We start from the raw sequence: 72089 nt of genomic DNA, 5'->3' as shown, positions 1-72089 counted from the left end.
GCTAATCATTCGTTTAGGTGGTGCACCTGAAATGTCAAGGGGAGCCACTCAGCAATCAAAACGAAAAAGATATTATCAAGTCTTTAAAAAGTAACGGTGGATGCCGCCCTTGTACAGGAAACACATCTACTTGATAAGGAGCATTAGAAGCTGCAACAGGGTGGATTTGGCCAGGTGTTCTTTTCATCTTTCAGCTAAAAATATACGGGAGTTGCCAATCTTATTGAGAAGAATCTTCCCTTCCAAATGCTAAACCAGCTAAAGGATGAGTCTGGATGATATATTTTTAATTAAAGACCTAGTATATGGGGAGGAATATGGGATTTTGAATCTCGATTGCCCACCAGTGCACCATTTAAACTTGTAATGGAAGTGATCTCCAAGTCGATGGCTCTTGCGGTGCGCCACACAATTATAGGGGGAGATTTTACTTGTATCATCGACTCAGGGGTGGACAGAATATCTGTGGGCATATCTATGATATCTAGGCAGTTGGCGGATCTGCGTAGGGAGTTAGGGCTGGTAGGTATGTGGACGTGTCTTCGCCCTCAGGGTAGAGACTTTACTTTTTATTCTAACCCACACAAGTGCCATACCAGAATCGATATGTGTCTGTCCCCTCGACCCTTTTGAACTCAATATTGTTTTGTAAAGTAGATAATATAACTATTTCCGATAATGCCGCAATATATATAGCGGTCAAGACTAGTGATGACGAGACAGCTTCCCGACATTGGCGTACGGACACTTTCCTATTGAAGAATAGTAAGTTCATAAAATATTTCTGGCCGGAATTTAAAACCTTCTGGGATATCAACTCCAACACGGCCAGTAAACCTTCGGTGATGTGGGAGACTGGTATGGCCGATGCGTGAGGCTTGGTTATCTCACATTCTGCGACCCCGAAAAGACAAAAGGGAGAACAAAAGCGTCTGCTTGAAGCTCGCCTGAAGGCGCGTGAGACGACGTATGTGGATAGACCCTCCATTTCTAAACTACAGCTGATCACAGCCCTTAGGGCAACTTTGAATACCACACTTACTCAAACAGCAAAGAGGGAGATCATAAAGGTGAAGCAGAGATTATTTGAATATGGTGACAAGCCTGGCAGGTATCTAGCATGCCTTGCCAGAAAGAAAAAGGCTACCCAAGCCATTATGTCTATTAGAAAGAGTGCTGGTACCCTGACTTGTAATCGTGAAATAAACAATGCAGCCTTGAGAAAATTCTGTTTCAAATTGTATAGGTCAAAGAGCTGTGAGGATAGAACGAGGAAGATAGAGTCTTTTTAAAAAAAAATATCTGGCTCTTCCGGGCCTAACCTCAGAGCGGGTGTTGTTCTTGAATTCCCGCCGGCAACCCAGGAAATACATGAGGCGGTAAGGCAGCTCCAGAGTGGCAAAGCGCCTGGACCAGATGGATTCCAGGCTGAGTTCTATAAAGAATTTATTGGAGAATTGGCCGTGCCACTTATAAATATATATAATTATTCACATATTCAGGACTGCCTCTCGCCTTCTCTGAGAGAAGCAAATATTTATCTCATTCTTAAGAAGGGAAAGGGCCCAGATGACTGCTCTTTGTACAGACCTTTATCCTTATTAAATGTGGATTTTAAAGTTCTCACAAAAATGTTGGCATTAAGACTGGCGAGGATTTTACCATTCGTTATAAAAGAGGACCAGACAGAGTTTATAAAGCGTCGCAGATCAACTAATAACATTAGAAGAGTCTTAAATATGTGATAAGCCTGCCAGCAGGGAGCGATACTGGGATTAGTTATCTTCCTAGAGACAGAGAAGGCATTTTATTGGGTAGAATGGCCATATCTCTTTTAAACGCTGGAACGGTTTCGTGTTGTAGAGGTCTTTACTAAATGGGTTACAATATTTTATAATGATTCAAAAGCGGTTTAACTTCGGATAGTGTTAGCGTTGGGAGAGGTTGTCGACAGGGATGCCCTCTCTCACCATTATTATTTATGCTAGTGATTGAGCTGTTGGCGGAAGCTATATGAGCCGATCCTAATACAATGGTTCTGAAGAATAAATCGGGTAAGCACAAAGTTATTCTCTACGCAGATGGTGTCCTCCTTTTCTTAAATGATCCATTGACCTCCTTGCCCTGCTTAATTTAAGTGGTCAACTTATTTGGTATGTTCTCAGGTTATAAAATCAATTTCAAGAAATCGGAGGCCATACTGCTGGGAGTTCTTGCCAGTATATCCAAATTTACGAATGGATCCCGTTTCCCCTTTCGGTGGTCACTGGGAGCTGGCTAGGTAGAATAGCTTTGGTCAACATGGACATCATACCTGGCCTTTTATACGGTATGAGAATGCCCCCCTTGATGCTGCCGAGACAGGCGCTGCGTCAGCTTTATGGTTGGCTCGGCTCCTTTATTTGGATTCATAGACGGCCCCTTATTAAATTAGAAAAGCTACAGCTTCCACAAGTAAGCGGTGGGCTGGATTGTCCTGATTTTATGAGGTACCAATTGAGCTCTCTATTAACCTACGTTGCTGATTGGGTCTTTTGTGAACCACAGTCAATCTGGTTACATATTGAAGCCTCCCTAGCAAAATATCCCATCATCAATCTACTATTTATGGACAAGATGAGAGATATTACGGATCATTGTAAACATTCTATTGTATTAAATTCAATCAAAGCCTGGAGGATAATGCGACAGGATGAGGGTAAACTACAAAAAAAACCCCTTATACTCCTATGGAGGGAACGTTGGGATTCCACCTAGGGCTGAGTGATGCTGTATTCAGAACCTGGGAGTGCAAAGGTATTTCCTGTTTGGGAGATCTGTTCGATAGGGATGTCATGATGTCCCTCGAATAGCTGCGTCAGACGTTTGAGCTGCATAGCAAAGATCTTTTTCGATATTTTCAAATAAGTGACTTTTAACAAAAGAAGACCATGTTGATAATTGATACTTATAAATCGGATAGGGAAAGGAGAGTGCGTCGGCCGATAGGTCCGCCCGTGGTCAGTACTCTCTACCACTAACGATTTAATATTTGTCGAAGGACATGGAACGGTTAAATAAAACCTAGAGTCAAGAATTGGGGATGGAAATTTCTTAGACGTTTGGGAGTGCATCTGGGAAAACGCCAGGAAGATCTCTGTCTGTAACAGAACTCAGGCTACCCAATTGAATATACTTCATAGGGCTCAGATGGCACCTGATTGACTTGCAAAGTTCAAGGCAGGAGCATCTCCAATGTAGCCCATATCAAAATAGTAGTTGGTAATCTCACTCATTGTCTGTGGACCGGCCACAAGATCTGCAGATAGTGGGAAAGCGTAGTGAATGCCTTGGCAAAGATTTTGGTTACAGAAATTGGGTTGGACTCAGTGTCTCTCCTTTTGGGCTCCCCAAATTTCCCTTTTTGGAAGTACACAGGAGGAAATTATTCACTATCCTTTCCTTTTGTTCGACGAAAGATATTTTATTGAATTGGCTATCCGAAGGTCCCCCAGGGGCTTCAAATTGGCACAGGATAGTCATGAAATATATCCCCCTTGACTTCCTTCTGAATATGATGCACCGAAAAACGTAATTACTTTATACAACATTAACTACCTGTTATATAAAATATTTTGAACTACATTTACACAGATATGTCAGCCACATTGTTCAGGGCCTTTTCTTAGCCGTGGGATGGTTCTGGCTGGTTCGGGGGCTCCAGAGAGGAGGAATCCCATATAGCTACGGGTTCTGCTACGACTTAATGTAAATTTATTTTGAATATGTATCTATTTACTTATTTTCTTATTTATTTTCTTTTCTATTTTTGTCTACTGTTAGTAATGCAGGATATCCTATTCCATGCTTTGATAGTTTGTAGAATGGATTAATAGTTTTTTTGTTACAAATTCTATATTGGGGTTATTACTATATTGTAAAGCAGAATACACTAGTTTGTACTATTTTTGTAACTTTAGAAAATATTACAAAAGTCTTCTGTTTTCAATAATAATATCTACAAAAAACCGGGTGTCACATTCGCAATTTTCTCATCTTCTGGGACCTTCCCTGATTCTAGAATTAAAAGATCACTCTTAATGCCTCCATACAGTTTATTTATCCATTTACTTTTTCGAGCAATTTCTTCTAATCCGATCTGCCTCCTCACTCTCTTGAATGTTTGGGATATTATTCATGTCATCCGCCGTGAAATCTGACGTGAAATAATTATTCAGTTTCTTATCTATTATTTGTTCCACACTGCTATCTCTCCAGCCTCATTTTCCAGCGCCTCAATATCCACTTCTGCTTCTCTTTTTTGGCCTTTATATATCTAAAGAAACTCTTACAGTCGTCCTTTCTATCACTGGCAAGCTTAACCTCATATTTAATCTTCCCCCTCCTTATTTCTTACTTTGTTGCCCTCTGTTCATTCTTGAAAGCTTCCCAATCATCTGGCTTCCCACTGCCATTTGCCACGTTATCTACTTTCTCTTTTATTTTACCCGAGCCATGAATTCTCCAGTCATCGATGATTGCCTCATACTTCCTGTACGATGCATCTTTTACCTTGGATGAATCTCTGCTGTGACTCCTAAATTGCTCCGAGAAACTCCCGCCAAACTATTCCACTGTCATTCCTGCTCGGCTCCTCTCCCAGACAAGTCTACTCAGATCTTCCCTCATGCCTTTGTAGTTGCCATTATTCAGCTGTAATATTAACTCCGATTTTACCGTCTCACTCTGAAATTGAAGAGTAGGTTCAATAATATTATGATCACTGCCTTCAAAGGGTTCCTTCACCTTAAGCTTCCTTATCAAGCCTGCCTCTTTGCACAACACTAAATCCAGTATTGCCCGTTCCCTTGTTGCCTGCACCATAAACTGCTCCAAAACTCTATCTCGTAGACATTCCACAAATTCCTTTCCTTGAAACCCAGTGCATCTGCATATTGAAATCCCCCCAATCACCGTAACTTTGCCTTTCCTACACTTTTTTTTTCCATCTCCTGTTCTGTCTTGCGCCCCAGCTGCTGACTACGATTCGTAGGCCTGTATATAAGTCGAACTATGGATTGTCACCTTTGTGGTTCCTCAATTCTGCCCACTTACATTCCACACTATCTGACTCTATTTTAAGTAATGGGAACTGAGCGATGGGACTGCAAAATACTTCAGTATTGCCATAAATTTATAGCTAAGGCATTGAGTAAAAATATTTCATTGCCATTTACTTTGAAATGTCGCCACAGTGTATTTGTTTGGCCAAATATTCTGTCTGTATTATGGAAGAATATAAACCTTTGAAAATGTGACAGAAGGAAGATATGACGAGGACCTGAGTCTATAAAGAGATTAAGGTGGGTCAAATGAACAGCCAAATATTGGTGTATGGAGCACAGTTGGAAAATATGCCTGTGCTCAAAGTTGTTTGAGGGTTTAATGGAAACACAGGGCATTATTTCAATGGAGAGACTGGCTTGAGGCACAGAGGAACCGAGGAACCGGCACCTGGATTACAAAATAAAACCTTTAGATGTACATCATTTTTTTAGAGAGGTAAGTTAAATGCTGAAAGTTTCTGAAACAGAATACATTTAGAAGTAGGGAATATTTTCCACAGATCTACAAGGTAATAGTTTAACCATATCGAACGTGCTATGACCACAATGATATGAAATGCTGTCCAGAGAAGATTCATTCAGCTGGCTTTTGTGAGGATCGTTTATTTCAGGAGGAAATCTTGACCTGAACGGCCCTGGATCTGCTGGGGTTTAGGCGAGCAGCACATGATCTTGTTTAACCCCAGAATATTCCAAGTAGTCTTTACAAGTTGAATTCTGAAACAATATTTCAGCTTGTGTGAGAGATTGCCATGAGTGAATGGACTATGAAACTGAAGAACATCTCAGTGAAGAAGATGGTGATTTGGTGTAATCCTCTCAATGTGTTGTGTCTTTATGGAACTCTCTTATCTTACCGCATGATGGAGTCGTTTTAATTCCTTACCCCTGATGCTAGTTTCTACATTTCTGTTGTCATTAGATACTGAAAAGAATATGACACGTTTATCATGAACATGAAGACTTTTCCTTTCAGATTATTTGGCACGGCTTTGTATATGTAATTTTTAAACGCAGTCAAAAGCACTCAGGAAGGATTCATGATGTTGTAGAGTAGTTAGGAGCATAGAACAACGGGAAAGCCTCGCTTGAAACTGCTTTAGAAATCAGATTGGGTCGAATGGATAACTTTAACAATGCAGATTCCTTATAGTTATTCTTGTGAGGTGCGTTTCATTGGCAAGGTCAGCATTCTGTTGCCTGTGTTTAATTTCTGATCAGAATATGGTGATAAACCCCAGGGATTCTTGTCGTGCAGGAACACTAACAGGAATGTTACAAAGAGAGAAATGGGGTTCTTAACAATTTGATAGTGAAGGGAGAATGATATAGCTTCAAATCCTGTGTGCCCTTGGAGATTGTATTTCTCACTAATTGATGCTCACAAGCTATGGAAATAGTTTGACCACATCCTCTGTTTCCAACAATTAAAGTGAAAGAGTCATACAGCATACAAACCGGCCCTTCAGCCCAATGCAACTACGCCAGCCAGAAAACACCAAACTATATTATTCCCAGTTACCTGAATATCTATAACCTACGATTCCCTGGCATTTTGCGTTTAAATGCTGCATTACCGAGTATCTATGAACTGAGCTTTTTTGTTCTTCCAATATATGCACGAAATTGTTTCACGGAAATAGATCACACAACATCAAAGACAGCGATGAACTCATCAGATCAATAAAATGTCCTCGTTGTTTGATAATTATTAGAAAATCGGATTGTCTTTTTAGTTCATTTGGAATTTTAATGAAGCTACACCAGCATTAATTGCCCTTGAGAAGTTCCCGTCCAGTTGACGTTGGTCCATCCAAGTGGCTGTTGTGAGGGAGTACCAGCAGTGCATCTCATGTGCCGGATTAACTGGGAGTAAATATTAATTGTGATGGATGGAGTGTTAAACAAGCCACCATGCTGTGATAAACAGCTCGCAGGGTAACAGATTCTTTGTCAATACGAATATATGGGAAGGAATTTATTCGTCTTAAGAGAACAATCTTACACGAGAAGTCTATATAATAATGAAACGAAGTCTGTTTCTATGTTATTGGTGATCTTAAAATAATGGCGTCCAACAGCTGGAATAATATTGATGCTGTTGTTAGACGATTCTTGCACTGAGCATGTGAATTATCCTGGATGAGTTCAGAGATGGCTGGGCTGTCCGAGGTTAAGTGCCGTTACTCCAATGGATGATGCTTGTTTGTAATCTCGCCACAAACTGATCACAGTTCGATTTAACAAATCAACATGTCCCATTAGTTGCTGCTTCAGAATATACCAAAGCTTTCATGGCTGCCACCACATGTAATCATGTAATAAAGACAAGGCCCATCGAGTCTGCACCACCCAGTGCTGATACAAGTGCTTTATAGTGTTTATGAGGTTACCTTCCTGAACCACGCTCCCAGGCAATACATTTTTGACACAGATCAGGCTCTGTGTTCAAAACAGATTTAACAAATCCTCTCTTAGTATCTTCTCTTTCACTTCAAATGTACTTCCTCTTGTTTTTGACCCTTTGACTAAGGGGAATAGCTGTTGTCTGTTCACTCGTCTCATGCTGTAATACACTTCTGTCAGGTTCACCCCTCACTCTTCTCTGCTCCAAAAGCAAATGCAACGGATCATCATGGTTTGACATCACTCTTGTTTTGTTACAGCTTCCAAAGTGCAGCAGCATTTCACATATTTCAATGTTACCGTTTATCAGTCATTGATCTGACCATCTGTCAATTCGTTTGTACCCTCTTGTAACCAACACATTCCTGCTCACTGTGACCCACCCGGCTAATAATTGTGTCATCTACAACATGGTTTATCATCCTCCAATATCCCCTCCATTTCCCACATTCTTATCATCAACATTTATGAATTTCAGAAACAAACCTTGATTTTCTTCCTATTCTACAGATGTTGTTGCAGAATTGGGAATTCCAGTCTATTGTTTTTCCTATCTTGGTGGATTTACAGCATGAATCAGCTGTGGTCTATTGTGAGAGAGCCACAAATATTATTTTGGACATGGAGCTGAATTCTGCTTTTATACTCCGCCCCTCTGCATGTATTATTCATATGGCTTGGACATCATTAACTTTGGTCTAACTTTTGGCACCTTGCCCTGCAACATTTCCATTTTACGTGGGCCTGTAGTTTATTCTTTACAACATTCGCTGCAATAGTCAGAGTTGAAAGAACCTTTTCATCTGCAGGATGGACACAGGCTCATTCATTAATTTTGTTTCAAAGAGCGAGAGTAATGATGATAAAGATTGATTTAAATTCTGGATTATAAACACACTATAGAAGATCAATTCACGTTCACATTTCTATGTTGAATTGGAAGCAAATTAAAAGAACAAACACCCACCGTTCTGAATATTGTTTGAAAAGTGATGTCATGTTGAAATAATGCATTAAGGAAGATCATGTATCAATTTTCTTTTGAATATTGCGAGGACATTGTTCAAACAAACAGTGTTCTTGTATTTTGCTGCTTATTCTTTCAACTGATCTTCCCGTGTAATTTGAGGTGAGATCAGAGTGACTTACCTTTCAATCGAAGCAGGACTTGACTGAGGATGGAATCAAGGACCTGAGAAAAACTGTGATTAATAGTAATTAGAGAACATTTCACACTGGGAATGGGAACAATAGAAAAATCAGTCTCTGAAAGCTATCTTCCAAGTTGCATGTCATCCTGACGAGGGACTAATTTGCTGATCGTTCACAAGTATTTGTTAAATGCAGCTACAAGCAGCTCTGTCTGGATCTGCATCACTTTTGATTGAAGAGGTAAAACAGGGCAACTATATGCCGCTTATTCCAGAGCCATGGGAAATGACAAATAAACTCTGCCTTTGCCAGTGCCTTCCAAAACCCTGGATGAATATGTCTTGTTGACAAATACAAAGATATTTTATGTTTTCATAGTTATAAGGAAACTCTCAGAAAGGTAAGACCTTGCTGAATGAGTATGATGCCAGTGACATCGGGAGCATGATAAGACATTGTTAACAATTGGGATCAGTACTTCAATCAGTTACTTTCAGAGGATTGATCATGTGATGTCATGTCCACCAAGTTCAACAATTTCATACTGAATTATGACAGTGGCAATAAATTATTCGTATTTGGGGAGCTGTCAGGCACAGAGTTTTTAATTTTTCATTCAAAAACAATAACCAAATACTTGAGCGTCAACAGTAATGGCAGCTTCACTGTTCCCTTTCAGATCAGACAAATATACACGGTCCAAAAGAGTAACTAACTTGAAAGTGCAGGAAAACATTTGCAGGTTCTGAGCAGAGAGAAACACAATAAACCTTTTAAGTCCAATATGAGTTTTTCAGAAGAAGATCCTATCAGACTCAATATGCTGCCTCTGTTTCTACCTCTAGATCCTGACTCATCTGTGGTGTTTTGTCACTGCTTACTGTTTGTATTTCAAATTTACATTTTCCCCAGTATTCCCGAGCACAGTGACTCCGTTTTGGGGGAGGGGGCCGGAAGGGGGCATGGTGTCTCAATGGTTAGCATGGCTGTTTCACAGTGCAAGAGTCCCGGTTTGGGGGAGAGGGGAAGGGCAGCATGGTGTCTCAGTGGTTAGCACAGCTGTTTCACCGTAGCAGCTACCCGTTTTGGGGGAGGGGAGGGGGTCATGGTGTCTCTGTGGTTAGCACGACTGTCTCACAGTACCAGGGACCTGGTTTGGGGGGGAGGGGGTCATGGTGTCTCTGTGTTTAGCACGGCTGTCTCACAGTACCAGGGCCCCGGTTTGGGGGGAGGGGAGGGGGGCATGGTGTCTCAGTGGTTAGCACGGCTGTCTTACATTACCAGGGACCCGGTTTGTGGGGTGAGGGGGAGGGGGTCATGGTGTCTCTGTGGTTAGCATGGCTGTTTCACAATACCAGGGACCCGGTTTGGGGGGGGAGGGGAGTGCAGCATGGTGTCCCATTGGTCTGCAGGCTGTTTCTCAGTACCAGGAACGCACTTTGCTTCCACCGTCAGGACTGTCTGTATTGAATTTTCACATTATCCCCGGGTGTGCTTGTGTTTCCTCCAGGTTCCTCCCACAGTCCAAACAGGTTCAGTGTATTGACCATTCTAAATGACCCATCATGTGCAGCTAGGTGTGTTAGCTATGGGAAATGCTGGAATCGGGTAGGAAACGGGTTAACCAATGGAAGTGCAGAATTAGGGCATGAGGTGGTCCTGAATGCAATGCTCTGCAGAGGGTCAGTGTGGACTCGATGGGCCAATGTTCCATAATATATAAAAAAAGGTTAAATCAAACAAAGTAAGTTACTGGCGATCTGAACCAAACAGAAACAGAATGATGTGGAAACGGAGCAGTTTTGGCAGCCTCTGTCAAGAGAAAAGCAGAGTTTGCATTTTAAATCCACTCACCATGTATCAGATCTGAAAGCAGCTTGGAAATAGTATAATGTGTGTTGGTGAAATGATTGGAATATGTGGAGAAATAGAGGGATAAAAAAGATTATTGATAATCAGCTGCGATGGAATAAAATGTGAGATTATTTTCATGTATTTTTCACCTTTTCCCATATTCCTGAGTATCATGCACATGTAGGTATATATATCCAAGTCACTGTTTCAAGTGAGGACCGACCCCTCCATCTTTCTTTCATGAATGGGACATTGGTGTTGGTGGCTAGCCCAGAATTTATTTTCCTTACCGAGTTGCTCTCGAGAAGCTGTTGGGGAACTGCCTTTCTGAATCCATGCACTTCAAAGTGCTATCGGCTGCCAGTGCTCAGGTCTGTTTGGTTTCACTTCTTTAAGAACTTGTAGTGTTGTATCTGAATGGCTGGCTTGACCATTGCAAAGGGCATTTGAGAGTCTGCCATTGCTGACGGTCTGGAGTAACATGTAAGTCAGACCAGTGAAGAATGCAAGTTTCCTTCTGTGGAGGACACTAGTGAGCCAGGGTTTTTTTTTAGTGTTGACAGTCATCAATATTTCATTAGATTGCTAATTCCAAACATTTTATTGAATTAAAATTCCACCATCTGCTGTGGTGGATTTGAAGTCCAGGTTTGGGTCATTGTGTGATGTACTTAGCAGGCTGAATGACATCAAGCTCTTCCTGCGTAAATCCTTAGAGGGCAGAATGGTCTCCTCCTATCTCATTTTACTGATGCTGACTGGCTGAATGGGATCTTCCTTTATCTCTGTAATATTACTGAGTGCATGAGAGAACAACACATGAGGCAAGAGCATCTGCTGACCATTCAGCCCGTCGTGCCTGCTGCACCATTCAGAATGTGTATTGTTGATGTGATTGTAACTAATCACCCCTTTCCCCTCTTTTCCCAATAAACATAGATTCTCTTGTTCATCAAAGTTTTATGATACTCAATCTTGAGTGTTTTCATTAACCCAGTCTTCACTGCTACTTCAGCCTGAGAACACCACAGAACACACAACCTTAAAGAGAAAGGAACATCCCTGTCTCAGTCTGAAATGGGAAGGCCCTTAGTCTCAAAATGTGTTACCCTCAAACCAATCGCCACTTTTTTAAGATAAAAAGGGATGATAATTAGGAACAGATATTGAACATTCAGTCCCTGAAACCTGTCCATATTCCCATTAACTCTTCTAAAACATATACTTAACAATTTGAATCTCCACTGAACTTGCAGGAAGACAGTCCGAGGCACCAAAGATCATATCAGCATGAGACACTGATGCAGAATTAAGCCATTCAGTCCATCTAATCTGCCATGACAATTGATCACGGCAGAAATATTTCTCAACTCCATTCTCCTGACTTCTCAGACTGATCATTGATCGCTTATTAATAAAAAAAAAATATATATCTCTGCATTAAAGCCATTGTCTGCCTGTATGTTTGGGGGGGGGGGTGTTCGTGTGTTTGTGTGTAAATGTCCATATCCATGTGAGTATCTCTGTGTGCATGTGTTAATGTGTGTCAGTGTCAGAATCTAAGTTTGTGTGCACCACTGTCTGCATCTTTTTATAATGTTGTTTTTGAAGAAAACACATTGAAATTGGAATCAATCTCCTTCCTGCTCTCCCTCTGTCTGTCCCAGTTGTTCATAGAGTTCGTAGAATCCCTACAGTATGGAAACAGGCCCTTCAGCCCAACACATCCTTACTGATCCATCGAAGAGTAACACATCCAGACCCATTCCCCTACTATCCTACATTTGGTCATGACTAATGCCCCTAATCTACACATCCCCGCGCACTATGGGCAATTTGGCTTGGCCAATTCACCTAACCTGTACATCTTTGTACTGTGGGTGGAAATCGAAGCACCCGGGGGAAACCCACGTAGACACAGGGAGAATGTGCAAACTCCGCACAGTCAGTTCCCGAGGGTGAAATTGAACCCTGGTGCCTCGCGCTGTGAGGCAGCAGTGAGAACCACTGAGTTTTATGAACAGATTAATACAATACTACCCTCTGCTAGTCTCCCCACGCCTCTGCATCAGTGGCAGAGATTTTTTACTCTCTCAGAAGATAACAAATCCTTTACTGTTGATCTCTGAAATTGCATGGCTATTTGGTTTTTCACATAATATCTTTGGATACACAGCCGGTTTCGTCAATGCTGATTGATATTACAACTACTGCTAGGCCTTTCTCAGGACGTTCTAATACTTTCTCACATAATTTTTAAGTATTAGAAGACACAGAAGGAGAATTACATTCTTCTTATTTCCTAACAAAATGTTTCACTCGAAGGTGAGCATTTTCATTCCGACAGGCCGAAGTATATTTGTAAACCTCCATCTACCAGCATTGTGTGTGTGCGTGGAGGGGAGGAGGGGGGAGTGTGAGGTTGGGTGGGGGGTTTCGGTTGTGTGTGTTGATGATGTTGTCAGTTTGCATGGTGTTGTGAGCTGCTTCCCTCCCACCCTCCCAGACTGAATCCTCGAGGGTTATCACACCCAGCCATTGTCGCTGCAGTAGGGTGGGGAGGCCATCTGCGGGAGAGATTGTGTCATTTTAAGCACCACAGAGACTGTCAGACCTGCACCTGCATGCAGGTACTCACAGAGTTGGGTGTGTGTTGCTGGAAAAGCACAGCTGGTCGGGCAGCATCCAAAGTGCAAGACAATCGAGATTTCAGGCCACATCCCTTCATCAGGAAGTTTAAATCCTGGAAATGTGGGATGACCATAGCCTTAGAAAGCCTCAAGATTCCCACTTTTACATTGTAGTCCTCTCGAGATGAATGATAACATCGTATTCGCCTTCTTAACTAATAACTCAACCTGCAAGTTTATCTTCGGCGAATCCCAAGTCCCTTTGAACATCAGATTTCTAAATTTTCTTCCCATTTAGTAAATAGTCCATGCCTGTATTCTTCATACCAAAGTACATGACATCACGCTCTCGCAAATTGTATTCCATCTGCTACTCCTTTTCCCATTCTCCTATACTGTCTAAATCTTTCCGCAGGGTCCCTGCCTCCTAAACACTACATTTCCCTCCACCTATCTTTGCATTATTGCAAACGTAGCTAGAATGCCCTCAGTTCTGTCGTCCAAATCATTAACCTATAAAGTGAAATATTGTGGTCCCAGCACTGAAAATTGTGAAAAACTACTAGTCATCGGCTGCCATCCTGAGGAATATTTTATTCCCACCCTGCCTCCTGCCAGACAGGCAACCCTTTATCCATGTTAATACCTGACCTTTAACACCATGCACCCTTGTCTTACTCAGCAGCCTCCTGTGCGGCACCTCATCAGAGGCCTTCTGGAAGTTCATACAGGAACTCCCATTGGCTCCCTTGATCTGACCTGCTTGTTACCTCTTCAAAGAAATCTCATTAGCTTATGGGCAAGGTATTTATTGAAATGGGGAGCAATCAGAAGGTCTGAGTCATTCCTACAGACAGAGAGTGGAGTGTTCCTCAAAGCAGTCTCAGGTCTCTACAGTGGAAAGGAGACTGCATTGAGAGCAGCGATGACAGGAGACTGGATTAAAAGAGTACAAGTGAAATGTTTTTTCACCTGGAAGGTATGATTGGGGTCTTGGACAGTGAGGAGGGAAGAGGGGAATGGGCAAGTGTTGCAGCTTCTGTATTTGCATGGGAAGGTGACATGGGGGAGTGGGGAAGTGTTCGGGTTGATGGAGGGTGTCACAGAGGGGATAGTCCCTGTGAAATACTGACAGTGGACGGGAGGGGAAGATGTATTTGATGGTGCTGTCCTGCTGGAGGTGGTAGAAGTGACGGAGGATGATTCTGTGAATGTGGAATCTCGTGCAGTGGGAAGTGAGGACAAGGGGAGGTCTATCACTGTTCTGGGAAGGAGGGGATGGAGTGAGGGCAGAAGTGAGGGGCATAGGGCAGTCACAGCTGAAGGCCCTGTCCACCGGAGTTAGAAGATTTCTTTTTTGAGAGAAAAGCTGGTCATCAAACAGAAATGGCAGAGCCAGAAAAACTGGGAGAATGGAAGTCACTTTCAACTGATCATGTGTTCATCTGCAGACAGAGGTTCCCCCTGAATGATTGAAAAGAGCCAGGCATTTCAATTGCAGATTTCTGTCTTATATCTGATCTAAAACGGGATGTGAAAATAGACTCAGGTAAAGGTCAGTAGATGTGTGGGTGAGACATTTAAACAGATAATTCATAACGGTCATCAATAATTGACTCTGGTAAAAAGGAAGATGATATAAAGATGTGAAGATGACTCCTCCCCCCTCTCCCCCCACCCCCCCTCCATGATGCACAATGGCTGTGAAGGATAACTAATCAATCACAAACTACAGAATTCAGGTTGGTGAGCTCTAGCATTGGCTGCATTTGGGAAGTTTATTTTTGGAATCAGAAGCAGATTGGATAAAGTATAATATAAAGAAAAAATATTCTAAAACTGACTAGAAATATGAAAGAATAAAATTATAACCAAGAGTTTTTCCATACCAACTATAAAACGTTCATGATGTATGTATGACCCTTGGAAGAAAGACAGGAAAGTATATGTGGGACACCTGGAGGATGTGACTGAGGAACTGGTTTCAGGGAACAGGTAGAGAATTTAAAACAGTATTTTACATCGTTCCTCACAGGGGAAGTCACAAAGTAATTCAATAATATAAACAAAACTGTAGTCGGATGAAAGTTCTTGAACTGTCTCTAACAAAAGGAACATTTTTTTAACAAACAGGTAAGAATAAGGGTAGACAGGTCAGCAGTAATTCATAGCTGGTTTTAGAAGAAGTGGTTACAGAGTGACTGGTGGCACAGTGCGAAATATTCCATAACTCTCTGGAATACAGGAGAGTTACAGCGAAACTAGAGAACCTGTAATGTGACGCCTGTCTTCAAGAAAGGAATGAGTCTTCGACTGTTTAGGCGATTCCATTATCTGAATGGTGCAGTATATTTGAGAGCCTGAATGGTCTCATGATATACTTTCATCCTGAGTGATTTTTAGAAAAAAAATTCTCCTTCCACTGATGTGTTACAGATTGGGGGACAAACATTTGCCTGAACCTGAGCATTCCAGTTACAGCATTTTCCAGAAGAATTTATAACCATGGCGGGTATTGAATAGGCGAGGGAGCTTGTAGGTGCTGCATGTGTCGTGAGAGTGGTGGAGCATGAGCCTTATTCGGGCGTCAGTGCTATGACAGATATACAGTGAGTGTGTGGAATCAGAGAGAATATGGTGACCCTTATCCTGACAGATTGGGAAAGGTTATTGAGGCTTGTCCTGTGTTGCTGGACATTTCTTCAGACCTCAGGTACTGCACTAAGCTGGGTGGTGAGCTCAGACCATGTTCGCTCGGTCTGATTGTGCGGATCTTCTGGGAAGAGAAAGATCCTCTTCTGTACCAGCTGTTCCACTGTGTCCCTGTCAACAAATCGTGGTATAATTGTCCCTTATCTCCCATGCTCAGGGTAAATTGTGCCGGGCAGCTCTGAACTGAGAAAGCTCAACCGTGTGCTCGTTGGCCATTTACAAATGGGTCCAATGCTCAATTTGTAAGCTCTGAACATTGTTCAATCCTAGACGGATGGCTAGTCCACTAGCAGTACACTTGAAGTGTTTCATGATATCTCATCTTGCCTTATATGTGTCCGGGCTGAAACTGTGAGGAGGAATGAATATCCGATATAATTCCTGACATAACTGTCACTCCTCCAGCTCGGCCCATTCTGCTGCCAAACTCCATATTTCTGCAAAATTTTGTCCATGAAGTAATTACCCAAGCAAGACATGAATATCTGTCCCTCTGTTATGGACCAGAGCAGATCCCCTCAAAGTACATGGAGAAGGTAATCTCGACCCGAGCGTTTTCTTATTTTAAAGGTAAATGTGAGGTGCTGTATTTCAGATACAATTCGATTGGCCAAAATATTCGACATTAAGAAAAACACAATCTATTCAAACACAGTAGACAAAACATTACGAAAACAAGAGGATCTTGGAATAACTTAATTCTTTTGGAAAACTTAACAGAATAATAGGTTATTCAAATAACAGTAACTGCTCCAATATAGTAACATCCGAGAAAAACTCACATGTCGAAAAACAAATTCAGGAAACAGATTGTCTCACGTGCAGTTCTCCAATCCAGGAGGAAAGAACATCAAAAACAATTCTGAGAGAAATCTCAGAGAGAGAGTGTGTAGCAGCCGGGAGAGATTCACTGCCTTCCAACCCTGCTGAGACCCCAGCAATAACTGATGAAAGGTAAAACGAAGAATCCTGGTTCTGGGTGAGTTTGACCATCACTCCACATGACTGGACCGTGGCTGCAAGGACCACAAGGAATGGAGTGCATCTACACCGTCTACGGCATTGTAGCAGCCTCTCAAAAATGCCTAACCCCACCGAAGCCATTAAATGATGGTCAGATATTTGTCAAAGTTAAATATAAATACATAAACCGAAAGAATGCAGCAGGCCTGGTGATCAGTCACAGATGGCGTCAGGTGCCCAGAAATTCTTACCTTGCCAAAACACAGTAGAATCAACGAGCTAGTGAAGAGAAAGCATCATCTCCCTCCCTTACGTCAAACTCTACATTTGGAAATGTACCATTCGCCCAATAGTCAGCGATGTCAGCATCCCATCCAGTCCAAGTGTTATTGGAATATGTCAGGGTGGTTGTGGAAGGGGTTAACTGGAGCTGTTTGTTCAGTGACTGTGATTAATATCAGTCTTCCTGGACTTAACAGTGTCACTGGAGGGTTTCCCTGTTCCATAATTAGGGGCTTCTATCAACGTGTTACGCCATAGTATTCGGGGCAGCGTCATCCTCGACACGATTGGGATCAGCAGCTACAGAGAGAGGGAGAGATCAGAATCTGAGAAAATTAGCCTGGAATGTTCCAACAATGGACCAGAACCTGAGAACATTAGACTGGAATGTTCCAACAGTGGATCAAAATCTGAGAACATTAGGCTGGAATGTTCCAACAATGGACAGGAGTTTATCCGATGGTCTTTACTATCTTTCTCTAGATTCGGCATGGTTAGAGTTGCAGATAGAAGGCGTACTGATTATTCAGGAAGATTACTACGCCATCCTCGCTATCCTTGGTGTTCCTGGTAAACCTATCTCTGTCAATTCTATGATGATGGTGAGGGTTATTGCTACTTCGGTTATTTATATTTAGCAAAAGCATAAACTTTCAGTCATAAACTCGACTTCGACTCTCCTTTTTACCCTAAAATGTTCTACAATTCTGGATTGTCTGTCATTAAATCCACCTCTAAAATATCTCCAGTCTCCACTTCTGCCTCAGTGCTGTTGCTGAATGAGCTTGTCATCTACCCCTTCCTTAACTTCAGACTTTATGGCTTCACTTCTCTTCTGACCTTCCCCATTACAAATATTTTGACCACAAACTTATTCTTGTCTCTACAGTTACTTCACAGCAGGGGCACTGTATCAGAGTAATAATATCACTGATTGTGTAATTCGGAGGCACAGGCTATGACTCTAAACTTATTGTTCCAAATCCTACCACAGCCGATGACAGAACAGAAATTCGAATGATAAAAATCGGAATGAAACCTAAATTCACTCGTGGCAACCATAAACCACCAGATTTCTTTTTCCTTATTTTACCGATAACCTTTCGTAAAGAACCTTAACATTTTTGCCCAGTCTGGACTAAGTGTGAATTCTGCCCCATAACAATATGGTTGGCTCCATATTTTCTTGACAAGTGGCCTCACAGTCAAGAGCAATTAGTGATGGACAACAAATGCTGGCATCCTGGGAAACAACAACATAAAATGTTAAATAAACGAAGGAACTGTGGATACTTGAGTTCTGACAAAATTCTTCAGCATCTAGAAGTGTTGTAGAATCTCAGCAGTCATGTCTCTCTGTCAGGAGGAACACAGATAACGTTTCGAGTTCAGTGACCTTATCAAAACTTAATGCAACTGGGAAGTAATATTATTTATATCAGGGATGATAAGAAGGGTGAGTGGGAGGTTTGTGTTGAATGAATGGAGGAACGTTCAGCAAAAGAGAGACAGAGCAAGAGACAGGCAAAGCAAGCAGAAGGATTGCTGATGATGAACTGCAAGAAAATAGAATGGGAAGTTATTCTAACATTTTCCCTTTTCTGATATTCCTGAATATCACGTAATTTAGGTATGTACCTGTTTAAAGTAAGTTATGTTCCTTCTATCTCTCTTCTCTGAGTGTAGTGACCAATTTCGTCGGCAATACTGGTGCTGTCCGACTAATTGCTGAGATACAGAGAAACATAATGTCACATTGTAAACTGCTTCTTTCGAGAGAGTTACTGTGGGACTGTGTGGAAACGTAACAGCTTTCTTAGCTAGGAAAAGAAACTGAGGAGAGGGAGGCATTTGCGTGCACCATGGGTGTGGGAATTTGACTTGCTGGTGTCAGTAGAAGGTCAGTGAAGTTCAGGTGAATGGTTTTCCTGGCTTTGTATTGTCAGCTGCTGGGTTCATTCAGGGGGACCTGAGGGTCTGGGGATGCCTCCCTGGATACTGCATTTACAGAGTGTCTGGGTGCATGGGAAACAAATGGATCTGAGACAAGACAGAAGGGAAGCTTTGTAAACAGAGAGGAGGTGGGCATTGCAATTTCCTCCCTGGGATTTCCAGGAACATTTGTCTAAACTGGACACATTCCAGGTGTAAAGTGTGAAGCCAGCTTGGTTCAAAAATGAGGTGCTCACTGAGCGGTGTCCCCTCCTTCAGTATAACCTGTAGCTTCACACCAGGAACAGGACTTTGCTGACTCTCACCATGAGGAGAACTGTTTCGATTCTGGAACTTTCCACCCAGGAGTGGGTAATATATACACCATCTCTGAAGTGTAGTCCTCCGATGTATTACTAGCTGACAGAAGCCATCTGCTGCTGAGAGGAATGCATTGGTTCCATCTCCATACGAGTTGGTATAGAAACTAACTTTCTGAAAAATAAGGGAACAGAGTGTCTGGTAAAAAAAATGATGGACGGCAGAACATTAGAATTAATGAAGAGTATGTTTTGAAAATCTAATTGAATTGAAGTTTCATAAGTTGCTGCATCTGATGAGCTCCATCCCAGAGTATTGAAGAGGTGGCAACAGAGCTAATGAAAGAATGACTGATTATTCTTCAAAGCTGGTTACATTCTGGAAAGGATGCTGCAGACTGGAAACCAGTTATTTTTCCACTAAATATTTAAAACAGGATGGGGAGAGAATACAGAAAACTAAGTAACTTGATTTCAGCTGTGAGAAAAATATTGTAACCTTTTATGAAGAATGTGACAACTATTCACTTGGAGAATAATGATATGATTTGGTGCATCGGACTAGATTCAGGAAAGGAAATAATCTTTGCTGAACCTGATGGGGGTTGTGAATATTGTCTGCTGTGACATCGACAATTGAGAAGCAGTGGGAGTGGAGTATTTGAATTTTCAGAATACGTTTGACATGTTTGAATATGGGTGAGTGGAGAATATTAGAGTCCATGGGTAGGTAGGGTTGGAATACATATTATATTGATTAAACATTGGGTAATGGAGAATGAGAAGAGTAGTGCATTTTTTTTCAGGTCTGAAGGCTTGTTGGCTGGCAGAAGGAACAGTGTTTTTGCAGTAGGTATTCACAAGGTATATGAATGATTCAGATGTGAACAAATAATACAATCATTCCCTTTATATCTATTAAATGGTGAGAGGTTGGGAAGGGCTGGTGCTGAAAAGAACCTCGATGTCCTTGGTCATAAGTCACGAACAAAATTCTTATGGGGCAGGAAGTAAGTGATACGTGGCACTTCATGCAAAATGATTGAAGTACCAGAGTTATATACCTTTCCCGATGGGAGTGTTTTATTGACACAGTATTTGGTGCATTGTTTACAGATTTGGTCTGTTTTATAAATAATGGTCTTTTTGTCACCGAGACAGTGCAAAGTAGTTTCACCAGACAAAACCCTGGCATGGTGGCACCATGAGGAGAGAGAACAATAACTATATGTTTAAACTGTAGCGCTTTGAGAGAATAAGAAGATGAAACTTGATGGTTTTTGACGGACACTCATTACGTCCTAAACAGCTGAATAGGGTGAAAATGCTATATTTTAACTGGATGGTTGACTCCCGAAAGTTTATCTGCCTCTGCAGTGCCCTCATGTCTATTGACAGAGAGGTACAGTCTCTAAATGAACTCTGAACACTTTAATCCACAGTTACTGTGTGAAACTGCATTGAATGTCACTTTGTACACAATACTGTCAGCAGTCACAATACCTTCATTCTGAAACACTTAACAATTCCGCACCACCTTCTGACCTCCATGGAGACCATGGGTCTGCTATATTGGAGATGGAGGACACCTGGGAAAATGGTTAAAAAAGTTGGCATCATTGCTACTGCCAAAAAAAATGTTAAAGTTACACAAATGTACAATTAATAATTAAGTCACGAGGGACAAGATGGTGCAGTCTAGCTGTTGGGTCCCTGCTCCATTTGTTTGTGAAGTTGTAGCATCTCTAACACCTTCTTGTTCCTGGGTTAGTTTCCTGTTCCTCAGTAAGTAACTCCAGATGCAAACCACTCTCTTTCTGATCCCGTGTAAGTGAGGGAGTTAGCAGATTCCTTCCCTTACTGTGTAATTGGCAAGAGGGACTGAATGAGCAATCACACGTCTTGTCCAATATTTTGAAGCGTTGAATGACTTCCGCATATTCTTGTGAACACAGATTGAGATGCCGAATACGCTGCACCTTTTACTGTCGAAATGTAGAGTGCTGTTACATGAGTGTTACCCAGACTTTACCAGCACGATATTGAATGGTGTCCAATTCTTGGTGTACATGCACACAGACTGTTTCAAGAGCTGAGGAGGGCCAACTTGTTCTGAACGTCAGTGAATATTAGCACTTCTGCTCTGTTTGGACTCAATGGGCTGAATGTCCTGCTTCCACTCTATAAGGACGCTATGCTGACAAAGTGGAGATACTTGGGCTGAGTGAGTTACACTTAGGATCTCCAGCAGAGATGTCCAACGGCTGAGATGATTGATGTGCACCGATGATAAACATCTCCCTTGTGTTGTGACTGACTCCAAAAAGTGGAGAGGTCGCAATAAATTCACAGTCAGTGCAAATTTCCTCAGATTCCTTGATGTCATCCTTGGTCTAATACTACCTTGAGTTCAGGCCCAGTCTCTCTTTCTAATCCCCCGTGTTTCCTCTTTTATTCATATCAATAGGTCATGGTGTAGAAGCAGAGAATGTTTTCTTCAAACAGAGGATAGTGAATGTCAGGAATTCCCTTACACAGAGGGTGAGGAGAGCTAGATAATTGAAAGGGACCAGTGGTGTCCCGCAGGGATCCGTTCTGAGACCTCTGCACTTTGTGATTTTTATAGCTGATTTCAATGAGGAAGTGGAAGGATGGTTTAGTAAGTTTACCAATGACACGAAGGTTTGTGAAGTTGTACATGGGTGTTTGGAGGGCTGTTGTAGGTTGCAACGGGACATTGACATAATGCAGAGCTGGGCTAAGAAGTGGCAGATGAAATTCAAACTGGTAAAGTGTGAATTAATTCCCTTTGCAAGCTTAAATTTGAATGCAGAATACAGGGTTATAGGCAGGGTTCTTGGCAGTGTGGAAGAACAGAGTGATTTTGGTGTCCATGTCTCTAGATCCCTCAAAGATAATACTCAAATTGGTAGGGTTGTTAAGAAGGCGAATGGTGTGTGAGCTTTCATTAGCAGGAAGATTGACTTTAAGAGATGTGATGTTATGCTGCAGCTCTGTCGAGCCCTGGTTAGACCGCACCTGCAATATTGTGTTCAGATCTGATCTAGGAAGGACGTGGAAGCTTTAAAATGGTGCAGAGTAAATTTACTAGGATGCTGTCTGTACTGGAGGGTAGGTCTTATGAAAAGAAATTGAGGGAGCTAGGGCTTTACTCATTTGCATTAAGAAGAATGAGAGGTGACTTGATAGAGGTGTCAAAGATGATGAGAGGCAAAGAGAGAATGAATAGTCAGAGACCTTTTCCGCAGGGCAGAAATGTCTATCACGAGAGGTCATCATTTTAAGATAATTAAAGAAAGGTTTGGGGGAAATATCAGCGGTAGGATAATTTTTAACACAAAGTGGTGGGTGTATGGAATGCACTGCCAGCGGTGGTAGTAGAGTCAAATACGTGAGGGAAACGTAAGAGATTTTTGGATAGGCACATAGAAGAGAATTCTCTGTGGAAGAGAATTTCCACTTGAAAGGCCCTTTTTAGAATTGCTCCTCATCCCTCTTATACAATCAGAGAGTCTCACAGCGTGCAAACAGATCCTTTATTCCAGCCTGCTCACCCCGACCAAACACCACTGGCGACAAGCCTCCAATCTAGAAAACAATCGGTTACCTTCAAGACAATTTTGTATCCAATTGGTTAGTTTTCCCTGGATTCCATGTCACTTGACCTGAATAATCTATTATAGGGAACCTTATTAAACGCCTTGCTGAAGTCTGTGAAAACAATATATTCGACAGCGCATTCTTCAATCTTCTTTATCACCTTTTCAAATTATTCAATCACATTAATGAGACATGATTTCCATTACACAAAGCCATTTTGACTATCCCCAATCAGTCCTTATCTTTCTAAATGGATGTAAGTCCTATCCCTCAGAACTCCCTCCAACAAACTCCTCTACACTGAAGTTCGGCTGACTGAGTCGATAATTTCCAATATTTTTGGACCGCTGTTCCCTTTTCTAGTCCCACCTCTCCACTGGCCACAAAATTAATTATATCTATGTTGGTGATATGGCCGATGATATAGTTCTCAGAGTGTGTCAGGGTCAGTGTTAGGAACAAGTCAAGCAGATTTCTTTAAGCTGCTAAAACAACACGTTTATGACCAAAACAAAGTTACTCAAACTATGATGGAAAGAGGAATGACGAGAGGATATTGCAAATATTTACATTGTTATTTCCCTTTGAAAAATACAGTGGAACACTCTCTCTCTCTCTCTCTCTCTGTCTCTCACACACAGACACACACACAGACACACACGTTTGATAACAAACTGAAAAGCAAATAATCTGCAGCGTTATCTTGACAGAACTTTGCCCAAATAATCTTCGAACACATGACAAAAGGAAATATGACAGTTTGGCCCAAATGCTGTTCTATATATAGAGTCATCAAGTCCTAAAGCATAGAGAGAGGCCCTTTGGCCCAAACTGGTCCATGTTGACCCAAATGTTCATCCATACTAAGTCCATTTCCCAGCACATGGCCCATAGCTGTCTTGTCCTTTCCTGTCCATGTACTTTCCAAATGCTGTTTAAATATTGTTAATATAAATGATTCAACCAATTACGCTGGCATCTCATTCTCCTTGTGCAACACTCTCTGTGTAAAACAGTTTCCATCGGTTTTCCTTTTATTCTTTCGCCTCTCACCTGAAACTGATGCTCCCTCGTCCTCAATTCCCCAACTCTGGGGAAAAAAAAGTTGAGTCAATTCACCCTATCCGTGCCTCTCATAATCTTGTACACTTCTATAAGATCCCCCTCAATCTCCTACGCTCGAAAGAAAATAATCCTCGCTTGTCCAACCCCTCCCTATATATCATACTGTTCAGTCCTGGCAACATGTTTGTAAATTCCGTCTGCACACATTCCAGTTTAGAAACATCCTTCTGATCGCAATGTGACCAAAACTGAACACAACACTAAAAGTGCAGCCTCACCAACATCCTGTATGACTGCAACATAACTTCCCAACTTCTCTCCTCCACGTCCTGATCGATGACTGTCAGTGTCCCAAAAGCCTTCTTCACGGCCATATCTAACTGTGACTCCACTTTCAGAGAACGGTGGACCTGAACTTCAAGGTCCCTCTGCTCAACTACACTCCTTAAGGCCCGACCATTCACCATGAAACTCCGACCTTGATCTGACTTTGCAAACATTCTTCAGCCCACTTCTCCAGTTTGATCAAGGTCCTGCTGCAATTTCTAATAACCTTCCTCACTCTCCACGATGCCACCTATTTTAATGTCACCTTCACATTTACGAAGCATGCCTTGTACATTCTGAAGAATATCATTGATATCGATAACAAATAGCAATGGGCCCAGCACTGACCCCTGAGGCACTTCATGTGTCACAGCCCTCCAGTCCGAGAGCATCCTTCCACTATTACCCTCTGCTTACTACCATCAAGCCAATTATGTGTCCAATTTGTCAGCTCCCTCTCGATTCCATGCGATTCTAACCTTCCAGATCAGCCTATCAATGGTAACCTTGTCAAATGCCTTACTGAAAACCATACAGACTATGTCTACCGTAGAGCCCTCCTCATCATTCCTGGTCACTTCATCAAAGAACTCAAACAAATTTGTGAGGCATGATCTCCCACTCACAAAGCCATGCAATCTTTCCAATCTAAAAACAATCTAAATATCACACGGTATGTGGTATTGGAACTTGCATCATGAGTAGATTTTGTACCTTTGTCATTGAACTATGTTGACAAAAAGCAAGTGTGGCATGGTGGTTTAGTGGCAAGTACTGATGCCTCATAGTGCCATGGATCCGGGCTTGATTCTAGCTGTGGGTGACCCTCTGTGTGGAGTTTGCACATTCTCCCTTTGTTTATGTATGTTTCCTCCGGGTGCTCCATTTTCCTCTCACAATCCAAAATTGTACAGGTCAGGTGAATTATCCATGCTAAGTTACCTACAGGGTGAATAGACAACAGCTGTTCTTTTTAGTCAAAGTGTCAGCTTCCTTACAGTCTGAAACCAGGGAATGGAGAATGGTAAACAGAGAAACATGAATCAACTACTTCACTTCTGTATTCACAGAAAAAGGCATAAACAAAGCCTTTCCAGCAATAGGAGAAAACCTGAGACTGAGGAGAAAAGTATATAGGATTAAATTAGTAAATAAACTAATTTGAAGAAATTATTGGAACTGAAAGTAATGGGCAGAGAAAAAAAAAACAACACACATTGATAAAATGGGAAACATATTTGAGAAACTGACTGGTAGATTAATTACAGAAAAGCAGTAGAGGTACTGAACTTAGATTTTCAGCGAGATTTTTAATAGAGTTTCTTTTGGCTAAGATCAAGTGTCTGTTCATAACAGGACGGGTGTCGAGTTTCCAGTCATCACAACTAGTCGAGATCATCGCTGGATCATGATTGCACGTTGGAGGATCTTTGGTTGCGCTGCCCTGCTCTTGGTGAATCTTCATGCTCGCTTTGGCCTCACGCCAATTCAGGTACCAGCCAAGCTAGGAACTATGACCTCAGCAGCTGGCCGCAGACCAGACCAGGACATTCGCAACACAGGGTGACTGTGAAGAAGGTGGAGGATCGTACACCTGTCAATCGGATGTTGTTCATGAAGAAGATTTTGCTCGAGTGCTGCTGATGTGAAGCAGCCGATGTGTGCTGCATGTAGGCTTTTCCTGGGGCAGGTTATTTCGATGTGACCTTCAGGAAAGTGAAGCAGTGTGAGCAGCTCCAGAAGGTCTTCAAGGAGAAGGAAGGGGAGCCTCTGTTCTCTATCTTGTCAGCTGTTGTGTGTGCGTCCTGCGCAGAACATTCGGGTTGTTACGATTCATTTGTACAGCTCCCACTTTCCAGCAGCTGATGTCCTCACTTTCTTGAGAAGATACCTCCAGGTTGAGGCAGAATGCACTGATGTGGTTGACCCTTTCAGAATCTAGACCAGCAAGTGGCAGGTCAGGGTAACCCTGAGGGTCGATGCCATGGGAACATCCTCTACCCACAATCCAGCTTTGCAATCGGAGGGAGCAGAATGTACATGACATACGAAGCACAGCCAGAAGTGTGCTAATTCTGTGGTAGGTCAGGCCACATTGCGGCTGACTGTAAGGTCACTATCTGTCGGAACTGCAAACAGGAGGGTCACCCGACCAAGGAGTGCAAAGAGGCCAAGAACTGTAATCTGTGTGGAAAGGCGTACCACGTGTACACGGCCTGCCCAAAACGAGCGTCCCCCACCAACGCACAGATGGCCAGAGGTGAATAGTGGGCTCAAGGAGGGTCATCACCAAAGATCAGCAAAGCACCACAAATCAGCAAGGGAACGGTATCTGGTGGCACCCAGAAGGAAGGACAGGCTGGAGCGGAGCAGACAGCAGCCAACAGGTAGGTACAGCAGCCGATCCAAGCTTCTACAGGTCAGATGGAGGCAATGGAGGAGGATAGAACCAAGGAGGCAGAAGAGTGGATTCTTATAAAAACAGGAGGACGAAAACGTGCCAGGCCCCCAAAACCTACTAGCAAAGGGGAGAACAGCAGCTGCACGGTGAGGATGCTGGTCGCTCTTCGGATGGTGAAGATGGGTGGCACAGTGGCACAGTGGTTAGCACTGTTGCCTCACAGCGGTGCTGCTCACAGAGACCCGGGTTCAATTCCCATCTCAGGCGAATCTCTGTGTGCATGGGTTTCCTCCGGGTGCTCCAGTTTCCTCCCACCATCCAAAAATCTGCAGGTTAGGTGAATTGGATATGCTAAATTGCCCATAGTGTTAGATGTAGGGGGATGGGTCTGGGAGGGTTGCGCTTCGGCGGGTCGGTGTGGACTTGTTGGGTCGAAAGGCCTATTTCCACACTGTAGGGAATCTAATCTAATGAATGGTGGGCTCAAGGAGGGTCATCATCAAAGAAGAAACAGAGCGCTGCGGGGAGAAAGGAGGGCAGAACCTCCCAAATAGGAAACGACGAACCCTATGAGGTGACTGGTAAAGGCCACCCTCTACAAGGTGAAAACCAGGAGATACCCACCACCCCACAGCTCAAGGTAACTTGGATCAGCATTCATCTTCTGATCTGAGCTGAGGATTAAGGAAACCATTGTCTTCTTATGTTAACGCCAAATTTAAGGAAGATCCTTTGGTACTCTACCTGCAATAACTTATTTTTGCTTGAATTAAAGTCGACTCCCTGCCTGTGTCCTCTCTGCCTCCAGAGTCTTTGTCCCTAGCTGGGGAATCTCGCTCCTACAATAAGCAAGGACATACAGATCAGAGGGTAAACTAAAAACAGACTGACGCATACAGGCTACACCACAAATGGCATGCAATAGGCAAGATCAACGTGATTAAGATCAGCACTATTTGAAGTCAGAGATTCCATTCCTCAGTTTAAAAATGGTTGGGAAGATGCTCTTGTTGAGCCGTTGGTTTGAGTGTTTAAGCTTCTGTACTGTCTGCCTGATGGAAGAGATTGTTTGTGATCCAGAGTGCAATGGGTCTTTGGTTGCCGTGTAAATGGAGTCAATGGACGGGAGGAAGGCTTCCTTCATGGCGTGGGCTGTGCACACAACCTTCTGTCATTTCTCTTAGTGTCCTGGGTTGGGATGTTGCCACACCAGGCCATTATGCACCCAGATGGTTTACTCTCAGTGGTGCATTTGTAGAAAGTGGTGAGAATCCTGGTGGGCATGCCAAATGTCCTGAGCTGCCGGAGAATGAAGAGGGGTTGTTGTGCCATCTCGACTGTCACATCTACATGGAAAGTCCAGGACAGGCTATCGGTTATCTTCACTCCGAGGATCTTAATGTTGTCCACCATTTCAACTTCAGTTCCATTGATGGAGATGGCGGCATGTTCTCCTCCTTTTTTTCTGAAGTCATTGATCAGTTGGTTAGTTCTGCTGATGTTGAAAGAGAAGTGGGTCTCAGTGCAGCACATCACAAAGTCCTCTATTTCCATTCTGTATTTTGACTTGCCATCATTACATATCTATCCGAATATGATGGTGTCATCAGTGAACATGTAGACGGCATTCGTTCAAAACTTGGCAATACAGTCGTGGGTGTACAGGGAGTATAGTAGGGGGCAGAGGACACATCCTTTGGGATTTCAGTGTTGAATATTATCATGGAAGAGACACACTTACCTATTTTCACTGATTGTGCACTGTGGGTCAGAAAGCTGAGGATCCAATTTCAGAGGGCAGAGCCGAGAATACGGTCAGGGAGTTTTGTGATCAGTCTGAAGGGAATAATGGTGTTGAAGGTGAACGTATAATCAATGAGCAGGAATCTGACGTGCGTGTCCTTGTTGTCCAGATGAACCAGGGATATGACACCCGCAATGGACACATTCCGCTTGTAGGAAAATTGTAGTGGATTGAGGCAGGCTGGGAGACTGGAACTGATGTTGGCCATGACTAGCCTCATAAAGCACTTCGTGCAGCCCCTGGCTGCTGCACGCTAAAGAGAAATGTCCCAGCTTATCCATATTCTCCCTATGACTCAGACCCTTGAGTCCTGGCAACATCCTTGTAAAGTTCCAGTTTAATACCATCCTTCCTATAGCAAGGTGACCAAAACTGAACACAATGTTGAACTTGGAACTATTTGCAACTGTAAGTTTTACTCTGCTGCCAATTATTATGCTGCTGTGATATTGTTTTATTATTTGTGTTATTCTGAAATCATGTTATTAATTAAAACTCCTGATGGCAATTCCCTCGGGTGAACATCCTCCTGACTGCTTGAATTTGAATCAATCTATTTTGTTTGGACAGATATTTTGAGGCCTCTGCATATCAGAGAACAGGAAGAGATAATGGATGTTTGTGCAGTGGGTGTCCTTGACTGGACCAGCTTGTCTCCCCAGGCACCTAAAGCTGTCATTGTGGGTCAGAAAACCTCAGAATTGTTACATCACAGAAGGAAGCTATTCAGCCCATTGTAGGTCCTTGAACATAGAACATTACAGCTCAGTACCTGCAATATTCTTCAGCACTACCCACAGCTCCACCGACCTTACTGCGAACTGTAAATTTACTAACTTATCCTTCCATTCCCTCATTAAGGACATTTTCAAGAAGACAAAGAAGAGTCGTCCCCAAACAGACTTTTACAGTATACCACTAGCGACTGAACACAACGATGAACATTCCCCATCAACTACCACCCTCTGTCTTCTTTCAGCTATCCAATTTCTGATCCAAACCACTAAATCACTCTCAATTCCACATCTCCGTATTTTCTGGGAGAAAGTAAGGACTACAGATGTTTGAGATCAGAGTCGGAAGTGTGGTGCTGGAATAGCACAGCAGGCCAGGCAGCATCCGAGGAGCTAGGAGAAAGTGAAGACTGCAGATGCTGGGGACCAGAACACTGATTTCTGATGAAGGGCTTACAAATGAAACATCGACTCTCCTACTTCTTGGACGCTGCCTCATCTGTTCTGCTTTTCCAACGCGACACTCTCCATATTTTCTGCATTACGCTAACATGGGGGTCATAAAAACGTTTTACTGAAATCCATATACCCCACTTTATCTCATTCACCTGTTTACTCACCTTCTCAATGAACTCAGTAAGATTTGTGAGACATGACATACCCTTCACAAAACCTTGTTGACTATCACGAAACAAATGATTCCTTTCTAGATGATAATAAATCTTATCTCTTATAATCCTTTCCAACACTTTACCCATAACTAAAGTAAGCCTGGTATATAATTACCAGGGTTGTCTCTTCTCCATTTCTTGAACAAGGGGACATTTGCTGTCCTCCAGTCTTCTGGCTCTATTCCTGTAGACATTGGTGATGTAAAGTTTCGAACCAATGTTGTGTAACCTCCTCTCTAACTTCTCAGAGAATCCTAGGATTAATCGCATCTGGCCAAGGGGACTTATCTATTTTCACACTCTCTAGAATTGCTAACATCTCCACCTTTCGAACCTCAATCCCATCTAGTCTAACAGCCTTTACTCCATATTGGCCTCGATAGCATTGCCTTTCCAGTGTGAATACTGATTTAAATATTTATTTAATGCCTGTTCTATCTCCTTGGACTACACACACAACTTCACACTACTATCCTTGATTGGCCCTAATCATAATTTGGTCATTCTCGACATACTGATAGAAAGTTTAAGGGTTTTCCTCGATCCTACTTGCCAAAAGATTTCTCATCCTCTCTCCTGGCTATTCTTTAAGTCCTTCCAGGCTAACTTGTAACTCTCAAGCATCTGAACTGAGCCTTCAATTTTCATCTTTGCATAAGCCTCTTTCTTCCTCTTGACAAAAAATTCAACTTCTTCAGTAAACCACAGCAGCCTCAGTCGACCACTTCCTTCTTTCCTGACATGAATAAACTTATCAAGGACACACAGTAGCTGTTGTTTGAAAAAGCTCCACATTTGAATTGTGCCTATCCCCTGCAGTTTCGTTCCCCATCCTATGCATCCTAAAACGTTTCCTGATCGCATCATATTTGTCTTTCCCCCAGCTATAACACTTGCCCTACGGTATACACACCTGTCACTTTCTATCGCTAAGGTAAGCATAACTGAATTGTGGTCACTATCAGCCAAGTGTTCATCTACCTCCAAATCCAATACCTGGTCTGGTTCATTACCCAGTACCTCTTCCAATTTGGCCTCGCCCCTTGTTGGCCTATCTACATACTGTGTCAGGAAACCAATGGACAAAAGCTGACCCATATAAAGTAATTGAACTGTAGCGTTTCCAGTCAATATTTGTAAAGTTAAAGTCCTCCATAACAACTACTCTGTTATTTTCGGATATAAGGATACAATAACACGGAATAGACAGAAACAATTCCGCCCTCCAACTTTGTTCCACAATACCACTGACTCTTTCAATCAAATATGTATGTAACCCAGCATCTGTTGCTGTCTCAGGAAGCATAACACCACACAAACATTAAAGATAGGAACAGAATTAGGCCATTCGGCCCATCAAGTCTGACATGCTATTCAATAATTTCTTATATGTTTGTCAACATGATTCTACTACCTTCTCCCTAGAGTTCTTGATCTCCTTGTAAATCAAAAACTTATTTATTTGTATCTTAATGACACTAGTGTCTGGCTCTTTGTGCGTGTATATGTATGTGTGTGTCTGTGTCAATGTGTTTGTTATCTGTGTATTTTTGTGACTACGTCTTTCTGTCTGTGTATTAGCCTGTGTGATTATATCCGTGTTTCTGTCTATTTGTGTGTGACTTTATATGTCTCTGTGTGCTTCTATGTGTGCGTCTCCCTATCTCCTTGTATGCATTCTGATAGTTGGTATATTGGGATGCTTACCAATACTTCTGTGTATTTCAATTCCTGCATCTCTGTGAAATGGGGTATCTGTTCTATTGTGAGTGAGTGAGATGAGTTTGGAACTGTCAGTGGGTTTAAATTGAGAATTGTTCTTTACTGAATATTGTTCCTTTCTCGGTTGGTGGGACGTAGATGTTTCAGAATCTCCACACAAGGCCTCCTGGTCCTCACCACATGTCAGGGTGGGGAGATGAGGAAATGGAAGTCAGGAACTCGACCACCTGGCTTGGTCCATTCTGTCCTATTCCAGGCTGTTTCTCATGGAATGGGAGAAGGGGAGAGACGGAGTGAGGGCGGGAGTGGGTGGCCCTGCTGTTAGTGCTGGTGTCGGTGGAGGGGGGAAGGGTGAGGTGTCAGGATGGAGTCTGTCCATTGTGTTGTATCCACGCCGTGTTATTAGTCTGCACGGCTACAGTGTCAGTGACAGAAAAAGTGGGGGAAGGAAGGTGATGAATTCAATCGTGAGAGTGGTCATGCTTGAGCCTTATTTGGAGAGTCAGTGTGATCCTTGTTCGTGGGGTAGGTGCTATAACCGATATACAGCGAGTGTGAGGGAGCAGAGAGAATATACTAACACTTATCCTGACAGAGCGGGGAGGATATTAATCCTTGTCGTATATTGCTGACCAATTCTTCAAATCATCCCAGCGTCTAGGCGAGTCTCCCTGTATGTCTTGTCCAAGTCTATCACTAACAACGCCACAGACACTGTCCGTCAGATCCCACAGAATCAGTTTGGGCGGATCTTACAAATCGCAAGGAGAAGCAAACATTGGTGCATTATATATCGAAACCAAAACTGTCGTGCAAATATTTTGCATCATATCCTCTGGAAATTGGATATGCAAGCATATGCAAGGGGAAACAATGGCCTCGTGGTATTATCGCTGGGCTCTTAACCCAGAGACCCAGGGAAAGTTCTGACTGCCCAAGTTTGAATTCTGTCATGGCGGATGGTGGAATTTGAATTCAATATGTTTCTGGAATCAAGGATTTATGATTACCAGGAATCCATTGTTGATTGTTGGAAAATCTCATCTTGGGTCATTGATTTCCTTAAGGGAAGGAAACTGCTGTCCTTACCAGGTCTGGCCTGCATGTGACTTCGGACCCAAGGCAATGCTGTTGACTCTTAACTGCCCTCTGGCATGGGCAATAAATGCTGGTTATCCAGCGACGCCCTCATCCTGTTGATGAGTAACAAATAATCGTGGGTGTTGCAGTAATACTAGATGGCATCAAGTTGTACCAAAACTGCGTTAACTAAGTGACTGCTAGTGTTGTGAGAAATATATTCCTTAAGTGTGTATCAGGTGGGTTGAAGAGTATGTTGTGAAACAAACTAGAGAGCAGGTTATTTTGGATTTGGTGTTGTGTGGTCAGAAAGACTAATTACTAACCTTGTTCTGAAGCAGCTTTGAGAAATTGGAACATTAATATGTTGCATTTTACATACCATCTGCATGCAATATAGAAAATTTGAACATTACCGTCAAGCATCATGGAAGCCTGGAGGCTAGAGGGTCAAGTTAGCTCCAGTAGATTGGAAAAGTACAATATAATATTCAGTGAGAGACAAGCAATGGCTGTTCCAGTCACAGTCCTACGGCATAGAGACAAGCCCTTCGGCCCAAAGTGGTCCATTCCGAACAAAATGTCCATTCACACTAACACATTTCCCTGCTATTTCCCGGTATCCTTCTAAGCTTTTCCTGTCCATGTATTTGTCCAAATGCCTGTTAAATATTGTTAATGTACCTGCCTCAACCATTTCCGCTGGCAGCTCATTCCATATGCATACCACCCTCTGTGTAAACAAAGTTGCCTCTCATATTCCCTTTTATTCTTTCTCCTCTGACCTTAAACTGATGCCCTCTAGTCCGGGATTGTCCAACATTGGGGAAAAAAAACTGAGTGCATTCACTCTATCCATGCCTCCCATGATCTTATCCACTTCCATGAGATCCCCCTTCAGTCTCTTTAACTCTAAAGTAAAATGTCCTAGCTTGTCAAACCTCTCCTTAAAACCCAGACAATTGAGTCCTTGGCAGCATCCTTGTAAATTTCCTCTGCAGACTTTCCAGTTTAATAACACCCTTCCCTTAACAAAGTGAACAAAACTGAACATAATGCTACAAATATGGTCTCACCAGTAAAGCATAACCGAAACATAACTCCTCAACTTCGGTATTCAATGCCCTGACTGCTGATGGCCAGTGTGCCAAAAACCTTCCTCAATGTCCTGTCTATCAACATTCCGAAGAGAATCGTGCACCTGAATCCCAGGGTCTGGCTGTTCCACTACAACCCTTAAGGCCCAACCATTCACCATGAAACTCAGACCTTGAATTGACTTTGCAAGATGCAAGAACTCACATTTGTCCACATTCAACTCCATTTGCCATTTCTTAGCCCACTTCCTCAGCTGATCAATGTCCTGCTGCAATGTCTGACAACCTTCCTCACTGTCCACGATATCACATTATTTATTGTCATCTACAATCTTATTAATCATGCCTTGTACATTCAAATCTAAATCCTTATACATAAAACAAACAGTAATGATCCCAGCACCGAACACTGAGGCCTCCTGTCCGACAAGCATCCTTCCACTATAACTCTCTGCTTCTTACCATCAAGGTAATTTTGAATCTAATTTCCCCTGTTCCCACTCAATTCCATGCAATCTAACCTTCCAGAGCACCGTACCATGAGAACCCTTATTGAAGGCCTTACTAAAATCAATTGGACTACATATATCACCCTGCCTTCGTCAATGTTGCTGGTCACTTTTCATCAAAGAACTCTAATAAATTTGTCAGCAATGATCTCCAATACACAAAGCCGTGCTGACTGCTCCTAATCATACCCTGCCTTTCCAAATGTATGTTTATCTTATCTCTCAGAATCTTCTCAAGTACCTGACCAACTACAGATGTTCAGTTTACTGGTTTATCGATCCCAGGTTTTTCTTTGCAACCCTTCTTGAATAAGGGCACAACATTTCCTGTCCTCCAGTCATCCGGGACCTCACCCATGGCCTGCGATGATGTCAAAATATCAGCCAGGATCTCACAATCTCTTTTCTATCCTCTTGAAATGATCTTGGATATATCTGCTTAATAGAAATACTGCAAAGTCTGAAACAAAAGTCAATTTCTTTATGGTAAAAACACCCAAGACTGAGAAAGTGATTTAATGATGGTTAATATAACAAATTAAAGACTATATTAATCATAACAAGTGACTTCAGAAGAATTTCAGAAACCTGAGAAATGTCAGAAATTTACAATTCAGAAAAGGGGGGCCATGAAACTGATGAGGAAATCAAAAAGCGAACATGCATGCTAACAAACAGGAACACAAAGAGTGCATAAATCTACATATGTATGTCAAAGGAAACAAAATAGAAGCAAGGTCAAATGTGTAAATTTGTAATCGGGAGATGAGAGGTTATTCTAGAGAACAGGGAAATGGCCAATAAAATAACCAGTTATTTTGCATCTGTCTTCATAGAGGAAGATCCAGAAAATCACCCAGAAATACCACTTGATCATATAGGACTTGTGGAACTAAAGACACAAAGTCAATTCATATCAGTAACAATATAATACTTGAACATGGAGCTGGATGGAGCATTGCCATGTCGACCGAAACAGATGTAATTCATTTCAAAGTGTCAGAAATAAATCAGCAATAGAAGTATTAATTGCACTGTCGATGACTCTCGTTTATTTTCCTGTACATTCCATTGAGGCTGGAAAGCCAGTGTAGGTAAATGGAAGGGAAAAAAACGTGATCCAAGCATGGTAGGTAGATGAATGGAATGGAGCTAAAAATGTGTTGCTGGAAAAGCGCAGCAGGTCAGGCAGGATACGAAGAGCAGGAGAATCGACGTTTCGGGTATGAGCCTTTCTTCATTCCTGAAGCAGGGTTCATGCCCGAAACGTCGATTCTCCTGCTCTTTGGATGCTGCCTGACCTGCTGCGCTTTTCGAGCAACACATTTTCGCTCTGATCTCAAGCATCTGCAGTCCTCACTTTCTCCTCGATGAATGGAATCATTCCAGACATCTAGAAAGGGAAAAAGCGATAGTGCGAAGAAATGCAGACGAATTAACTTGACATCTGTAGAGAAACGTTTGGAATCTATGAGACAGGATGCGATATTGGATATTTAGAAATTAACAGCAACATTAGAGAGAATTAGTATACATTTCTGAAAGGAAATCATACTTCATAACTTCGGAATTTTTGAAGGGTATTTGGAAGAATATATGTAAGTGGAAAGTTAAAGTTGGGTTCACCTTCAATGAAAGGAATCAGAATATCGATGCAATAAAATGGTGAATTAGTGTCATAGTGTCTTGGTGAGCCTGTACCTGGAGTATTGTGTACAGTTTTGGTGACCTAATCTGAGAGAGAATATATTGTGACCACAGAGGAAGTGCAATGGACATTCTTCAGATTCGTCCTTCAGATGGCGAGATTGTCTGATGCAGAAACTCGGCCTATGTTCTCTGGGGTTTCAAAAAATGAGAGGTGATCGCAGTGAAATGTAGAAAATTCACTAAACACATGACAAGGTGGAATTAAACATGTTTTTTTTCTGGCTGTCTACTCTACATTTAAGGCAAATAATGGCAGGATAAGGGACACGCTATTTAAGACTGCAATGAGGAAGAAATTCTTTACTCGGAGAGGAATGACTAATACAGGGGCATGGAAACCTGCTGACACGGCAAGTTTAGGGAGAATCCCCAGGTATTCAACAAGTGTGTCAAGTAGAACAGAACAACCAGGGAATAGGTAGGAGTCATTAGTGACTTGCCAAGTTGCATCTAAATCAACTTTAGTGGTAGGAGTCAGAGGGTGATGGTAGAAGCCTGTTGGTGTGACTGGAGGCTGGTGTATAATGGTGCAACACAGGGATCAATGTTGTGTCCCTTATTATTTATGATTCGGAAATGTCAGTGTTGGACTGGGGTGGACAAAGTTAAAAATCACACAACACCAGGTTTATTCGGAGGCACGAGCTTTCAACTCGCACAACTACCTGATGAAGGAGCTGCGCTTCGAAAGCTAGTGCCTCCGAATAAACCTGTTGGACTATAGCCTGGTGTTGTGTGAACTATAACCTTAAATTTTGTGGTATGTATAAATGGAACATCTGTGAATTTGGACTAGGGGTGGGGAGAGTGTAATAACTAAGTTTGTGTTCGATACAATGATTGACCGGGTGGTTGGCAGTGAGGAGGATGGTCTTATATTACAGGAAGATACAGATGGAATGGTCAGAAGGACAGATCAATAGCATATGGAATGCAATCCTGATAAATATGAGGTGATGCACTTTGGAAGAAGGAAGCAGACAGGGGAGTACTCAGTGAATGGCAGCACATTAGAGAGCTCAGAGGGAGCTTCTCCACATATCCCTCAATGTGACTGGACAGGTTAATACACAGCTGAAAATGTGTTGCTGGAACAGCGCAGCAAGTCAGACAGCATCCAGGGAACAGGAGAATCGACCTTTCGGGCATAAGCCCTTCTTCAGGAAGAAGGGCTTATGCCGGAAACGTCGATTCTCCTGTTCCCTGGATGCTGTCTGACCTGCTGCGCTGTTCCAGCAACACATTTTCAGCTCTGATCTCCAGCATCTGCAGACCTCACTTTCTCCTCGAAGGTTAATACACAAGTTGAGAAAGCAAAGGGGAGCGTAAGCATAGCCTTTATTCATCGAGGCACAGATTATAAGAGCTATGCGGAACTTTGGTTAGGCCAAGTTGGAATACTGTGTGCAGTTCTCGAAACGACGTTACAGGAAGGATGAGTTTGTACTGAAGGGGGTTGTAGAGGAGATTCACCAGGATGTTATCTGGGATGGAGCATATTAGCTATGGAGAGAGGCTGGATAAGATCGGGTTGTTTACTTTGGAGCAGAGAAGGCTGAGGAGGATGTGATTCAAAGGAAGGTTATGAGGGACATTGAGAGGATGGATAGACAGCAGCTGTTCCTTTTAGTCAGAGGGAGAAGAACAAAGGGGATCACATTCTTAAAATATAGGGTTTGAGATTTAGAGGGAAGTTGAGGATCATTTTACACTCAGAGGGTTTTGGGGTCTGGAATGCACTTCCGAAGAGGGAGTTGTCAAGGATAACCTCACATCTGTTACAAAGTACTTGAACGACCTCTTGAAGTGCCATAATATTCCCAGCTATGGACCTTGTGTAGAAAAGTGGGACTCATGTAGACCGTGCTGTACTTATGGTGCAGAGTCTATGCTGCTATGAGTGCATGGTTGTATAAGGTCAATCAATGAGAAGCTTACGACAGGAATTGATGGGTTTCAGAACACTCTATGTGCACAAGGGTAATAAGAGAGAACTTGTAATAGCTTCAATACATCAATGGCAAAATTAAAGGAAACGAACGTGCAGCTTCGTTACAGTCTGAAACCAGAGAATGGGGAATGGAGAAGAGGGAAATGGCAGAACTATGCAGCAAATATTTCAGTTATGTCTCCACAGAAGAAAACAAAACAAACATCAATCTTCCCAGCAATACAAGGGAAGCTTAATCTGGTGAGAGGGAAAAAGGGAGTAGAATACAATTAGCAAATAAACGTTATGGCGAAAATACTTTAACTGAAAGTAATGGGCTGAGACAAAGGCAACAGAGATTTATCAAATGGGAATCATATTTGAGAAACTGACTTTTAGCAAAACTATGGAGAAGCACTCAATGCCATACGATTGGATTTTCAGGAAGATTTTTGATAAAACCCCAATCCTACGATGCAAATTCGAATCCTATGGGACTGGGGCTAACAGAAGGGCATGGGTTTAGAATGGGAGAGCTAACAGGAAGCAGTGAGTAGAAATATTTTTTTTTTATAGCAGAGGACTCGGGAGTACAGCAGGATTCAGTGTTTGGGCTCTAGCTATTTCAAATATACATCAAACGTTTGTTAGAGGGAATCAAATGCAATATTCCCAAGCCTGATGATGGCACTAATCGATGTCGGATTATGGGTGGGGGAGGAGGCTGTGAAAAAAGCTCCAAGATGACTGAGGTAAGTGGAGTGTCTGTGCAAATACAGGGCAATGAAGAGCAATGTGGGTAGATGTGACGTTGTACCCTTTGATGCGAAAAAGAGAACGGTAGCCTACCAGTAGAAAAGGTTGGAAAATATTACTCTATAATGGGACTTATGATTCTTTTTGTTTCAATCTTCACCGACCTCTGCAGTTTATACAGGGCAGTGAGTTCTGAAGCGAGAAGAAAATACTGGGAATGACATTGGGACACTTACCAGTGTACATAGACCCACCAGGGATCTGGATCTCCCTGCACACTCGTCACTGAAAGTATTTTTTGCAGGAACAGAAAGCAGTTAGGAAGGTAAATGGTGTGTTGGACCTTCATTGCAGGGGTATTTGTGTCCAGGTGTCAGGGTGTCTTACTATAGCTGTACAGGCCCTTGATGAGACTCCATCTCGAACATTGTGCAGGATTGTGGGCAGTTTTGGTCTCCTTACCTGATAAAGGACAATGCTGACATTGCGGGAAAGCAGTGAAGGATGACCAGACTGATCTCTGGGATGACAGGCTTGTTATGGGAGCAGAGTTTGGGTCGACTGAACCTATATTCCATGTGCTTTAGCAAAATGAGTGGATACCTCAGTGAAATATATAAAACTCTGACAGGGTGAGACAGATTACAAGCAGGGATGATAATTTTGGAGCCATTTCAGAGGCCATTGAAGAATTTATCACATGTTTGTGCGTCTGGAGTCACTTTTATGCCAGACCAGTAAAGCACGGGAGATTTACTTCCTGAAAGTACATTGGGGAAGTAAACTGATGTTTACGATCATCTTTGGCTTCAGGGTAACTATTACCGACACCAGATTTTATATCTCAGTATTTTATTAATTGTTTTTAACTTCCACCAGCTTCCAGAGCATTATCATTGTCTGGATTAGTAATCCAGTGACATTTCCACAACAGCACCATCTCCACATGGGAACCTATCAGAAACCACACTGAGCAGGTTATTTCTGTGCTGCTTGACAGCTCTGTCAAAAAAAGAACTCCCGCCAAGTTGTGTATCGTGATGGGACTTAGGGCGTGGTAATTGGTCAGATTGTAATTATTCTTCTCTTTTGGGACTGGACATAGTTGAGTAATTTTCCATATTAGCAGGGAGATGTCAGAGTTTGAGCTGGAATGAAACCGCTTCCCCAGGGACATGGCTTGTTGTGCAGCACAAGTATTCAGTCCTATTGCAGGAATGGGGTCAGAGCCCATTGTCTTTGTCGTATCTCCTGTGTTCAGCTGTTTCTTCATGTCACGTGCAGTGAATCGAATTGGTTGAAGACTGGCATCTATGATTCTGTGGGTATCTTGGCGAGGGTGAGGTAGATCATCCACTCAGGATGAGGATTTTGCAGACACTACATCCTTGTCTTTTACACTGAGGGTGCAGGGCTTTTCCGTTATTTAGGGTGGGGATGTTTGTGGAGCTCTTTCCTCCGTCGTTTGTTCACTCGTCCATCATCATTTGTGACTGAATGTGGCAGGACTGCAGAGCTTCAATCAGATCTGTTGGTCAAGTGCGGTAGCTTTTATGAGTTAGCATCAGGTTTAGGTTCATGTGTTTCTGATCTTGACACGTTCACCCACACTCGTCACTGAGCCATAGATCGTGTTGATTGTCATGGCAGACTGAAGGATTATCCCTGGGCAAAAATGTTACAGGTTACAGGAATGGGGTCAGAGCCCATTGTCTTTGTTGTATCTCCTGTGTTCAGCTGTTTCTTCATGTCACGTGCTGAGTCACGTCACGTGTCATGTCACCTGTAACATTTTTGCCCAGGGATAATCCTTCAGTCTGCCATGACAATCAACACGATCTATGGCTCAGTGACGAGTGTGGGTGAACGTGTCAAGATCAGAAACACATGAACCTAAACCTGATGCTAACTCATAAATGCTGTTCTGAATGCTGTTCTGCTTCTCCTGCTGCTGTGGTCTACAGCACTATATGAAAACGCAGTTTTGAGCTGCAATGTCTGCAATGCAAGTCTGTCTGTTCCCCAGTTCACATCGAGACCCATTCGCCAATCAGCCCTGTACTCAGTGACCAACTCTGGTTTCTGATGTAGAAATACTTCCATTTTTAAAAATTTTCATTCTGCTGAGGGTCTTTCCCCGGGTCATGCTTTCAATCTGACACATTCCACAAAAGCATTTAACTGATTTTAATTCAACTGCTTATTTCATCTGAATCTTTTTTCCTTCATGAATGCCATCTTCGGTTTTAAAGTGAATGTGTTGTCCTCTGTTTCTCTCCCTGACCATGATTAAGAGTTCTGTAGTTTCAGGGAAGCCAGCCTTATGTCATTCCACAGCCAATGAAATCTCTGGATTCCCAATAATCTTCACCACATTGTATGTTTTCTCTTTTGGTTTGAAACTGTCCCTTACTTGCTTTATCATTCATGGCTGCCTTGTCCTCGCATGAGTATGTTTTATCTTCTTGCGGATGAATTTCATTATGATAAGAATTATCCCCAGAAACTCCTGCCATTGCTGCTCCATGGTCTTCCCTGCTCGGCTTCTCTTCCAATTAACTCTGGCCAGCTCCTCCCGAATGTCTTTGGAGTTATATTGCTCAATTATAATCACATTATATCAAGAAAAGAGCAATAGATATAAACCGAAAGAAGGAGTTTTGAGAGATGGGACTAGAGAGAACGAGAGACAGGATGTAGATGTGAAGATAAGAAAAATGAGAAAACTAGATTATTGAAAGAATTAGATGTACATCCCTCAATGTTTTGGCAATTTCTGTGTGCTGTGATCCTTTGTACAGTGCATTTACAACAGAGGAATATGTCCAAATGCGGAGTCTGATGCCAGAATTTTCTTCTCCAATAATATGACAGACACTAACTTTTGAAAGACCCAGCAGGCCAATGTAATGGATTCCTGGTGAAAGGAGTATTAACTGAAATAAATTGGGGCACCATAAACACGATTTATAACACAAATCCTGATAAGAATGAGAGACAAGAATAATGAATCCCAGAAAAGGGGGAACGTTGAGAGAAGGGGAACATATTATTTCAGATGAGGATCAAATAATGCTTTAATTCTTTATAAATGTTACACATCATGTGCACCATTTTTCGTTAACTGTGTTCATTATTGTTCATTCATAATGTGTTGTACACATAAAAACAATCTTCCTTATCTGAACACACATTGATTAAACATTGCTTCTGAAATAATTTTTCCTCAATTTCAAACCACCCTGTTGTCGTGCTAACAGGATGCATGAACACCAACTGGCCACCAAAGGACATGACCTACTACCACTAGTTTCCATTCATACAGACAAAGAAGGACACCACTTTGAATCGGACTACACACTCATCGTAGGAAAGGCGAAACAAAGACACGCACGAAATTTCGTAGGGGCATGGCACTCTAACCAAAAGTACATTAATAAACACATCAATTTCGATCCTATCTACTTTCCCTTGAAAAATAGAAATGGAAATGCCATCACCCAACTTAAGACACCAAAACCTATAAATAGAGAGGCGGGACATACCACCAGTATGTCACCGGAGATTCTAACTGGTAATGTTATCTAGGCATGTTGATGAAACATCTGAAAACAAACCGTAAAGCTCAGCGAGCTAACTTACATATTTATAAATTGTTATTTTTCTTTTAATAGTTGAATTTAGGACTTCTCTGTCACTTATGTTTTAACAGATTACGAGGCGAGGTGAGTTTTTCTGGGTGTCTGGTTTTAATTCACAGAGGGGTTCGACAAAATAACAGCTTGAGGGCTTGTTGTATGGGATTAGGAGAGATTTGAACCGATTTGGGGTACAAAAGGTCCCAGCAGATTCTATCACTTGGCAGTTAGTGACCTAGATCTTCAAATAAAACAGGTGAGAAAATTCATTTAATTTTGATTCCTTGTGGTTGGTTAAATTAAAAGAAATAGCTTTTAACATTACTAAGAAGTTCTGGAGTTTGAAGATGATTCCCAAGTGTGCCAAGAAAGTTTAGAAAGACAGAGGAAGGACATACTTTTAAAGTCAGCAAATATATTAGAATTGGGTATTAACCAGGGTCAAAAGGAAAGCTGAAATTGTAATGGAGTTGGTCAAGCACTTTGGTGTATCAGAGAAACAGGCAACTGCAGTAGAGTGAGAAAAAACTTAAATTGCAAATGGACTTAGAAGATAAAGAAAGAGACACAAAGAGAGAAATAAAAAAGAGAAAGAGAATGAGAGGAAAACTAAAGAGAGAGAATTTGAATTTCAGAAGTTTGAAATTAGATAAGAAAGTTAAATTAACAGGATGAAGATAAAGGGAGAATGTAGGGATGTTAATATATTGCCATATTTCGGTGAGAAAAATTTCAAACTCTTTTTTATTTCATTCGAAAAATTGACTCGGCAGATGGTATGTCCAGTGAACTTGTGGGTAATGTTAGTTCAGACTAAGCTGGTGGGCACAGCTCGTGAGGCATGTGCAGCGCTGTCAGATGAGGGATCAAGAGATTATGCAGATGCCAAACACGCTGTTTTGAGTGCTAGAAGCATTTGGACGCAAGTTCAGAAATATAGAGATGGAACCAGGTTAATTTGAAAGAATTAAACAAAGTCATTTTGACAGATGGATGCAGGCCTTAAATATGGATTTGACCTGTGAGGCCTGAAGGGAGATTATTCTGCTTCAGGAGTTTAAAAACTCACTTTCAGAGATGGTAAGAATGTATGTGAACGAATAGAAAGTTCAAGAAGTCGGAAGCGTGGCAGATTTGTGGGCGGCACGGTGGCACAGTGGTTAGCACTGCTGCCTCACAGCGCCAGAGACCCGCGTTCAATTCCCGACTCAGGCGATTGACTGTGTGGAGTTTGCACGTTCTCCCCGGGTCTGCGTGGGTTTTCTCCGGCTGCTCTGGTTTCTTCCCACAGTCCAAAGATGTGCGGTTCAGGTGAATTGGCTATGCTAAATTGCCCGTAGTGTTAGGTAAATGTATGGTGGGTGGCGGGTCGGTGTGGACTTGTGGGGACAAAGGGCCTTTTTCCACACTATAAGTAATCTAATCTAATTTGGCAGGTAAATATGCATTGTTGCATGAAATGAAATTTAGCTTCTGGGAGGTGTTTCATCCTGTGAGGGATAGAAATTGGGAGAAGGGGAGATCCTACACTGCAAAGCATAGAGTAAAGCACACTGGCAATACTTTACCACAGGTGAAAAAAGAAATCCAAGGGGTTTGAAAGGTGGTGAAAGCCTCAGGTGTTCTCACTATAAGCGAGTGGAAAACATACAATTGCAATGCCTATGGTTTTAGAAGGTCACTGTGAAAAGGAGCTTTCACTGCAGTAAGCTGGGACACACCGTGCTGGGGGTTGAAGGAAGACACTTTGGGAAAAGCTGTGGTAAAAGAGGCTAAGCCAATGACATTAGAGAAGCTGGTAAAGGAGACCCCAAGTGGAGCCGAGGAGTTGCAGGAGAGTGCACATCCTAAGCAGGAGCAGTGTATGGAGTCAGTGCCTGATGTCTATAAAGAATTCCCCTCTGTAGATAAAGTTTACTCGGGGGGTGGGGGGGGGGGGGGGGGAGAGGTGTGGAAAAGAAACTTTGCAAGATATGGGATCTGTTCAGTATCTAATAGTTGAGAAGTGAGGCGCCAGAAAAGTATAACAGATCATGCAGAATGCGAAGAGCAGGACAATAGACATGTCAGGCATAAACTCATTGTCAGGAATGTGGCTGGGGGACAAGGGGCCTGAAAGATAAATAGGAAGATAGGAACTGGGCTGGCGGGAGGGTCACTGGGAGGGTGATAGGAAGATGTAGGTAGGATTGATAGTGATATGTCGGAGGGGAGGGTGAATGGATAGGTGGGAAGGAAGATGGGCAATTATGATAGTTCAAGAGGGCGTTGCTAATTTGAATGGTTGGATCTGGGATGAGGTTGGGGAGGGGAGATTTGGATTTTGGTGAATTCAACGTCGATGCTTTATAGTTTGAGGGTTCCAACTGTCCTACCACCTATCCAGTTCACCCTCCTGTCTGACCTATCACCATCAGACACCAACTGCATATACCTATCGCCTTCGAAGCTAGCTTCCAACCAGCTCCACACCCACCCTCCTATTTATTTCTAAAGCCCCCTTCCCCCTCCCTTGCCCACCACTTTCCTGATGAAGGACTTATGCCTGAAACGTCAACTCTCCTTCCCCTCGGATGCTGCCTGTCCTGCTGTGCTTTTCCATCCCCACACTGTTCAACTCTGATCTCCAGCATCTGCAGCCCTCACTTTCTCTCGGCGTCTAATAGTAAGAGATGAAAGCATTTTCACTCTTTCTGACATGTTACTCAAGAGCATGATAATTTGTGGAATTGGGACCGGAATTAAGCATTCCCTAGTGCAACATCAGGTTGGAGTGCCAAGTCAAGGTCGGGAAGTAACAATGAGAGTGAGTAACAGAGTGTCAGTTCCATGAATACAATTTCTAAGGAACGGCTTAGCAGGATTCAAGGTGGGAGGAACAATCCTTGTGGTGGAGAAGGCAAAGGAAATCTAGGGAACTAGGGAGTTAACAAAAATTCAAAGTTTGAGTGAAGATTTGTAGCTCGGGTGCTCGTTGTTGTGGTTCTGTTCTCCGAGCTGGAAGTTTTTGTTGCAAACGTTTCGTCCCCTGGCTAGGCGAAATCATCAGTGCTTGGGAGCCTCCTGCGAAGCGCTTCTTTGATGTTTCCTCCGGTGTTTATAGTGGTCTGTCCCTGCCGCTTCCGGTTGTCAGTTTCAGCTGTCTGCTGTAGTGGTTGGTATATAGGGTCCAGGTCGATGTGTTTGTTGATGGAGTTTGTGGATGAGTGCCATGCCTCTAGTATTTCCCTGGCTGTTCTCTGTCTGGCTTGCCCTATGATAGTAGTGTTGTCCCAATTGAATTCATGTTGCTTGTTGTCTGCGTGTGTGGCTACTAAGGATAGCTGGTCGTGTCGTTTCGTGGCTAGTTGATGTTCATGGATGTGGATCGTTAGCTGTCTTCCTGTTTGTCCTATATAGTGTTTAGTGCAATCCTTGCATGGGATTTTGTACACTACATTAGTTTTGCTCATGCTGGGTATCGGGTCCTTCGTTCTGGTGAGTTGTTGTCTGAGCGTGGCTGTTGGTTTGTGCGCTGTTATAAGTCCTAGTGGTCGTAGTAGTCTGGCTATCAGTTCTGAAATGCTCCTGATGTATGGTAGTGTGGCTAGTCCTTTGGGTTGCGGCATGTCCTCGTTCCGTTGTCTTTCCCTTAGGCATCTGTTGATGAAATTGCGCGGGTATCCGTTTTTGGCGAATACCTTGTATCGGTGTTCCTCTTCCTCTTTTTGCAGTTCTGGTGTACTGCAGTGTGTTGTGGCCCTTTTGAATAGTGTCTTGATGCAACTTCGTTTGTGTGTGTTGGGGTGGTTGCTTTCATAGTTCAGGACTTGATCCGTGTGTGTGGCTTTCCTGTGTACCTTTGTGGTGAATTCTCCGTTCGGTGTTCTCTCTACCATCACGTCTAGGAATGGGAGTTGGTTGTCCTTTTCTTCTTCTCTCGTGAGTCGGATTCCTGTGAGTGTGGCGTTGATGATCCGGTGTGTTTTCTCTATTTTTGTGTTTTTAATTATTACAAAGGTGTCATCAACATATCTGACCCAGAGTTTGGGTTGAATTTGTGGTAAGACTGTTTGTTCTAACCTTTGCATAACTGCTTCTGCTATGAGTCCAGAGATCGGTGAGCCCCTCAAGACACATAGGGTCTTTGACAGTCTTGTAGAACAGAGTCCTCGTCCGTTAGGTATAATTCTTTAAAATTTGCATCTCATATGGATAGTGTGATTAAGAAGGTGTTTAACACACTTGTCTTCATTGGTCAGACCTTTGAGTATCGGAATTGGGACGTCGTGTTGTGGTTGTACAGGATATTGGTGAGAACTCTTTGGAATACTGTGTCCAGTCTGGTCATCCTGCCCGCTCATTCCATAGACACACCACCCTCTGGTGAAAATGCTGCCCCTTCGGTGACTTTAAAACGTTCCCCTCTCATCTTAAACCGATGTTCTCTAGTTTTGGACTCAACGTACTCTTCGAAAATGCCTTGACTGTTAACTTTGATTTTATTGACTTTGATATTATTAAGCTGGAGAGGGTTCAGAAGACATTAACCGGGATTTTGCTGGGAAGGTAAGGATTGAGCTATAAAGGAGGGTTGGGTCGACTGGGACTATTTTCACTGGAGAGTATGAGATTACAGGGTAACTTTACAAGGTTTATAAAATAATGAGGGGTACATATAAACTGGAGGGCTGATGTCTATGCCCTAGAATTGGGGATTCAAAACTGAGGGATATTTTAAGGTGCGAGGAAAAAGATTTACAAAAGTCATGAGAGGTAAATATTTTAGACAGAATCTGGCTTGCGTGTGGAATAAGCTTCCAGAGGAAGTGGTGAAAGCAGGGACAGTTACACCGTTTAAAGGACATTTAGATCAGTACATGGGTAAGACTCAGTTTGGATGGTGCTGTGAGCAGCTGCCCTCACCCTCCCCTTCTCTGAATGAATCTCTGTTGGTTTGCACCCTCTGCCAATGCCTGTGCAGTGGCGTGTGGAGACCAGCAGAGGGTGGCATTGCATCACTTTAAGCACCACAGAGACTGCCAGACCTGCCCCACACAGATACACACAGATACACACACGGGAATGGTTCGGGCACGGCGTGAAGCTCATCTGGTAACTTAAATGAAACATAAAGAAATGTTCAATTCGCCTCGTAAACTGTCAAACTATGAGTGACAGATCTGACAAATTCTACTGTTTAAATAAAAACATCAATTTATTTTTTCACCCTGAAAGTGAATATTTTACATCAACTATTCTCAACTCCCTTTCTCTTAACCACTTATTACCCGACTCCAGCTCTATAGCAATATGTTGTTTCTGGGTCTGCCATTCTCTCATATCTCAGATGCTTCTCAGCCATCAGTTCAGAACAGCACTCACCCTCTCTTAAAGGTACAGTACACACGTTCAGCTTCATCACATTTTTCCCTGGTCAATATAGATAAGTGAACCCTATCTGGATTTCTCTTGCTCTGTGGATTGTCAATATTTCATCTACTCTTGTCTGGTATGTGTCAGCACTTCTGTTGCTCCATTGACAACATGTCATTATTCGACTCTGTTGGTGCTAATATCGCAGTATTTCACTTGCTCACACTCGTGTATGTGGGGCAGGATTTCAGTTGTTTCTTGGGGACTGTGAGGCTATGACAATCTCAATGTTTGTAGATGGCACCGAACGCGGAAGAACTCTGAAGTCGATGGAGGAGAATGTGGAACTGTAACAGGACAATCACACGTTGATGTAGTGTTCATGTTTATGGCAGATGGGGATCAATGCAGAGCTGTGTGAGGTGATGCACTTTGGCAGGAAAGACAATGAAATACAGTTTAAAACAGGCTGTTCCATTATAAAGGGACTGCAGGAACAGAGAGCGCTGAGTGTATATGAGCACAGATTGTTGAAAATGTCAGGACAAGTGGGGAGAGCAGTAACTATCACAGATTAGTTTCAGTATCTGAGCTGTTTACAGGGGGAGGTGTAGGAGGGAATCTCCGTGCCCCCTTCCTGGGAGGTGGTGGTGACGGTGTTTGTGAGCCCACCCTCCTACCCACCGAGACCGTGGGGATTCCATTTGTACCAGCCCAACCAAAAAAGGAGATGGCATCATGGCCAGGGCTTCTAAGTTGAGCCGGGGAGAAACGGAACTTCCAATGGGTTTAAAGTGGGAATTGCCCTTCACTGAACATTGCTCCTTACTCGGTCTGGGGGACGTGGATGTTTCATAATCTCCATACGAGGCATCCCGGTCCTCTCTGCCTCCAACCAGGGTCCTCCCCAAATAGCGGGGGGCGTTGGGTGAGGGAACAGACATTGGGCACTCCACTACCCGGCTTGGCTCTTTCTGTCCTATTCTCGGCTGTTTCTCCTGGAATTGGAGGAAAGGAGGGAGGGAGGGTGGGAGTGAGTGGCCCTGCTGTTAGTGCTGGTGTAGGTGGGAGACAGGTTCATGGTGAGGTGTCTGGAGGGATAAGTTCACAGTGATGTATCCATGCAGTGTTATTAGTGGAGGGGGATAAAGTGGAGGTGGGGAGACAGAGCGAGAGAGAGAGCACGAGAGAGAGAGAGCGCGAGAGAGATGGTGCGCGAGAGAGAGCGAGACAGAGACATAGAGACACAGAGACAGAGCCAGAGAGAGAGAAGTTGAGGCTTGCAGCAGTGAGAGTGTTGGAGCAGGAGCCTTGTTCGGGGGTCAGTGCTATAACAGATATACCGTGAGTGTGAGGGAGCAGAGAAAATACGTTAACCCTTATCCTGACGGAACGGGAAAGGTTATTGATGCTTGTCCTGTATTGCTGGACATTTCTTCAGACCGCAGATACTGCACTGAGCTGGGTGGTGAACTCAGATCATGCTCGGTGGGTCTGGTGGTGTGGCTCCCTCTAGGAAGAGAATGCCTCCCCCCCCCCCTACCCCCAATGCTAGCCACTCCACCAGGACCTCCATGCCCCTGTCGACAAAACGTGGTGCAATTGCCCCTTATCTGCCATGCTCAGGGCAAACTGTGCAGGGCAGCTCCTAACAGAGAAAGATTAACTGTGTGTCCATTGGCCTTTTAAAGATGGCACCAATGTCAGGGATCAGAGAATATCCAGGGGCACCCGGGCGATGGTGAGTACCTCCAGCCATGATGGGTGAGAGAATCGGGCTGGTATTGAATGAGCGGGACACCATGGAGTGGGGTGGATAGTGAATGAGGTGAGTTGGATACAATAGCATCAGGAAATTAGCTCAGCCTCGTGTGAACCATCCCTCTGTCACATTCAAGGAAAATCAAACAAAGATGAAGTATTGCTAGAATCTGCCCAATGAGTCAAAAATTCTTATGAAACTAATTCCCGTTACAAAGATGCAGAACAAATGCTCATCTGACTTCACACAAATATCCGTTTTACCCATCTTTCCCGGGAAGACAGGCTCATATTACAGGATGCTATCGAAGTGTCTACATTTCAGCATTCTGAAACCTGGGAGCACATCCTTCCATGACACTGTATCTCGGTCTCCCCCTCTCTGTCTATACCCCAAACCACTCCCATGTGGTGATATTTAAACTGGTTCCCCTGCCATCTCTCTCTGGCAGTGATGTTCACACCCACAACACCACCTTGTCATGGCACAATGGAGATTAGGGAGCTGGAAATGGATGAGAGCTGCACATCCTGTCACTCCCAGCATGGGTTGCAAGTTTCCCCACACTGGGCAGGGGTCTAATACAGTGTTACTGAGCAATGCATTGGGGCGGTGTACACAGTCCTACATGCTGGGAGGGTAACTGCTCTTGGTTTACAGATGAGTTCACGGTGATTACTGCACAGGTCGCTGTGCTGGTCAGACTATCTGGTTGAAGTTTATAGATAATGCAATGATGTTGTTTTTTGTAACTCCTTATGCTGGTTGGATATTTGTTTCAGGTTCACACATTAGTGCCCTGCTGCGGTATGCACAGCTTCCCGTGCTGGACAGATATCTAGTCTGGGTTAAAAGATTAATGCACTGCTGTGGTCCGCACTTCTCCCGGAGCTGGACAGATATCTAGTCCGGGTTTATAGATCAATGCACTGCTGTGGTCTGCACAGCTCCCCGTGCTGGAAAGATGTATGGTCTGGGTTTATAGATCAATGCCCTGATCTGATCTGTGCAGTGTTCCACTCTGGACAGATTGCTGGATTGTATTGACCAGTGAAATGGATGAATCTGGACAGATTGCTGGGTTGTACTGAGCAGTACACTGGCCTGGTCTGCACAGTGTTCCACGGTGAACAGATATCTAATCTGGGTTGATGGTGTCTGGGTTGGTTCTGTGAGGTGTATTGAGAATGTGGCATAGCTAGCCATTTCAGCTGATCTGGCAATGCCTTTAGTTCCCATTCCTGTGATTGGACCCTCCGTCTCTCACCCCATTAATGTTACAGTGTGTCCAGGCACAGTACATCATGTTGGTGGGGTGGGTAGGGGGAAAGGTGATGGACAGGTTAAGGAGTTCCCCGGAACGTTCTGAACCCTGACATTGTTTGTGAACAGCCGGACGTCAGTGAATTGAACAAACAATAAGATCCCGAGGGAAGAGATCCCGTTCCAGGGAGAAGGAGTCACTGTTCCGAAGGCCCCTCAGGCAGTTAAAGGTGTGAATACGTTTTCCCTGCGTTTACATTTCTTCATCACACAGGATCGAATACAATTTAGACCAAAAGACAGAAATTCCCAAACTCCGTTTGTCTTCAGGAAACTGAGAGAGAATCCTTTAGGACAGCAACGTTTCCACCCTCCGTATTAGGAACTGGGAAGGAGTGACCTGTGTCTGCTCTCGAGTGATCGAGTGTGTGGGAATGTTCTAGAAACCATCTGTCCTTATGGATGTGTCTCTGTGTGTTTGGGGAGGGAGGGTTTCTTGTGGTTTCTGTCACATTTTTGTCAGTAATTCAGACCTTCCCATTAGGTATTCCAGCTCTAATTATTTTAATAAATCCCTGAATACAGGGACACATTTGAAAATCTCACTGGGTCCCCGATCAAACGGGTCCTTTTGCCTCCAGGCACATGGATAATGGGTTTGTTTTCCTTCCTCACAGTTAACGTAGTGACCATCTACGTCCTGCTTTATAAAGATTGTGGATTGTCTCCATGTGTCAGACATTACCTGGGGGCCATGGCAGCGGCGGATCTCCTGGTCATTATCCTCGACCTGATACTGAGACACATTCCCATTGTTTATCGGGAACAGTTTAATTTGCTGAAGGACTCCGTCCCCGTGTGTAATATCCACGCCGTCCTGCTTTATGCAGCCACTGACTGCTCTGTCTGGTTCACCGTCACTTTCACCTTTGACCGGTTTGTGGCCATTTGTTGCCAGAAGCTGAAAAGTAAATATTGCAGTGAGAAAACGGCGGCTGTGGTTCTGGGAACAGTGACTGTGCTGAGCTGTTTAAAGAACATTTTCTGGTATTTTATGCTCACGGCTCGGTATTGGCTGGTGAACGCCCCCTGGTTTTGTGATGTAACATTCGCTGTTCATGACTCCATTGTCTGGGTCACAATCGAGTTCCTCCACCACAGTCTAACCCCGTGTGTCCCATTTCTCCTGGTTCTGCTGCTCAATGTTCTCACCGTCAGACACATTGTAGTGACCAGCAGAGCCCGCAGGAGACTCCGCGCTCACACCAATGGGGACGCGCAGTCTGACACTGAAATGAGAAACCGAAAAAAATCCGTCATTTTACTGTTTGTGATCTCGGCCAATTTCATCCTGTTATGGTCAACGTTAATGCTGTATTCTATATGGTACCGGTTGTATTATTTAGTGGGTAACCCTGTGTATCTCCATGACTTTGTGCTGGAATTGGGCTTCATGCTGCAGCTCCTCAGTTGCTGCACAAACACTGCGATTTATGCCGTGACCCAGACTAAGTTCAGGCAGCAGCTGAAGAATGTGCTGAAATATCCCTTCACCTAAATCCATCCATCAATCAAATTCCATCATTAATCACACCATCTGGGATTTTCTCATTTCAGTTCAGTGTTTCAGCGATGGAGCAGCCTGTCACTATGGTAACAGACTGAGGGTAGCGCTGGTTTGTCCCTCCTTATCCCACAGGGGGGTTACAGGGAAACATTTCAATGTTTCTCACAACTCAGGGGCCAGTGAGAAAAGGCACCATCCCACTAACTGTATCCATCACTTCCATTTATAAACAATAAAAATGTTCTTTAAAGCATGCGAACAGCAGAGTGACCGATGTTGTTGCGTGTCCTTGTGTTGGAGAAGCTGAGCTGGAGAGAGACAGACTCAGCCCCAAGTCCTGGTTCTCAGGGAAGTGGAGGGCACCACGCCTTGAGCTCAGGAGCTGGGTTTAACTCCATCTGTCCCCCCGACTCCAACCTGTCCTCCCCATTTCCTCTCGCCTCCTCTTTCCCCTCATTTCTCTCCCTCTCTCTCACTGCAAACAGTTCCTCTCTCACCACGTCAGGGGGAAAGGGAAGAACCAGGGACACAGAGTGAATCAGACAGAGTGGGAGGGATGGAGGGGGGAAGAGAGATTCAGTCAATGAGAAATGGAGGAAGTTGAGGAGAGAGCGAGAAGAGGGGTGGGCGGGCGAGAGAGGGAGAGAGTGCGAGCGAGAGAAGGGGGAGAGAGAGGGCGAGAGGAAGAGAGAGGGAGAGAGGGCAAGAGAGGGGGGCGGGCGAGAGAGGAAGAGGGGGAGAGAGGGAGAGAGAGGACGAGAGGAAGAGAGGGAGAGAGGGCGAGAAAGGGAGAGAGGGAGAGAGAGGGAGAGAGGCCGAGCGGGCGAAAGAGGGAGAGGGAGGGAGAGAGAGGGAGAGAGATAGAGAGGGTGAGAGAGTGCGAGAGAGGAAGAGAGGGCGAGAGAGGGGAAAATGGTGAGAGAGGGAGAGAGGGCGAGAGAGAGAGGGAGAGAAAGGGGGATAAAGGGCGAGAGAGGGCGAGAGAGCCTGAGAGGGCAAGAGGGCGAAAGAGGCAGAGTGGGCGACAGAGGGAGAGAAGGTGAGAGAGAGCGAGAGAGGGAGAGAGGGCGAGAGGGGGCAAGACGGCGAGAGAGATAGAGGGCGAGAGAAGAGAGAGGGCGAGAAAGGGAGAGAGGGCGAGAGAGAGAGAGGGAGATAGGGAAAGGGCAAGTGAGGGAGAGAGAGGGAGAGAAGGAGAGAGGGCGAGAGAGGGAGAGAGGGCGAAAGAGTTCGAGACAGGGAGAGAGATGGAAAGAGGGCGAGAGGGAGAGAGATGGATATAGAGCTAGAGAGGGAGAGTGGGCGAGAGAGGGAGAGTGGGCGAGAGAGGGAGAGTGGGCGAGAGAGGGAGAGTGGGCGAGAGAGGGAGAGTGGGCGAGAGAGGGAGAGTGGGCGAGAGAGGGAGAGAGGGCAAGAGGGCGAGAGTGAGGGAGAGAGTGCGAGAGAAGGAGAAGCGGTGAGAGAGGGAGAGAGGGCAAGAAAGCGTGAGAGAGGAAGAGAAGGAGAGGGGAGGAGAGAGGGAGAGAGGACGAAAGATGGAGAGAGGGTGAGAGATGGAGAGGGAGCGAGAGAGGGAGAGAGGGCGAGAAAGGTTGAGAGAGGGAGAGAGAGGAAGAGAGGGAGAGAGATGGAGAAAGGGCAGAGGGAGAGAGATGGATAGAGAGCGAGAGGGAGAGTGGGCGAGAGAGGGAGAAAGGGAGAGAGGGCGAGAGAAGGAGAGAGGATGAAACAGGGAAAGAGGGCGAGAGAGGGATAAACAGCGAGAGAGGGCGAGAGGGAGAGAGTGCGAGAGAGGGAGAGAGTGCGAGAGAGGGAGAGAGTGCGAGAGAGGGAGAGAGTGCGAGAGAGGGAGAGAGTGCGAGAGAGGGAGAGAGTGCGAGAGAGGGAGAGAGTGCGAGAGAGGGAGAGAGTGCGAGAGAGGGAGAGAGTGCGAGAGAGGGAGAGAGTGCGAGAGAGGGAGAGGGAGCGAGAGAGGGAGAGGGAGCGAGAGAGGTCGAGAGAGGGAGAGAGATGGAGAAAGGGCAGAGGGAGAGAGATGGATAGAGAGCGAGAGGGACAGAGGGGGAGAGAGGGGGAAAGAGGGAGAGTGGGAGAGAGGGCGAGAGAGGGCAAGAGGGCGAGAGTGAGGGAGAGAGTGCAAGAGAAGGAGAAGCGGTGAGAGAGGGCAAGAAAACGCGAGAAAGGAAGAGAAGGAGAGGGGAGGAGAGAGGGAGAGATGATGAAAGATGGAGAGAGGGCGAGAGAGAGAGAGGGAGATAGGGAAAGGGCAAGTGAGGGTGAGAGAGGGAGAGAAGGAGAGAGGGAGAGAGAGAGAGAGGGAGAGAAAGGGGGATAGAGGGCGATAGAGCCTGAGAGGGCAAGAGGGCGAAAGAGGCAGAGAGAGCGACAGAGGGAGAGAAGGTGAGAGAGAGCGAGAGAGGGCAAGACGGCGAGAGAGAGAGGGCGAGAGAAGAGAGAAGGCGAGAGAGTGAGAGAGGGCGAGAAAGGGAGAGAGGGCGAGAGAGAGAGAGGGAGAGAGGGAAAGGGAGAGAGAGGGCGAGAGAGGGAGAGAGGGCATGAGGGAGAGAGGGCGAGAGAGGGAGAGAGGGCGTGATGGCGAGAGGACGAGAGGGGGAGAGAGGGTGAGAGGGTGAGTGAGGGCGAGAGAGGAGAGATGGCGAGAAAGAGAGGGCGAGAGTGCGAGAGAGGAGAGATGGCGAGAAAGAGAGGGCGAGAGTGCGAGAAAAAGAGAGAGAACGATGGAGAGAGAGCGAAAGAGGGAGAGGGGCCGAGAAAGGGAGAGAAGGCGAGAGAGGGTGACAGATGGAGAGAGGGAGAGAGAGGGGGGTAGACGAGAGAGGGAGAGAGTGAGAGCGAGAGAGGGGGCAGGCGAGAGAGGGTGAGGGGGGAGAGGACCGAAGAGGAGAGAAGGCGAGAGAGGGTAAGATAGCGAGAGGGAGAGATGGCGAGAGAGAGAGAGGACGAATTAGGGAGAGAGGGCGAGAGAACGAGAGAGGGCGAGAGAACGAGAGAGGGAGAGAGGGTGAGAGAGGGAGAGAGGGCGAGAGAGGGCGAGAGAGCGAAAGAGGTAGATATTGGGTGAGAGAGGGAGAGACGGCGAGAGAGCTAGAGAGGGAGAGAAAGGGAGAGAGGGAGTGAGAGGGAGAGAGGACGAGAGAGGGCGAGAGGGTGAGAGAGAGGGAGAGAGTGCAAGAGAGGGAGAAGCGGCAAGAGAGGGGGAGAGGGCGAAAGAGGGAGAGGTCGAGAGAGGGCGAGAGGACGAGAGGGAGAGAGGTCAAAAGAGGGCGAGAGAGGGAACAAAGGCGAGAGAGGGAAGGAGAGGGAGAGAGGGCGAAAGAGGGAGAGAGGGCGAAAGAGGCAAAGAGAGTGAGAGAGGGTGAGAGGGCGAGAGAGGGAGAAAGGGAGAGAGGGCGAGAGAAGGAGTGAGGATGAAACAGGGAAAGAGGGCGAGAGTGGGATAAACAGCGAGAGAGGGCGAGAGGGCAAGAAATGGAGAGTGGGCGAGAGTGGGCGAGAGTGCGAGAGAAGGAGAAGCGGTGAGAGAGGGAGAGAGGGCAAGAAAGCGTGAGAGAGGAAGAGAAGGAGAGGGGAGGAGAGAGGGAGAGAGGATGAAAGATGGAGAGAGGGTGAGAGATGGAGAGGGAGCGAGAGAGGGAGAGAGGGCGAGAAAGGTCGAGAGAGGGAGTGTGGGCGAGAAAGCGCGAGAGTGGGAGAGAAGGCGAGAGAGGGTGTGAGGGCGAAAGAGGGCAAGAGAAAGACAGAGGGCGGGAGGAGGTGAGAGGGCGAGAGAAGGGAGAGAGGGTGAGAGTGAGGGAGAATGTGCGAGAGAGGGGAACAGTGGCGAGAGAGGAGAGAGGGCAAAAACGCGCGAGAGAGGGAGAGTGGCAGAGAGGGCGAGAGATGGAGAGAGGACAAAAGAGGGAGAGAGGGCGAGAGAGGGAGGGGGACTAGAAAGGCAGAGAGAGCGAGAGAGGGAGAGAGGGCGAGAGCAAGAGAGCACAAAGGAGGGAGGGGGAGAGAGGGAGAGAGGGCGAGAGAGGGAGAGACGGGGAGAGTGGGCGAGAGGGCGAGAGAGGGAGAGAGAGGGAGAGAGGGCGAAAGTGGGAGAGAGGGCAAAGAAAGACAGAGGGCGAGAGAGGGAGAGAGGGAGAAAGAGTTCGAGAGAGGGAGAGTGGGCGAGAGAGGGAGAGAGAGGGTGAGAGGGCGAGAAAGGCGAGAGGGCAAGACAGGGTGAGAGAAGGTGAGAGAGGGGGAGAGGACGAGAGGGAGAGAGGTCAAACGAGGGAGAGAGGGCAAGAGAGGGCGAAACGGTGAGAGCGGGGGGCGAGCAAGATCGAGAGAGGGATAGAGAGGGAGAATGGGAGAGAGATGGAGAGAGGGCGAGAGAGAGCGAGAGAGGGTGGGAGGAGGAGAGGGCGAGAGAGGGCGAAAGAGCCAGAGCGGCCGAAACAGGCAGAGAGAATGAGACAGGGCGAAAGGGCAAAAGAGGGAGAGAGGGTGAGAGAGCGAGTGTGGGCGAGAGAGAGAGGGAGAGATGTAGAAATGGAGAGAGGAAGAGAGAACAAAAGAGGGAGAGAGGACGAGAGAGGGAGAGATGGCGAGGGGGGAGAGAGAGCGAAAGAGGGAGTGAGGGCGAGAGAGGGTGAAAGAGGGAGAAAGGGAAAGAGAGGAAGAGAGGAGAGAAGGGAGAGAGGGAGAGAGGGCGAGAGAGGAAGAGAGAGAGGGGGCGAGAGAGGGAGGGGGGCTAGAGAGGGAGAGATGGCGAGAAAGGTCGAGAGAGGCATAAAGAGGAAGAGAGGGAGAGAGATAGAGAAAGGGTAGAGGAGAGAGATGGATAGAGAGCGAGAGGGAGAGTGGGGGAGAGAGGGCGAAAGAGGGAGAGAGGGCAAAGTGGGAAAACGGGTGAGAGAGGGAGAGAGGGCGAGGGGGGAGAGTGGGCAAGAGGGCGAGAGATGGAGAGATAAGGAGAGAAAGCAAAAGTGGGAGAGGGCGAGAGAAAGACAGAGGGTGAGAGAGGGAGAGAGGGCGAGAGAGGACGAGAGAGGGAGAGAGGGCGAGAGAGGACGAGAGGGTGAGAGAGAGGGTGAGCGGGCTAGAGAGGGAGAGAGGGGGAGAGAAGGCGAGAGAGGGGGAGAGGACGAGAGGGCGAGAGAGGGCGAGAGAGAGGATGAGAGGGCGAGAGATGGAGAGAGGGCGAGAGAGGGAGAGAGGGCATGAGAGTGAGAGAGGGCAAAAGTGGGAAAGTGGGCGAGAGAGGGAGAGAGGACGAGAGAGGAAGAGAGGGCGAAAGAGTTCGAGAGAGGGAGAGAGATGGAAAGAGGGCGAGAGGGAGAGAGATGGATATCGAGCTAGAGAGGGATAGTGGGCGAGAGAGGGTGAGAGGGCGAAAGAGGGAGAGAGGGCAAAAGTGGGAAAGTGGGCGAGAGAGGGAAAGAGGGCGAGAGAGGAAGAGAGGGCGAAAGAGTTAGAGAGAGGGAGAGTGTGCGAGAGAGGTAGAGAGGACGAGAGAGAGCGAGAGAGGGAGAGAGTACGAAAGAGGGAGAGAGAGGCAGAGAGCATGAAAGAAGGTGAGAGAGAGGGAGAGAGGGAGAGAGTGCGAAAGATGTAGAGAGGGAGAGAAGGAGAGAAAGGGAGAGAGGTAGTGCGAGGGAGAAAGAGGGCGAGAGAGAGGGAGAGAGCGAGAAATGGGAGAGACAGTGAGAGAGGGCATGAAAGGGCAAGAGAGGGAGTGTGGGCGAGAAAGCGGGAGAGTGGGAGAGAGGGTGAGAGGGCGAAAGAGGGCGAGAGAAAGACAGAGGGCGGGCGGAGGTTAGAGGGCGAGAGAAGGGAGAGAGAGGGAAAGAGGTAGAGAGAGGGCAAGATATGGAGAGAGAGAGAGGGGGAGAGAGGGCGAGAGAGGGAGACAGGGAGCGAGAGAGGGCGGGAGGGCGAGAGAGAGAGAGAGAGGGCGAGAGGGCGAGAGAGGGAGAGAGGAAGAGAGAGGGCGAGAGAGGGAGAAACGGCGAGAAACGGAGAGCAGGCGAGAAAGGTTGAGAGAGGGATAGAGAGATAGTGTGGGAGAGAGATGGAAAAAGGGCGAGAGAGAGCGATAGAGGGCGAGAGGTAGAGAGATGGAGAGAGGGTGAGAAAGGGAGAGAGGGTGAGAAAGGGAGAGAGCGCAAGAGAGGGAGAGAGGGCAAAAGAAGGAGAGAGGGCGAGAGAGGGAGAGACGGCGAGAGAGGGAGAGAGGGCGAGAAAGGTCAAGAGAGGGAGAGAGATAGAAAGAGGGCGAGAGGGAGAGAGATGGATATAGAGCTAGAGAGGGAGAGTGGGCGAGAGTGGGTGAGAGTGGGCGAGAGAGGGAGAATGGGCGAGAGAAGGAGAGTGGGCGAGAGAGAGCGAGAGAGGGAGAGAGGGAGAGAGTACAAAAGAGGGAGAGAGGGGGAGAGAGTACGAGAGGGGGAGAGAGTACGAGAGAGGGAGAGAGTACGAGAGAGGGAGAGAGTACGAGAGAGGGAGAGAGTACGAGAGAGGGAGAGAGTACGAGAGAGGGAGAGAGTACGAGAGAGGGAGAGAGTACGAGAGAGGGAGAGAGTACGAGAGAGGGAGAGAGGGAGATAAGGAGAGAAATGGAGAGTGGGAGTGCGAGGGAGAGAGGGCGCAAGAGGGCGAAAGAGAGGGAAAGAGTGCGAGAAATGGGAGAGACAGTGAGAAAGGGCATGAAAGGGCGAGAGAGGGAGTGTGGGCGAGAAAGCGCGAGAGTGGAAGAGAGGGCGATAGAGGGCGAAAGAGGGCGAGAGAAAGGCAGAGGGCGGGAGGAGGTGAGAGGGCGAGAGAAGGGAGAGAGGGGGAAATAGGTAGAGAGAGGGCAAGATATGGAGAGTGGGCGAGAGGGAGAGAGGGCAAAAGATGGAGGGAGAGAGGGCGAGAGAGGGAGAGAGAGCGAGACTGAGGGTGAAAGTGCGAGAGAGGGAAACAGTGGTGAGAGAGGGGGAGAGGGCAAGAAAGCACGAGAGAGGGAGAGAGGGCGAGAGAGGGAGAGAGGGCGAGAGAGGGAGAGAGGGCGAGATAGTTCGAGTGAGGGAGAGAGAGGGAGAGAGGGTGAGAGAGGGCGAGAGGGAGACAGATGGATAGAGAGCGAGAGAGGGAGAGTGGGCGAAAGACGGAGAGAGGGCATAACTGGGAAAGCGGGCGAGAGAGGGAGAGTGGTCGGGAGGGGGAGAGTGGGCGAGAGAGGGAGAGAGAGGGAGAGAGGGCGAAAGTGGGAGAGAGGGAAAGAGAAAGACAGAGGGTGAGAGGGCGAGAGAGGGAGGGGGACTAGAGAGGCAGAGAGAGCGAGAGAGGGGGAGAGGGCGAGAGCGAGACAGGGCAAACGAGGGATAGAGGGTGAATGAGGGAGAGATGGCGAGAGAGGGAGAGACGGAGAGAAAGTTTGAGAAAGGGGGAGAGAGGAAGTGAGGGAGAGATGTAGAGAGGGCAAGAGGGAGAAAGATGAATAGAGAGCGAGAGAGGGAGACTGGGCAAGAGAGGGAGAGAGGGCAAAAGAGGGAGAGAGGGCGAGAAAGGTCAAGAGAGGGAGAGAGATAGAAAGAGGTTGAGAGGGAGAGAGATGGATATAGAGCTAGAGCGGGAGAGTGGGCGAGAGAGGGTGAGAGGGCGAAAGAGGGAGAGAGGGCAAAAGTGGGAAAGTGGGCTAGAGAGGGAGAGAGGGCGAGAGAGGAAGAGAGGGCAAAAGAGTTCGAGAATGGGTGAGAGAGGGAGAGTGGGCGAGAGAGGGAGAGAGTACGAAAGAGGAAGAGAGAGGGAGAGAGTACAAAAGAGGGAGAGAGTACGAGAGAGTGAAAGAATGCGAGAGAGATAGAGAGGGAGATAAGGAGAGAAAGGGAGAGAGGGAGAGAGGGCACAAGAGGAAGAGAGAGAGGGAAAGTGTGCGAGAAATGGGAGAGACAGTGAGAGAGGGCGTGAAAGGGCGAGAGAGGGAGTGTGGGCGAGAAAGCGCGAGAGTGGGAGAGAGGACGAGAGAGAGTGAGAGGGCGAAAGAGGGCGAGAGAAAGACAGAGGGCGGGAGGAGGTGAGAGGACGAGAGAAGGGAGAGAGGGAGAAACAGGTAGAGAGAGGGCAAGATATGGAGAGAGGTCGAGAGAGGGAGAGAGGGCAAAAGATGGAGAAAGGGAGAGAGAGGGAGAGAGGGCGAGAGAGCGAGAGTGAGGGAGAAAGTGTGAGAGAGGGAAACAGTGGTGAGAGAGGGCAAGAAAGTGCGAGAGAAGGAGAGTGGCAGAGAGGACAAAAGAGGGAGAGAGGGCGAGAGAGGGAGGGGGGCGAGAGAGGCAGAGAGAGCAAGAGAGCGCAAAGGAGGGAGAGAGGGCGAGATAGTTCGAGTGAGGGAGAGAGAGGGAGAGAGGGAGAGAGATGGAGAGAGGGCGAGAGAGGGAAGAGGGAGAAAGATGGATAGAGAGCTAGAGAGGGAGAGTGGGCGAAAGACGGAGAGAGGGCAAAATTAGGAAAGCGGCCGAGAGAGGGAAAGAGGTCGAGAGGGGGAGAGTGGGCGAGATGGCGAGAGGGGGAGAGAGAGGGAGAGAGAAAGACAGAGGGTGAGAGGGCGAGATAGGGAGAGATGGCGAAAGAGTTTGAGAGAGGGGAAAGAGGGCGAGAGAGGTCGAGAGGGTGAGAGAGGGAGAGAGGGCGAGAGAAGGAGGGGGGCTAGAGAGGGAGAGAGAGCGAGAGAGGGAGAGAGGGCGAGAGCGAGACAGGGCAAAAGAGGGAGAGAGGGTGAATGAGGGAGAGATGGCGAGAGAGGGAGAGAGGGAGAGAAAGTTCGAGAGAGGGGAGAGAGGAAGTGAGGGAGAGAGATGGAGAGAGGGCAAGAGGGAGAAAGATGGATAGAGGGCGAGAGAGGGAGGGCGTTGGAGAGGAAGAGAGAGCGAGAGATGGAGAAAGGGTGAGAGAGGGCGAGAGGGAGAGAGATGGATAGAGAGCGGGAGAGGGAGATTGGGCGAGAGAGGGAGAGAGGGCGAAAGACGGAGGGAACGCAAAAGTGGGAAACCGGGTGACAGAGGGAGAAAGGGCGAGGGGGAAGAGTGGGCGAGAGGGCGAGAGAGAGGGAGAGATAGGGAGAGAAAGCAAAAGGGGGAGAGAGGGCGAGAGAGAGGGTGAGAGGGCGAGAGGGATTGACCCTCAGTCAGTGACAGGGATTGACCCTCAGTCAGTGACAGGGATTGACCCTCAGTCAGTTTCAGGGATTGATGTTCAGTCAGTGACAGGGATTGAACCTCTGTCAGTGACAGGGATTTAACCTCAGTCAGTGACAGCGATTGAACTTCAGTCAGTGACAGGGACTGAATCTCAGTCAGTTTCAGGGATTGATGTTCAGTCAGTGACAGGGATTGAATCACAGTCAGTGACAGGGATTGAACCTCTTTCAGTGACAGGGATTGAATCTCAGCCAGTGACAGGGATTGAAACTGAGAGAGTGACAGGGATTGAACCTCAGAGAGTGACAGTGATTGAACCTCAGTCTGTGACAGGGATTGAACCTCAGACAGTGACAGGGATTGAATCTCAGTCAATGACAGGGATTGAATCTCAGTCAGTGACAGGGATTGAACCTCAGTCAGTGACAGGGATTGAATCTCAGTCAGTGACAGGGATTGAACCTCAGTCAGTGACAGGAATTGAATCTCAGTCAGTGACAGGAATTGAATCTCAGTCAGTGACAGGGAATGAACCTCAGTCAGTGACAGGGATTGAGCCTCATTTAGTGTCAGGGATTGAATCTCAGTCAGTGACAGGGATTGAATCACAGTCAGTGACAGGGATTGAATCTCAGTCAGTGACGGGGATTGAGCCTCATTTAGTGTCAGGGATTGAATCTCAGTCAGTGACAGGGATTGAATCTCAGTCTGTGACAGGGATTGAATCTCAGCCAGTGACAGGAATTGAGGTTCAGTCAGTGACAGGGATATCAATCTCATTCAGTGACAGGCATTGAACCACAGTCAGTGACAGGAATTGAATCTCAATCAGTGACAGGGACTGAACCTCAGTCAGTGACAGGGATTGAGCCTCAGTCAGTGACAGGGATTGAATCTCAGTCAGTGACAGGGATTGAATCAAAGTCAGTGACAGGGATTGAGCCTCAGTCAGTGACGGGGATTGATTCTCAGCCAGTGACAGGGATTGAATCTCAGTCAGTGACAGGGATTGAATCTTAGTCAGTGACAGGGAATGAACCTCAGTCAGTGACAGGGATTGAATCTCAGTCAGTTTCAGGGATTGATGTTCAATCAGTGACAGGGATTGAATCTCAGTCCGTGACAGGGATTGAACCTCAGTCAGTGACAGGGATTGAACCTCAGTCAGTGACAGGAATTGAATCTCAGTCAGTGACAGGGATTGATGTTCAGTCAGTGACAGGGATTGAATCACAGTCAGTGACAGGGATTGAACCTCTTTCAGTGACAGGGATTGAATCTCAGCCAGTGACAGGGATTGAAACTGAGAGAGTGACAGGGATTGAACCTCAGAGAGTGACAGTGATTGAACCTCAGTCTGTGACAGGGATTGAACCTCAGACAGTGACAGGGATTGAATCTCAGTCAATGACAGGGATTGAATCTCAGTCAGTGACAGGGATTGAACCTCAGTCAGTGACAGGGATTGAATCTCAGTCAGTGACAGGGATTGAACCTCAGTCAGTGACAGGGATTGAGCCTCATTTAGTGTCAGGGATTGAATCTCAGCCAGTGACAGGGATTGAATCTCAGCCAGTGACAGGGATTGAATCTCAGCCAGTGACAGGGATTGAATCTCAGCCAGTGACAGGGATTGAACCTCATTCAGTGACAGGGATTGAATCTCAGTCAGTGACAGGGATTGAGCCTCAGTCAGTGACAGGGATTGAGCCTCAATCAGTGACAGGGATTGAGCCTTAGTCAGTGACAGGGATTGATCCTCAGTCAGTGACAGGGATTGATTCTCAGCCAGTGACAGGGATTAAAACCTAGAGAGTGACAGGGATTGAACCTCAGTCTGTGACAGGGATTGAACCTCAGTCTGTGACAGGGATTGAACCTCAGTCTGTGACAGGGATTGAACCTCAGACAGTGACAGGGATTGAATCTCAGACAATGACAGGGATTTAATCTCAGTCAATCACAGGGATTGAACCTCAGTCAGTGACAGGGATTGAATCTTAGACACTGACAGGGATTGAATCTCATTCAGTGACAGGGATTGACCCTCAATCAGTGACAGAGATTGAACCTCAGTCAGCGACAGCGATTGAACCTCAGTCAGTGACAGGGATTGAGGTTCAGTCAGTGACAGCAATTGAAATTCAGTCAGTGACAGGGATATCAATCTCAGTCAGTGACAGGCATTGAACCACAGTCAGTGACAGGGATTGAGCCTCATTTAGTGACAGGGATTGAATCTCAGTCAGTGACAGGGATTGAATCTCAGTCAGTGACAGGGATTGAATCAAAGTCAGTGACAGGGATTGAGCCTCAGTCAGTGACGGGGATTGATTCTCAGCCAGTGACAGGGATTGAAACTGAGAGAGGGACAGGGATTGAACCTCATTCAGTGACAGGAATTGAATCTCAGTCAGTGACAGGGATTGAATCTTAGTCAGTGACAGGGAATGAACCTCAGTCAGTGACAGGGATTGAATCTCAGTCAGTTTCAGGGATTGATGTTCAGTCAGTGACAGGGATTGAATCTCAGTCCGTGACAGGGATTGAACCTCAGTCAGTGACAGGGATTGAACCTCAGTCAGGAACAGGAATTGAATCTCAGTCAGTGACAGGGATTGAATCTTAGACACTGACAGGGATTTAACCTCAGTCAGTGACAGGGATTGAATCACAGTCAGTGACTGGGATTGAATCTCAGCCAGTGACTGGGATTGAACCTCATTCAGTGACAGGATTGAACCTCATTCAGTGACAGGGATTGAATCTCAGTCAGTGACAGGGATTGAATCTCAGTCAGTGACAGGGATTGAGCCTCAATCAGTGACAGGGATTGAGCCTTAGTCAGTGACAGAGATTGAATCTCATTCAGTGACAGGGATTGAGCCTCAGTCAGTGACAGGGATTGATTCTCAGCCAGTGACAGGGATTGAAACTGAGAGAGTGACAGGGATTGAACCTCAGAGAGTGACAGTGATTGAACCTCAGTCTGTGACAGGGATTGAGGTTCAGTCAGTGACAGCGATTGAAATTCAGTCAGTGACAGGGATATCAATCTCATTCAGTGACAGGCATTGAACCACAGTCAGTGACAGGAATTGAATCTCAATCAGTGACAGGGACTGAACCTCAGTCAGTGACAGGGATTGAGCCTCATTTAGTGACAGGGATTGAATCTCAGTCAGTGACAGGGATTGAGCCTCATTTAGTGTCAGGGATTGAATCTCAGTCAGTGACATGGATTGAATCGCAGTCAGTGACAGGGATTGAACCTCATTCAGTGACAGGGATTGAATCTCAGCCAGTGACAGGATTGAACCTCATTCAGTGACAGGGATTGAATCTCAGTCAGTGATAGGGATTGAGCCTCAATCAGTGACAGGGATTGAGCCTTAGTCAGTGACCGAGATTGAATCTCAGTCAGTGACAGGGATTGAATCACAGTCAGTGACAGGGATTGAGCCTCCGTCAGTGACAGGGATTGATTCTCAGCCAGTGACAGGGATTGAAACTGAGAGAGTGACAGGGATTGAACCTCAGAGAGTGACAGGGATTGAACCTCATTCAGTGACAGGAATTGAATCTCAGTCAGTGACAGGGATTGAATCTTAGTCAGTGACAGGGAATGAACCTCAGTCAGTGACAGGGATTGAATCTCAGTCAGTGACAGGGATTGAATCTCAGTCAGTGACAGGGATTGAATCTCAGTCAGTGACAGGGATTGAATCTCAGTCAGTGACAGGGATTGAACCTCAGTCAGTGACAGGGATTGAACCTCAGTCAGTGACAGGGATTGAACCTCAGTCAGTGACAGGGATTGAACCTCAGTCAGTGACAGGGATTGAATCTCAGTCAGTGACAATGATTGAACCTTTGTCAGTGACAGGGATTGAACCTCAGTCAGTGACAGGAATTGTATCTCAGTCAGTGACAGGGATTGAATCTTAGACACTGACAGGGATTTAACCTCAGTCAGTGAGAGGGATGGAACCTCAGTCAGTGACAGGGATTGACTCTCAGTCAGTGACAGGGATTGACTCTCAGTCAGTGACAGGGATTGAATCTCAGTCAGTGACAGGGATTGAACCTCAGTCAGTGACAGGGATTGAATGTCAGTCAGTGACAGGGATTGAGCTTCAGTCAGTGACAGGGATTGAGCCTCAGTCAGTGACAGGGATTGAGCCTCAGTCAGTGACAGGGATTGAATCTCAGTCAGTGACAGGGATTAACCCTCAGTCAGTTACAGGAATTGAATCTCAGTCAGTGACAGGGATTGAATCTCAGTCAGTGACAGGGATTGAATCTCAGTCAGTGACAGGGATTGAATCTCAGTCAGTGACAGGGATTGAGGTTCAGTCAGTGACAGCGATTGAAATTCAGTCAGTGACAGGGATATCAATCTCATTCAGTGACAGGCATTGAACCACAGTCAGTGACAGGAATTGAATCTCAATCAGTGACAGGGACTGAACCTCAGTCAGTGACAGGGATTGAGCCTCATTTAGTGACAGGGATTGAATCTCAGTCAGTGACAGGGATTGAGCCTCATTTAGTGTCAGGGATTGAATCTCAGTCAGTGACATGGATTGAATCGCAGTCAGTGACAGGGATTGAACCTCATTCAGTGACAGGGATTGAATCTCAGCCAGTGACAGGATTGAACCTCATTCAGTGACAGGGATTGAATCTCAGTCAGTGATAGGGATTGAGCCTCAATCAGTGACAGGGATTGAGCCTTAGTCAGTGACCGAGATTGAATCTCAGTCAGTGACAGGGATTGAATCACAGTCAGTGACAGGGATTGAGCCTCCGTCAGTGACAGGGATTGATTCTCAGCCAGTGACAGGGATTGAAACTGAGAGAGTGACAGGGATTGAACCTCAGAGAGTGACAGGGATTGAACCTCATTCAGTGACAGGAATTGAATCTCAGTCAGTGACAGGGATTGAATCTTAGTCAGTGACAGGGAATGAACCTCAGTCAGTGACAGGGAATGAACCTCAGTCAGTGACAGGGATTGAATCTCAGTCAGTGACAGGGATTGAATCTCAGTCAGTGACAGGGATTGAATCTCAGTCAGTGACAGGGATTGAATCTCAGTCAGTGACAGGGATTGAACCTCAGTCAGTGACAGGGATTGAACCTCAGTCAGTGACAGGGATTGAACCTCAGTCAGTGACAGGGATTGAATCTCAGTCAGTGACAATGATTGAACCTTTGTCAGTGACAGGGATTGAACCTCAGTCAGTGACAGGAATTGTATCTCAGTCAGTGACAGGGATTGAATCTTAGACACTGACAGGGATTTAACCTCAGTCAGTGAGAGGGATGGAACCTCAGTCAGTGACAGGGATTGACTCTCAGTCAGTGACAGGGATTGACTCTCAGTCAGTGACAGGGATTGACTCTCAGTCAGTGACAGGGATTGAATCTCAGTCAGTGACAGGGATTGAACCTCAGTCAGTGACAGGGATTGAACCTCAGTCAGTGACAGGGATTGAATGTCAGTCAGTGACAGGGATTGAGCTTCAGTCAGTGACAGGGATTGAGCCTCAGTCAGTGACAGGGATTGAATCTCAGTCAGTGACAGGGATTAACCCTCAGTCAGTTACAGGAATTGAATCTCAGTCAGTGACAGGGATTGAATCTCAGTCAGTGACAGGGATTGAATCTCAGTCAGTGACAGGGATTGAATCTCAGTCAGTGACAGGGATTGAGGTTCAGTCAGTGACAGCGATTGAAATTCAGTCAGTGACAGGGATATCAATCTCATTCAGTGACAGGCATTGAACCACAGTCAGTGACAGGAATTGAATCTCAATCAGTGACAGGGACTGAACCTCAGTCAGTGACAGGGATTGAGCCTCATTTAGTGACAGGGATTGAATCTCAGTCAGTGACAGTGATTGAATCTCAGTCAGTGACAGGGATTGAATATTAATTATTGACAGGGATTGAACCTCAGTCAGTGACAGGAATTGAACTTCAGTCATTGACAGGGATTGACCCTCAGTCAGTGACAGGGATTGACCCTCAGTCAGTGACAGGGATTGACCCTCAGTCAGTTTCAGGGATTGATGTTCAGTCAGTGACAGGGATTGAACCTCTGTCAGTGACAGGGATTTAACCTCAGTCAGTGACAGCGATTGAACTTCAGTCAGTGACAGGGACTGAATCTCAGTCAGTTTCAGGGATTGATGTTCAGTCAGTGACAGGGATTGAATCACAGTCAGTGACAGGGATTGAACCTCTTTCAGTGACAGGGATTGAATCTCAGCCAGTGACAGGGATTGAAACTGAGAGAGTGACAGGGATTGAACCTCAGTCTGTGACAGGGATTGAACCTCAGACAGTGACAGGGATTGAATCTCAGTCAATGACAGGGATTGAATCTCAGTCAGTGACAGGGAATGAACCTCAGTCAGTGACAGGGATTGAGCCTCATTTAGTGTCAGGGATTGAATCTCAGTCAGTGACAGGGATTGAATCACAGTCAGTGACAGGGATTGAATCTCAGTCAGTGACGGGGATTGAGCCTCATTTAGTGTCAGGGATTGAATCTCAGTCAGTGACAGGGATTGAATCTCAGTCTGTGACAGGGATTGAATCTCAGCCAGTGACAGGAATTGAGGTTCAGTCAGTGACAGGGATATCAATCTCATTCAGTGACAGGCATTGAACCACAGTCAGTGACAGGAATTGAATCTCAATCAGTGACAGGGACTGAACCTCAGTCAGTGACAGGGATTGAGCCTCAGTCAGTGACAGGGATTGAATCTCAGTCAGTGACAGGGATTGAATCAAAGTCAGTGACAGGGATTGAGCCTCAGTCAGTGACGGGGATTGATTCTCAGCCAGTGACAGGGATTGAATCTCAGTCAGTGACAGGGATTGAATCTTAGTCAGTGACAGGGAATGAACCTCAGTCAGTGACAGGGATTGAATCTCAGTCAGTTTCAGGGATTGATGTTCAATCAGTGACAGGGATTGAATCTCAGTCCGTGACAGGGATTGAATCACAGTCAGTGACAGGATTGAACCTCATTCAGTGACAGGGATTGAATCTCAGTCAGTGACAGGGATTGAATCTCAGTCAGTGACAGGGATTGAGCCTCAATCAGTGACAGGGATTGAGCCTTAGTCAGTGACAGAGATTGAATCTCATTCAGTGACAGGGATTGAGCCTCAGTCAGTGACAGGGATTGATTCTCAGCCAGTGAAAGGGATTGAAACTGAGAGAGTGACAGGGATTGAACCTCAGAGAGTGACAGTGATTGAACCTCAGTCTGTGACAGGGATTGAACCTCAGACAGTGACAGGGATTGAGGTTCAGTCAGTGACAGCGATTGAAATTCAGTCAGTGACAGGGATATCAATCTCATTCAGTGACAGGCATTGAACCACAGTCAGTGACAGGAATTGAATCTCAATCAGTGACAGGGACTGAACCTCAGTCAGTGACAGGGATTGAGCCTCATTTAGTGACAGGGATTGAATCTCAGTCAGTGACAGGGATTGAGCCTCATTTAGTGTCAGGGATTGAATCTCAGTCAGTGACATGGATTGAATCGCAGTCAGTGACAGGGATTGAACCTCATTCAGTGACAGGGATTGAATCTCAGCCAGTGACAGGATTGAACCTCATTCAGTGACAGGGATTGAATCTCAGTCAGTGATAGGGATTGAGCCTCAGTCAGTGACAGGGATTGAGCCTTAGTCAGTGACCGAGATTGAATCTCAGTCAGTGACAGGGATTGAATCTCAGTCAGTGACAGGGATTGAATCTCAGTCAGTGACAGGGATTGAATCTCAGTCAGTGACAGGGATTGAATCAAAGTCAGTGACAGGGATTGAGCCTCAGTCAGTGACGGGGATTGATTCTCAGCCAGTGACAGGGATTGAATCTCAGTCAGTGACAGGGATTGAACCTCAGTCAGTGACAGGGATTGAACCTCAGTCAATGACAGGGATTGAACCTCAGTCTGTGACAGGGATTGAATCTCAGTCAGTGACAGGGACTGAATCTCAGTCAGTTTCAGGGATTGATGTTCAGTCAGTGACAGGGATTGAATCACAGTCAGTGACAGGGATTGAACCTCATTCAGTGACAGGGATTGAATCTCAGCCAGTGACAGGGATTGAAACTGAGAGAGTGACAGGGATTGAACCTCAGAGAGTGACAGTGATTGAACCTCAGTCTGTGACAGGGATTGAACCTCAGACAGTGACAGGGATTGAATCTCAGTCAGTGACAGGGATTGAACCTCAGTCAGTGACAGCGATTGAACCTCAGTCAGTGACAGGGATTGAACCTCAGTCAGTGACAGGGATTGAACCTCAGTCAGTGACAGGGATTGAACCTCAGTCAGTGACAGGGATTGAATCTCAGTCAGTGACAGGGATTGAACCTGAGTCAGTGACAGGGATTGAGCCTCATTTAGTGTCAGGGATTGAATCTCAGTCAGTGACAGGGATTGAAACTGAGAGAGTGACAGGGATTGAACCTCAGAGAGTGACAGTGATTGAGGTTCAGTCAGTGACAGCGATTGAAATTCAGTCAGTGACAGGGATATCAATCTCATTCAGTGACAGTCATTGAACCACAGTCAGTGACAGGAATTGAATCTCAATCAGTGACAGGGACTGAACCTCAGTCAGTGACAGGGATTGAGCCTCATTTAGTGACAGGGATTGAATCTCAGTCAGTGACAGGGATTGAATCAAAGTCAGTGACAGGGATTGAGCCTCAGTCAGTGACGGGGATTGAATCTCAGTCAGTGACAGGGATTGAATCTCAGCCAGTGACAGGGATTGAGCCTCAATCAGTGACAGGGATTGAGCCTCAATCAGTGACAGGGATTGAGCCTTAGTCAGTGACAGAGATTGAATCTCAGTCAGTGACAGAGATTGAATCTCAGTCAGTGACAGGGATTGAATCACAGTCAGTGACAGGGATTGCGCCTCCGTCAGTGACAGGGATTGAAACTCAGAGAGTGACAGGGATTGGACCTCAGTCAGTGACAGGAATTGAATCTCAGTCAGTGACAGGGATTGAATCTTAGTCAGTGACAGGGATTGAATCTTAGTCAGTGACAGGGAATGAACCTCAGTCAGTGACAGGGATTGAATCTCAGTCAGTGACAGGGATTGAATCTCAGTCAGTGACAGGGATTGAGCCTCAATCAGTGACAGGGATTGAGCCTTAGTCAGTGACAGAGATTGAATCTCATTCAGTGACAGGGATTGAGCCTCAGTCAGTGACAGGGATTGATTCTCAGCCAGTGACAGGGATTGAAACTGAGAGAGTGACAGGGATTGAACCTCAGAGAGTGACAGTGATTGAACCTCAGTCAGTGACAGGGATTGAACCTCAGTCAGTGACAGGGATTGAACCTCATTCAGTGACAGGCATTGAACCACAGTCAGTGACAGGAATTGAATCTCAATCAGTGACAGGGACTGAACCTCAGTCAGTGACAGGGATTGAGCCTCATTTCGTGACAGGGATTGAATCTCAGTCAGTGACAGGGATTGAATCAAAGTCAGTGACAGGGATTGAGCCTCAGTCAGTGACGGGGATTGATTCTCAGCCAGTGACAGGGATTGAATCTCAGTCAGTGACAGGAATTGAATCTCAGTCAGTGACAGGGATTGAATCTTAGTCAGTGACAGGGATTGAACCTCAGTCAGTGACAGGGATTGAACCTCAGTCTGTGACAGGAATTGAATCTCAGTCAGTGACAGGGATTGAATCTTAGACACTGACAGGGATTTAACCTCAGTCAGTGACAGCGATTGAACCTCAGTCAGTGACAGGGACTGAATCTCAGTCAGTTTCAGGGATTGATGTTCAGTCAGTGACAGGGATTGAATCACAGTCAGTGACAGGGATTGAACCTCATTCAGTGACAGGGATTGAATCTCAGCCAGTGACAGGGATTGAAACTGAGAGAGTGACAGGGATTGAACCTCAGAGTGACAGTGATTGAACCTCAGTCTGTGACAGGGATTGAACCTCAGTCAGTGACAGCGATTGAACCTCAGTCAGTGACAGCGATTGAACCTCAGTCAGTGACAGCGATTGAACCTCAGTCAGTGACAGGGATTGAACCTCAGTCAGTGACAGGGATTGAACCTCAGTCAGTGACAGGGATTGAACCTCAGTCAGTGACAGGGATTGAATCTCAGTCAGTGACAGGGATTGAATCTCAGTCAGTGACAGGGATTGAACCTGAGTCAGTGACAGGGATTGAGCCTCATTTAGTGTCAGGGATTGAATCTCAGTCAGTGACAGGGATTGAAACTGAGAGAGTGACAGGGATTGAACCTCAGAGAGTGACAGTGATTGAGGTTCAGTCAGTGACAGCGATTGAAATTCAGTCAGTGACAGGGATATCAATCTCATTCAGTGACAGTCATTGAACCACAGTCAGTGACAGGAATTGAATCTCAATCAGTGACAGGGACTGAACCTCAGTCAGTGACAGGGATTGAGCCTCATTTAGTGACAGGGATTGAATCTCAGTCAGTGACAGGGATTGAATCTCAGTC

The 72089-nt window shown here is 45.6% G+C and overlaps 1 pseudogene; it reads left to right on the top strand.

Annotated features, from left to right (window-relative positions):
• Window positions 1–17460: 17460 nt before the first annotated feature.
• LOC148146286 (putative G protein-coupled receptor 139) lies at window positions 17461–52389 on the top strand (annotated as a pseudogene).
• Window positions 52390–72089: the final 19700 nt, after the last annotated feature.

This window comes from Chiloscyllium plagiosum, unplaced genomic scaffold, assembly GCF_037043375.1.
Source record: "Chiloscyllium plagiosum isolate Xiang-an unplaced genomic scaffold, Cpla_swu_hap1 HiC_scaffold_21, whole genome shotgun sequence".
In the NCBI taxonomy this organism is placed as follows: domain Eukaryota; kingdom Metazoa; phylum Chordata; class Chondrichthyes; order Orectolobiformes; family Hemiscylliidae; genus Chiloscyllium; species Chiloscyllium plagiosum.
This window is presented reverse-complemented; position numbering and strand designations above follow the sequence as displayed.